The 72,089-nt window shown below is 40.1% G+C and overlaps 2 protein-coding genes and 1 pseudogene across 3 annotated transcripts; 2 read left to right on the forward strand and 1 right to left on the reverse strand.

The window, feature by feature from the left end:
• Positions 1–24,931: 24,931 nt before the first annotated feature.
• LOC125395509 (vomeronasal type-1 receptor 4-like) lies at positions 24,932–41,742 on the reverse strand. The gene is made up of 2 exons (XM_085685761.2): positions 41,709–41,742; positions 24,932–25,980 (listed from the first exon to the last, which is right to left on the reverse strand). The coding sequence occupies exons 1-2, from the start codon at positions 41,740–41,742 to the stop codon at positions 24,932–24,934; spliced, it is 1,083 nt and encodes a 360-aa protein (XP_085541887.1).
• Positions 41,743–42,040: 298 nt separating this feature from the next.
• On the forward strand, positions 42,041–56,513 carry LOC125395463 (uncharacterized). 2 transcript variants are annotated; one of them, XM_048426877.3, is made up of 4 exons: positions 42,041–42,248; positions 42,861–42,899; positions 45,454–45,580; positions 51,716–56,513. In XM_048426877.3, exons 1-4 carry the CDS (start codon positions 42,180–42,182, stop codon positions 53,500–53,502), a joined length of 2,022 nt encoding a protein of 673 aa, XP_048282834.3. In that variant the 5' UTR covers positions 42,041–42,179; the 3' UTR covers positions 53,503–56,513. The 2 variants fall into 2 exon arrangements, with proteins under 2 accessions (XP_048282834.3, XP_085542332.2); XM_085686206.2 differs by lacking the exons at positions 42,041–42,248; positions 42,861–42,899 and adding an exon at positions 42,912–43,122.
• Positions 56,514–61,688: 5,175 nt separating this feature from the next.
• Positions 61,689–65,235, forward strand: LOC125395464 (uncharacterized; annotated as a pseudogene).
• Positions 65,236–72,089: the final 6,854 nt, after the last annotated feature.

Below are 72,089 nucleotides of genomic sequence, written 5' to 3' on the forward strand. Positions count from 1 at the left end.
CATAATAACAGTAGGAGACTTCAACACCCCACTTTCTCCAACTGACAGGTCAACCAGACAGAAACATAACAGAGAAATAAGAGAACTGACAAATAATATGACTCAAAAATGGAATTAACAGACATTTACAGAAAATTCCATCCAAACACAAAAGAACATACCTTCTTCTCAACAACTTATGGAACTTTGTCTAAAATTGTTCACATACTCAGTAAAAGAGCAAACCTCAACAGATACAAAAAAAAATTGGAGTAACCCCCTGTATCTTATTGAATGGCCAAGGTGTAATATTAGAATTCACAGCAACACTAATTTCAGAAAGCCCTCAAACACATGGAGATTAAACAGTGCTCTATTGAACCACTAGGTCAAGGAAGAAATAAAGAAAGATTAAAGACTTCGTAGAATTCAATGAAAATAAAGGCACAACATACGCAAACCTATGGGACATGATGAAAGTTCATAGAGAAGAGTTGACAGCACTGTCTACATAAAGAAATCAGAGAAATCTCACACTAGTGACTTAACAGCACACCTAAAAACTCTAGAACAAAAAGAACCAGGAGGAGTAGAAGACAGGAAATAATCAAATTAAGGGCTGAAATCAATAAAATAGAAACAAAGAAAACAACACAAAGAATCAATGAAACAAAGAGCTGGTTATTTGAGAAAATCAACAAGATTGACAAACCCTTATCCAAACTAACCAAAAGGCAGCAAGAGAACACCCAAATTAACAAAATCAGAAATGAAAAGGGAGACATAACAACAGACACTGAGAAAATCCAGAGAATCATTAAGTCATACTACAAAATCCTGTACTTCACAAAACTGGAAAATGTAAAGGAAATGCACAATTTCCTGGATAGGTACCACATAACAAATTAAATCAAGATCAGGTGGAAAATTTAAATAGACCTACAACCTGCAAGGAAATAGAAGCTGTCATCAAAAGACTATTCATATTATACATAATATCACTTTGTGAAGCCTATGTGTCTTCCACCTGTCACAATCTCAAAAGAAATAGGCAATCACCAGTTTCATGATGTTCCTTGAGCCTTCTGGAAGAAATAAAGGTATTTGTGGTGGCTTGAGTAATAAATGACCTCACTTGTCTCAGGAATTTCCATAGTTGATCCTCAGTGTGTGGCAGTGTGTGTGTAGATTTAGGAGGTGTGGCCTTGCTAGACTTAGTATGTCATTAGGGGTGGGCTTTGAGTATGTAAAGCATGTCTAGCTCACTCTCTCTGCCTTTCTTGAGGTTTAATATGTGAGCTCTCAGGTTATTACTCCAGTTTCTACACCTGCCACTTGTTCCCTCTCTTCTGCTATCATGTACTGTACTCCTCTGGAACCATGAGCCCAAATAAACTTTGCTTCTATTTAGTTGTCTTTTTTGTAGGAATTTACAGAGTCATTGTATCTGGGGTAAAAAAAATTACAGTGGTTAGTGGTGGCAGCTCATGCCTTTATCCCAGCACTTGGGTGGCAAAATCAGGCAGATCTCAGTGAGTTCAAGGCCTACCTGGTCTACAAAGTGAGTTCAAGGACAGCTAGGACTGTTACACAGAGAATCCTGTCTGAAAAAAAAAACATTAGAGTGAACAGGTTTTTTTTTCTGTAAGTACTTTGACTTTGAAGAATCATTTTCTGTGATTTGTAGAATTGTATCTCTGAGAGCTTTGTGTGATGTTGATCATAAGATGCTTCTAACAGAACTGAAGCTCTCCAATTATTGTGTTCTGCAAATGGTGCACAATAAGGACGGAAGTGTCAAAGTGATAAAATGATTTTATTTAGAGAAACATACAACTTATAATAGGGACCTTGGTAAGAGAAAATACCCCCACCTAGAAAAACAGCCTTGTGTTATAGTTTATACATATGCCTTAAAGGCTGGACCTCCCACACCTAAAAAATTCATCTTGGAAGGACCTCTTTCTTCAGCTGAATCATGCAATACAGAACACCCTGATATTTGGTGCCCAACAGCTTCTCAGAGAAAGTAAGTTCTGGTCACTCCAGAAATGGAGGTAAAGTATACCCAAAAGAGTATAATAGTAGGTGAGATGACAGGATAGAACAGGAATATGGGGCTTTTAAATTCCTTATCTCAGGATATAGCAACAAATAAAATGTCTCTTGAGTCAAAGAATAAGAGATGAAACGGGTTTCTTCTTGGTAGAGAGAAGGGAAGTAAGAGAAGAAAAGAAAAAGGCACTTCCCAGTGGAAAAGGGTGATGTGTTTAATTAAGAAAAGGGGGATCTCTCTGGTAGAAGAAAAGAAATGTTTCTGCTCAGATTAGTGGGAAACCTACAGAAATGACAGGCCAAAGCGACTTTAAAAAGTGATAGTGACATACGGGATGCATTCAACTCTATGTCAGACAGATTTTAAACAGTTGGGCTACTCGGAATAAAAGTACTCCAAAAGATTGGAAGAAATTAATGCCAGTTGGAACTCAGAGCTCTCTGGCTGAGAGCTACTGGTCTACTCTTTCTGCTAAGAGCCCACCAGTGTAGACATACAACACCTAAATTCTAAGGAATGACAGGTGGGTGGGGTTTCACTGATATAGCATTAGCTAAAACAGTCAACTGAGAACTTAGAATTTTCTTGTTTGCTTGTTTAATTTTGGCTTAAATGTTTTTATTTTTCCCTCAGAGTGGGAATAACTCAATATCAGAGGTCCATTCTTGGAAAATGTTTTTTTCTTTGTTTGTTTCTTCCTAATAGCAGGATTAACTCAATATCAATGGTTTCTTCATGGGAGCAAAAATTAAAATAAGCACAACTTCTAATACAAAACAATTGCAATCATTGATGAAGTACTAAGCCAATGTCATTTCAGTTTCTAGAAGTATGACCCATTTGTTACATGGAGAATACTTAATTTTCATAGAAATGAACTAAAAGGGCAAAATTTATAATTTTAATCTATATCATTGGGTAAACTCTTATATTTCTCATTATTGAGGCTTTGACTCTGTTTTTTGGGTTGCTTTCTGGAGACTCATGGCTAAATTCTATAAAAATATAGCACCTGAGTCAGAACAGGTAATTAACTTATTGAGTAATAAAACTACTAGAACAGAAGCTCAGAGAAGCAAATGGCCTGAAACTTTCCTTGATAACTGTTTTTAATACCTTTTTTAGGAATATATCTTCTTTTCCCAAGTCAGGGTTTCTCTGTGTTGCCTTTGTTGCACTGGATGTCTTTATCTTACTGGTAAATTGCCTAGAAAAAATATTTTCCACTAAATAAAATGCAGATAAATTGCTTGTTTCACAGTGCTGACAATTAACAAAACACATTAGCATGATACTTGGAATCTATTTTTTTAAAAAAAGGATCTGCTTTAAAAGAGTTTATAAAAATACCTCATGGGTATTGCCTAATGATGCCTCTTAAAGCCCTATAGAGATTGCTTTTGATACTTTTATAAATGGCTTATGTAAAAAGATCATACAAATAAAAGCTGATGATAAAATTACTCGGTTACTATTGCTTACAGATCTTAGGGGCAAAGCAGCTCCAATACATAGAACAGAATGGGATATTAAAGCCTTATATGATTGATATAGGCATGAATTGATGGAGGAGAGATTTGCTTCAACAATGTGCTGTTCATGGCTTTTGGAACCCACTGCCCCATGCTGGGATGTCTTGCAAAGCCTTGATGCAGGGGAAGGAGGCTGATCCTACCTCACTTGATATGCCATGATTTATTGTCACAGGCTATACAGGCTGTCCTAAAAGCAAGACAGGACAGAAACTGTCTTTCCAAATTTAGAGTAGGGGCCACTGGCAGAAGCCCAACTGCTCCGCCTTTAAAATGGGTGACTAATAAGCCTGTATGGATAGAACAATGGTTTTAACTAAAGAAAAATTACAGGTACCTGAGCAAATAGTACAGGAATAGTTAGATGCTAAGCACATTAAGGAAATTACAAATCCTTGGAATTCTCCTGTATTTGTAAGAAAATGAAATCTGGAAAATGGTGAATGTTGATTGATTCAAGAGCTGGTAACAAAGTAATTCAACCCTGAGACGGGAGAATTGTTTGTATTCTGTCAATCATGTTTTAAATAAACACTGATTGGCCAGGCAGGAAGTATAGGCAGGTCAACCAGACAGGAAGTAGAGGTGGAGCAAAGAGAACAGGAGTATTCCGGGAAGCAGGTTGCTCCTCAGTCATTCCTGCCCAGACCACCAAGAAGCAAGATGTAAGCTGCCCCACTGAGAAAGGTACTGAGCCATGTGACTGGCATAGATAAGAATAATGGATTAATATAAGCTACAAGAGCTAATAAATAGCCTGAACTAATGGGCCAATCAGTTTATAATCTTATGGAGATCTCTGTGTGGTTTTCTTTGGGTCTTGCCAGCTGTGGGGAACTGGGCAGGACATAAACCCCAACAAGCAGGCCCCTTCATGTTACACAACCCTTATGTTCTTTACAGACTGGAATTCCTTTTTGTCTAAAGTTTGGCCTAAAATAGTTTTTTTTAATATTTAAAAAGTCACATTTTATTTATTTTTTTTGTTTTTGTTTTTTTTCCATTAGACTTGTTTATTGAAGTATCCGAAAACACTCTTTCCACTTCCTCCCCTCCTCCCAATACCCTCCCGCTCCCCCCACTCCCCCCACTCCCTCTTCTCCTCCCTCACCATTCCCCAGAGCAGTCAGGGTTTCCTGCCCTGTGGGAAATCTAAGTTCCCTCCAGGTCCAGGAAGGTGAACATCCAGACAGGCCAGGATCCCAAAAAGCCAGTCCATGCAGACACAAGACCCAGTGCCATTGTCAATGGCTTCTTAGTCTTCATTTGGACCTTGGGGGCTCAGTCAACCCCCATGTCAACCACATTCAGAGAGTCCGGTTTGATCTCATGCTCGTTCAGTCCCAGTACAGCTGACCTTGGTGAGCTCTCATTAGATCAGACCCCTTGGATCAGTGGGTGAACGCACCCTTCGTGGTCCTGACTTCCAGTGCTCCAATGTGGGTCTCCGTTTCTATCTCCATCCATCGTCAGATGAAGGCCCCCTCTGATTTTGCTTTCCTTGCTCATGATCTCCCTCCCTCTGCTTCTCATTTGGACCTAGGGGGTTAAGTCCAGTGTTCCAATATGTGTCTCTGTCTCTATCTCCATCCATCGCCAGATGAAGGTTCTGTGATGATATGTAAAATATTCATCAGTATGGTTATGGGCCAAGGCCAGTTCAGGCACCCTTTCCTCTGCTGCCCAGAGTACAATCTGGGGACCTCTCCTTAGGACTGGGAACCCCTCCAGAATCAAGTCTCTTGCATACCCTAAAATGGCTCCCTTAGTTGAGATATATACTTCCCTGCTCCCATAACCATCCTTCCTCCCTCCCCCCTCCCATTCCCCCAATCCATCCCCGATCCTACCCCTCTCCCCTCTCCCTAACCATCTCCCCATACTTCCACCCCCCACCCCACCCCACCCGTGCACCCAAGTTTGCCTGGCAATCTTGCCTACTTCTAATATCAAGGAGGATAACTATATGATTTTCTTCAGGTTCACCTTCTTATTCAGCTTCTCTAGGATCACAAATTATAGACTCAAAGACCTTTAACTATGGCTAGAACCCACTTAGGAGTGAGTACATACCATATTCCTCTTTTTGGGTCTGGCTTACCTCACTCAGTAAAGCGTTTTCTATTTCCATCCATTTGCATGCAAAATTCAAAATATCATTGTTTTCTTTACGGCTGAGTAAAACTCTAATGTGTATATGTTCCACATCTTTTTTTAACCATTCTTCTATTGAGGGGCACCTAGGTTGTTTCCAGGTTCTGGCTATTACAAATAGTGCTGCTGCTATGAACATAGTCGAACAAATGCTTTTGTAGTATGATAGGGCATCTCTTGGGTATATTCCCAAGAGTGGAATTGCTGGGTCCTGAGGGAGGTTGACTCCCAGTTTCCTGAGAAACTGCCACACTGATTTCCACAGTGGCTGCACAAGTTTGCTTTCCCACCAACAATGGATGAGTGTTCCCCTCACTCCACATCCTCTCCAGCATAGGCTATCATTGGTGTTTTTGAGTTTAGCTATTCTGACAGGTGTAAGATGGTATCTCAAAGTGGTTTTGATTTGCATTTCCCTGATCGCTCAGGAGGTTGAGCATGTCCTTAAGTGTCTTCTGGCCATTCGAAGTTCATCTGTTGTGAATTGTCTGTTCAGTTCAGTACCCCATTTTTTAATTGGGTTAATTAGAGTTTTAAAGTGTCTAGTTTCTTGAGTTCTTTGTATATTTTGGAGATCAGACCTTTGTCTGATGAGGGGTTGGTGAAGATCTTTTCCCAGTCCGAAGGTAGCCTTTTTGTCTTTCTGACAGTGTCCTTTGCTTTACAGAAGCTTCTCAGTTTCAGGAGGTCCCATTTATTCATTGTTTCTCTTATTGTCTGTGCTACTGGGGTTCTATTTAGGAAGTGGTCTCCTGTGCCTATATCTTGTAGACTACTTCCTACTTTCTCTTCTATCAGGTTCAAAGTAGTAAGATTAATGTTGATGTCTTTAATCCATTTGGACTTGAGTTTTGTGCATGGTGATAGATATGGATCTACTTTCATTCTTCTACAGGTCAGTATTTTGTAAATCAACCACTAGAACTGACTTGTAAAAAAATTCCTCAATCAATTATTTATTATTATGTGGGTAATATATTAATAGCCACCTTTGATATTAATATCTTTGAAAAGGTATTTACTGAGATATACAACATATTATACCTCAATTGTGATTAAAAGTTGCTCCTGAAAAAAATTCAAAGAGGAGATTATCTTAATTATTTAGGATTTAAGTTTATTAAACAGAAAATTTAGTCAAAAAAGATACAGATTAGAAGATATCAATTGTACATTCCTAATGAATTTCAAAAATTATTGGGAGAGTGCTGAGGAGTTCCAACCAGAGGGGTGAGTCTGGGCTATCCGGGACAGACTGTCCTGGAAGAGACCACAGCCCCCCCAGCTTATGCTGCAGGGTCTTCTGTGTTACTCGACCCAACCCTGCCACCACGGTCGCCCTTTTGTCTCCTGTGTCCTTGGAATACCAACTATCCCTGTTTCAGTGCTGAGGAGTTCTATTCAGAGAGGTGAGTGTGTGCTAGCCAGACGGATTGTCCCGGACGAGAGCACAGCCTCCCCCTCAGCTTCTGTGGCAGGATCTTCAGTGTTCCACTGGACTCTATCCTGCCCCCACTGTCGCCCTTTTGTCTCCTGTGTCCTTGGAATACCAACTATCCCTATTTCAGTGCTGAGGAGTTCTATCCAGAGAGGTGAGTGTGTGCTAGCTGGGGCAGACTGTCCTGGAAGAGAGCACAGCCCCCCCTTAGCTTCTGCGGCAGGGTCTTCGGTGTTCCACTGGACTCTTCCCTGCCCCACTGTCACCCTTCTGTCTCCTGTGTCCTTGGAATACCAGCTGTCCCTATTTCAGTACTGAGGAGTTCAAACCAGAGGGGTGAGTCTGGGCTATCTGGGATGGAATGTCCTGGAAGAGAGCACAGCCCCCCCCCCATCAACTTATGCTGCAGGGTCTTCTGTGTTCCACTTAACCCTACCCTGCCACCAAGGATGCCCTTTTGTCTCCTGTGTCCTTGGAATACCAACTATCCCAATTTCGGTGCTGAGGAGTTTCATCCAGAGAGGAAGAGATGAGCAGGTGCCAATGCAAGAATTCCTCCAACAACCTGAAAGGCAATATGACATCACCAGAATCCAGGGATCACGAAACTAGAAGAATTGAACACACTACTCCAGAAGAAATAGAAGAAATCGAATTTAAGCGGAACTATATGAAAATAATAGAGGCACTTAAACAGGAGGTGAAAATCTGCCGTAAACAAATGGAAGAGAAGTATGACAAAAAGATTGAAGAAATGAGTAAGTAAATGGAAGAGAAGTATAACAAAAAGTTTGAAGAAATGAGTAAATCCGTAAGTGAAACTCTGGGAAACCAAGAAAAAGCAATCAAATAGGTAATGGAAACAGTTCAAGAATTGAAAACCGAAATGGAGACAATGAAGAAAACACAAATCAAGGGCTGGCTGGATATGGAAAATCTAGGTAAATGAACAGAGACTTCAGGAACAAGCATAACCAATAGAATACAAGAGATAGAAGAACGAATCTCAGACTCTGAAGACACCATAGAGAAAATAAACGCTCTGACCAAAGAAAACAGCAAATCCAACAAATTCACATCACAAAACATTCAGGAAATGTGGGACACAATAAAAAAAAACCAAATTTAAAAATAATGGGGGTAGAAGAAGGAGAAGAATTGCAGATCAAAGCCCCAGAAAATATATTCAACAAAATTATAGAAGAAAACTTTCCCAACCTAAAGAACGATATCCCTATGAAGGTTCAAGAAGCATACAGAACACCAAATAGACTGGATCAAAAAAAAAAAATCCTCTCGCCATATAATAATCAAAACACAAAACATTCAGATTAAAGAAAGAATATTAAGGGCTGCAAAGGAAAAAGGTCAAGTAACTTATAGAGGTAAACCTATCAAACTTACACCAGACTTCTCTATGGAAGCCATGAAAGCCAGAAGGTCCTGGATAGAGGTACTGCAGAAACTAAGAGACCATGGATGCAAACCCAGAATACTATACCTAGCCAAACTTTCATTCGCTACCAACAGAGAAAACAAAATATTCCAGGATAAAAACAAATTTAAACAATACGTAGCCACAAATGAAGCCTTACAGAAAGTATTAGAAGGAAAATCACAACCCAAGGAATCCAACATTGCCAACACTGCCTACAATAACTCAGACATCTAGCGACCCTTCACAAGCACAACTCAAAGAAGGGAAACACACACTCTACTACCCCCCCCCAAAAAAGGAAAATATCCGGAGTCAACAACCACTGGTCATTAATATCACTTAATATCAATGGACTCAATTCACCTATAAAAAGGCACAGACTTAGAGATTGGATATAAAAACAGGATCCAACATTCTGCTGTTTACAAGAAACACACCTCAACCACAAAGACAGACACCTACTCAGAGTAAAGGGTTGGGAAAAAGGTTTGCCAAACAAAAGGACTTAAGAAACAAGCAGGTGTGGCCATTCTAATATCTAACAAAATTGACTTCAAACAAAAATCAATCAGAAGAGATGGAGATGGACATTTCATACTCATAACAGGAACAATTCACCAGGAGAAAGTCTCAATGCTGAATATCTATGCCCCTAATATAAAGGCACCCACTTATGTAAAAGAAACACTTCTAGAACTCAAGGCAGTCATCAAACCACACACACTAATAGTAGGAGACTTCAATACACCTCTCTCGCCAATGGACAGGTCAATCAGACAGAAATCTAACAGAGAAATAAGAGAATTATTGGAGGTATTGAATCAAATGGACTTAAAAGACATCTATAGAACATTCCACCCAAATAGGAAATATACCTTCTTCTCTGCAACTCATGGAACCTTCTCGAAAGTTGATCACATACTCGGTAACAAAGCAAACTTCCACAGACACAAAAAAATATTAGTAACCACCTGTGTCTTATCAGATCACCATGGATTAAAGTTAGAATTCAACAACAGTGCTACCCCCAGGAAGCCAACAAACTCATGGAAGTTGAACAGTCAGCTACAGATTCACCCCTGGGTCAAGGAAGAAATAAAGAAAGAAATTAAAGTCTTCCTTGATTTTAATGAAAATAAAGACACAACATACTCAAACCTATGGGACACTATGAAAGCAGTGCTAAGAGGAAAGTTCATAGCACTAAGTGCCCAATTAAAGAAAACAGAGAAAGCACACATTGGAGACTTAACAGCACATCTGAAAACTCTAGAAAAAAAAGAAACGGATTCACCCAGGAGGAGTAGAAGACTGGAAATAATCAGACTGAGAACTGAAATCAACAAAATAGAAACACAGAAAACAATCCGAAGAATCAATGAAACAAAAAGCTGGTTCTTAGAGAAAATCAACAAGATCGACAAATCCCTATCCAAACTAATCAAACGGCAGAGAGAGAACATGCAAATTAATAAGATCAGAAATGAAAAGGGGAACATAACCACAGACACAGAGGAAATTCAGAGAATCATTAGATCTTACTACAAAAGCTTGTATGCCACAAAACTGGAAAATGTGAAAGAAATGGACACTTTTTTAGATAAGCACCATATACCAAAGTTGAACCAAAAACAGGTGAACAATCTAAATAGACCTGTTAGTCACAAAGAATTAGAAGCTGTTATCAAAAATCTCCCTTCCAAAAAAAGCCCAGTACCAGATGGTTTCAATGCAGAATTCTACCAGAACTTCCAGGAAGAGCTAATACCTATGCTCCTTAATGTATTTCACAATATAGAAACAGAAGAGTCATTTCCAAACTCTTTCAATGAAGCTACAGTTACTCTGATACCAAAACCACACAAAGACACAACCAAGAAAGAGAATTACAGGCCAATCTCACTCATGAACATCGATGCGAAAATTCTCAATAAAATCCTGGCAAACCGAATACAAGAACACATTAGAAAAATTATCCATTATGATCAAGTAGGCTTCGTCCCAGAGATGCAGGGCTAGTTCAACATACACAAATTTATCAATGTAATCCATCATATAAATAAACTGAAAGAAAAAACCGTATGATCATTTCATTGGATGCTGAAAAAGCATTTGACAAAATTCAACATCCCTTTATGATAAAGGTGTTGGAGCGATTGGAGACACAAGGATCATACCTAAATATAATAAAAGCTATTTACAACAAGCCGACAGCTAACATCAAATTGAATGGAGCGAAACACAAAGCCATTCCACTAAAATCAGGAACACGACAAGGCTGTCCACTCTCTCCATAGCCCTTCAATATAGTGCTTGAAGTTCTAGGAATAGCGATAAGACAACAAAGGGGATCAAGGGGATTAGAATTGGAAAGGATGAAGTTACACTTTCATTATTTGCAGATGATATGATAGTGTACATAAGAAACCCCAAAACCTCTACCAAAGAACTCCTACAACTGATAAACACCTTTACCAATGTGGCAGGATACAAGATCAACTCCAAAAAATCAGTTGCCCTCCTATACACAAAGGATAAAGAAACAGAGAGGGAAATCAGAGAAACATCACATTTCACGATAGCCACAAATAGCATAAAATATTTTGGGGTAACTCTAACTAAGAAAGTGAAAGACCTATTTGACAAGAGCTTTAAGTCTTTGAAGAAAGAAATTTAGGAGGATACCAGAAAATGGAGAGATATCCCCTGCTCTTGGATTGGGAGAATCAACATAGTAAAAATGGCAATTCTACCAAAAGCAATCTATAGAATCAATGCAATCCCCATCAAATTTCTTCACAGACCTTGAAAGAACAATAATCAACTTTATATGGAAAAACAAAAAACCCAGGATAGCCAAAACAATCTTTTACCATAAAGGAACTTCTGGAAGCATTACCATCCCTGACTTCAAACTCTATTACAGAGCTACAGTATTGAAAACAGCTTGGTATTGGCATAAGAACAGAAAAGTTGACCTATGGAATCGAAGAGAAGACCTGGATATTAACCCACAAACCTAAGAGCACCTGATTTTCGACAAGGGAGCTAAAGGTATACAATGGAAGAAGGAAAGCATCTTTAACAAATGGTGCTGGCATAACTGGATGTCAACCTGTAGAAGAATGAAAGTAGATCCATATCTATCACCATGCACAAAACTCAAGTCCAAATGGATTAAAGACATCAGCATTAATCTTACCACTTTGAACCTGATAGAAGAGAAAGTAGAAAGTAGTCTACAAGATATAGGCACAGGAGGCCACTTCCTAAATAGAACCCCAGTAGCACAGACAATAAGAGAAACAATGAATAAATAGGACCTCCTGAAACTGAGAAGCTTCTGTAAAGCAAAGGACACTGTCAGAAAGACAAAAAGGCTACCTTCGGACTGGGAAAAGATCTTCACCAACCCCTCATCAGACAAAGGTCTGATCTCCAAAATATACAAAGAACTCAAGAAACTAGACACTAAAACTCTAATTAACCCAATTAAAAAATGGGGGTACTGAACTGAACAGACAATTCACAACAGATGAACTTCGAATGGCCAGAAGATACTTAAGGACATGCTCAACTTCCTTAGCGATCAGGGAAATGCAAATCAAAACCACTTTGAGATACCATCTTACACCTGTCAGAATAGCTAAACTCAAAAACACCAATGATAGCCTATGCTGGAGAGGATGTGGAGTGAGGGGAACACTCATCCATTGTTGGTGGGAAAGCAAACTTGTGCAGCCACTGTGGAAATCAGTGTGGCAGTTTCTCAGGAAACTGGGAGTCAACCTCCCTCAGGACCCAGCAATTCCACTCTTGGGAATATACCCAAGAGATGCCCTATCATACTACAAAAGCATTTGTTCGACTATGTTCATAGCAGCAGCACTATTTGTAATAGCCAGAACCTGGAAACAACCTAGGTGCCCCTCAATAGAAGAATGGTTAAAAAAAGGTGTGGAACATATACACATTAGAGTTTTACTCAGTCATAAAGAAAACAATGACATCTTGAATTTTGCATGCAAATGGATGGAAATAGAAAACGCTTTACTGAGTGAGGTAAGCCAGACCCAAAAAGAGGAATATGGTATGTACTCACTCCTAAGTGGGTTCTAGTCATAATTAAAGGTCTTTGAGCCTATTATTCGTGATCCTAGAGAAGTTAAATAAGGTGAACCTGAAGAAAATCATAGAGTTATCCTCCTTGATATTGGAAGTAGACAAGATTGCCAGGCAAACTTGGGTGCGGGGGGGGGGGGGGGGGCGTGGAAGTAAGGGGAGATGGTTAAAGAGAAGGGAAAATGGGAGGATGGGGGATAGCTTGGGGAAATTGGATGGGTGGGAGGGAGGAAGGATGAATATGGGAGCAGGGAAGTATATATCTCCACTAAGTGAGCCATTTTAGGGTTTGCAAGAGACATGATTCTAGAGCGCTTCCCAGGTCCAAGGAGAGGTCCCCAGATTGTTCCCTGGGCAGCAGAGGAGAGGGTGCTTGAACTGGCCTTGGCCGATAACCATACTGATGAATATTTTGTATATCACCATAGAAACTTCATCTGGCGATGGATGGAGATAGAGACAGAGACCCACATTGGAACACTGGACTTAACTCCCTAGGTCCAAATGAGAAGCAGATGGAGGGAGAACGTGAGCAAGGAAGGCAGGATCAGAGGGAACCTTCATCCGACGATGGATGGAGATTCAGACAGAGACCCACACTGGAGCACTGGACTGAGCCCCCAAGGTCCAAATAAGGAGCAGAAGAAGGGAGAACATGAACAAGGAAGTCAGAACCGCGAGGGGTACGTTCACCCACTGATACAAGGGGACTGATCTAATGAGAGCTCACCATGGCCAGCTGGACTGGGACTGAACGAGCATGTGATCAAACCGGATTCTCTGAATGTGGCTGACATGGGGGCTGACTGAGAAGCCATTGACAATGTCACTGGGTCTTGTTTCGTCTGCATGTACTGGCTTTTTGGGATCCTTGTTCGTTTGGATGCTCACCTCCCTAGACCTGGAGGGAGGGGCAGGAACTTGAACTTCCCACAGGGCAGGAAACCCTGACTGCTCTTAGGACTGGAGAGGGAGGAGGAGAGGGAGTGAGGGGAGTGGGAGGGTATTGGGAGGAGGGGAGGAAGTGGAAATTTTTATAAATAAATAAAAAAGTAAATTTAAAAAACAGACAAACAAAAAGAAAGAAATGTAAGTGAGCCAGGTGGTAGTGGCACACACCTTTAATTCCAGTACTCAGGAGGCAGAGGCAGGTGGATCTCTGTGAGTTCGAGGCCAGCCTGGTCTACAGAACAAGTTCCAGGACAGTTAGGGCTGTTACACAGAAAAACTGTGTCTTGAAAAACCAACATAGTTAGATAGATAGATAGGTAGATAGATAGATAGATAGATAGATAGATAGATAGATAGATAGATAGATAAAACAAAATAGAAATGTAAGTGAATTGGGCGTGGGGGCACATACCTTTAATCCAAGCACCCAAGAGGCAGAAGCAGGCAGATCTCTATGAATCTAGTATGAAATTTTGCAAGGCTATACCTCACTATATTATGAGCCTGTAGAACTAAACAATGGTTAAAGGCAATTTAGTGCAAAAAAAAAAGGATTTTTCTTTTCCCCTAAATAAATACGTTTGTAAGTTTGGAAAGACTTAAATTCATTTTATTTATAAATATATTTGTTAGATATATTTATATATGTTCATTATGTAAATTCATTTTATAAATTTATGTAAATGTTTAGCCTTTATGTACATATGTACACTACATATGTCCTAGTGATCACAGAGACTAAAAATGGTTGTCAGATCCCCTGGATGTGGAGTTATAGATGATTTTGAGCCACCGTAAGTGTGCTGGGAATTGAACGCAGGTCCTCTGAGTAACCAGCAAGTGCTCTAAAACACTATCTTCCCACCCTCATAAGTTTTGAAAATTGAAGCTGTATCTCATGATCTGGAGAATGCTTGGAAATTGTATTAGATTTACCTCTACATAATAAGTTATCAATTTAATAATAATCTGGAAACTTGGTTTCAAACAATATAACCAAGAATTGTCATCTGGAAATTACGTTTAGTTTCAAATCATACAACCAAATAAATGTAAAATTAATGAGTTAAGTATTATTATACAACAACTATACTATGTAGAATGAAATACATTCTTTCTTTTTTCATTTTCTTTTTTTAAAAAAAATTATTGAGAGATATTTATTGGTTGTGGGCTACCATTGGATTGTCTACTCAAGAATTAAATAATCTGTTTCAAATTTTGCAAGGTGACTTGGATTTAAACAGTCCATGGCACTTAACAGCTGAAGTAGAAAAGGATCTGGCCTGAGTATAACAACAGTTGGAAAACACCTATATAGATTGATTACACCTCACAACTGAGTGTATTTTGGTAATTTCAGCCTCTACTCATTCCATCACCAGACTTACTATGCAAAGTGAATACAATATTTTAGAATGGATGTTTTCATCCCATGAACAGAGTAAAAAGTTTAAAACCTACATAAAAAGGGTTTCTGAATTAATTAAAAGGGAATAATAAGAATTTGTCAATTGTCAAGAATAGATCCAGCTCTGAATGAAGTGCCTTATACTAATTCTAAAATTAAGCAATTAGAAGTAATTAATAATGACTAGCAAAGAACCTGTAGCAATTACTTAAGAGAAATCAATAACAAATACTCTAAAAGTAAAAGATTTCAGTTTATAAAAAGAACTTAATGGATTCTTCCCTGCATAGTGAACATAGCACCTATTTCTAGGACTATTTTATACTGTTGCAAATAAATTAAGAATGGGTAGTTATAAAGCAGGAAACATAAGAAAAGTAATTTAAAATCCAGATGCTTCAGTTCAAAAATCATTTATATGCCATTTTAATGGTTTTATTAGACTTTAATGAATGTTTTAATATATTTACTGAATCTCAAAATACAGGAGTTGTATGTAAATGGAGAATGCACATTTGTTTCCCAGCTACCCAGACCAAATAATCACACAGAAACTATATTAATTACAATACTGCTTGGCCAATAGCTTAGGCATATTCCTAGCTAGCTCTTGCATCTGAATTAAACCATTTCTATCATCCTATGCATCACAACAAAGCTGTGGCCCAGGTAAGGTTCCTGTGTCCTACTCCTTCAGCAGCTACATGGCATCTCTTTGACTCTTCCTACTTTCTCTATATATCTCTGTTCAGATTTCTTGCCTGGATTTACTCTGCTAAGTCATTGGCCAAAGCAGCTTCTTTATTAACCAATTATAATAAATCAGATTCTCATGAAAAAGGGGAATCATACATCATCTCCCCTTTTCTGTCTAAATAAAAAGGAAGGTTTAAACTTTAACATAATAAAATTATATTAACAAAACATTTAGCAAACAAGAATTATAGTTTTGCCTATATTGGCAGTTTGTCAGTCACTTTCTTCTGTATCCTGCAGAATGTCTGGGAGACTCTTTTATGAAGCAAGAACCCTGAAGAATTGTCTCACCTTCTTTAGTCAAGTTCAGCAGAGATTTTTCTGTGGGTCCTGCACGTACAGTTTATATAGCATACCATCAAGCAGTCCAAGCAAGAACAGTTTCTTACCCAATTGGCTAGCAAACTCCATCAGGAGCCTCTTCAATACCCATCATCTCTTGAAATAATGGGTTCCAGAAGCAGACTTGTCTCACTGTTGAGAAAACTCTAAGTTTTTAAAACATTTTAGATACCATATTTTTTAGGTCTTTGAAAGATTTCAAGAATAACTATCCATCTGAAATATATTTCTGTATATCTAGAAAAGCTAACTAATATGACTAAAAGTTTGACTATTATAGATGACTATCTACTAATATATATTTCTTAATTATACATTACATTTTTAAATAAGCTCTATAGACGTAATACCTTAAACAAGAGCAGAAATATACATGTAACAAATTTGTATCAATAGAACAAGATCTATACCAATGTAAAATATTCATTTTTATATCATATCTCCCCCTCCCTTTTTTAAGAAAGAGATTGATTGTGACCATTTAACCATTTATAATCAACCCCCTTTAAATGAAAATGAACATTTATAAACAATCATTTTAGGAATTTAGACATAATTTTCTCCAAACTCCTTCCTTCCTGCTGTTTGTTGGACAAAGTACTTTTAGGGTTCATGGAGATTTTTCAGGGGGTCTTGTTCCACCAAATCACATTAGCCTAGAAAGAATCTACAGCTGCTCCTCTTCTGTGGAAACAAAAGCAGATCTCTTTTCCAAAGTACAATATCCTTAGACTCAATTTTGAAGTCAAGATACATGTTTATTTGGCTTATCAACCCTCAGAATCAAGTATCTCTATTCAGTTAGCTCATTAATGGTTGAAAAATTCAAAGAAAATACAATAATAAATATAATCTGGCCACTCTGTGTATAACCCATTTTTACAAGGCTTACTTTTTTACTCTTTACTTTTGATATTTATTTTACTATCTTTACTCCTTTAATCTGTCACTCTAAACTCAATTGTGTAACTTTTGCTGTCTTTTAAGAGATTTTGTTTTATTTTTTAAAACTATTTCTTTCTATAACTGCCTAAACCCATTTTCTTTTTTTTCTTTTTTTTATGGCTACAAACATTTTTAAACATGCTGTGACCCATTTAGAGGTTTATTTCTGCCTGAATCTGTCTTTATTGCATATCTGTAATCCTGTTTTGATCATTTCTGTAAACTGTTATGCAGGCATGGCTAAGACCAGAGTGGCCACTTTGGCTGTTGGTTCCAACCTGCTTGGCTTTCTAACATGGCAGAGGTACATTTACCACCAATTCTGGCAGCCATGTTTATCACCCCAACTTTCAGAAGCAGTTGGCCCACTTTGTCATCAAGTGACTTAGAGCATGCTGCCCACAAACCCCATTCAAGTGCTGAGTCTCCTGAAAGAGCCAGATCTGTTTGTGTCATCAACACAAAGCAGGAAGCTGTCTCCCAAAGAGGCCATGCAGTTTTGGCTGCTAATCTGAGTAAGGAAACTTTCTTTTAAAGAAGCTGTGCCTCCACTTGCCCCCAGGAAAGAGAGACTGTATGAAAAAATGTGGCTACCAAGAAACTATGATTAGTTCGTAATTTTGTGGGTCTAAAATCCCTCTTTTTTTCTTAAGCTATTTTAGGTCTTATGTGGCTCCATGCCCCAGATGGTGGGTGCCGCTTTGTTAAGGGAGAATGCATGTTTGTTTCTCAACTTCCCAGACCTGAATAATCACACAGACACTATATTAATTATAACACTGCTTGACCAATAGCTTAGGTGTATTCCCAGCTAGCTCTTACATCTTAAATTAACCCATTTATATTAATCTGTGTATCACCAAGAGGTTGTGGCCTACCAGGAAGGTTCCAGAATTTTTCTTCTTCAACAACTACATGACATCTCTCTGACTCTTCCTACTCTCTCTATGTATCTCTGCTAGGATTTACTAGCAGAGTAAGTTCCACCTGGAATTACTCTGCTAAGCCATTGACCAAAGCAGCTTCTTTATTAACCAATTGTAATAAAACATATTCACAGCATACAGAGGGGAATACCACATCAGTTGTATTGCATATTAAAACTTTTTCCTGATAATTCAAAATTAACTTTATTATATACAACTACAACAGGTAGTCCAAGAAAGGAAATGTATTGGATGCTTTGGAATTTCATAAAAGTATCATGCTAATAGCTAAACCTTAAAAGATTGTTTCATAATCTGGCTACAAGCTAAAGAAATCACATAAAGCTTTCCTAATTGTTCTTTGTGTAATCAAATTCTTTTATCTTAGATAACAGTAAGTTATCCTAAGTGTCCTCAAAGAAATAAAATTTGCCAAATGTTTATATTTCATTTAGCAAAATTTGGAAAATTAATATATATTCATCACACTATTGTTACATACTCTGGATTTCAATGGACCTTAAGCCTTAATTTCTGAAAAGGCTGATTCTATAATAACATATTTATTAAAGGCAAAAAGTATAATGGGCATAGAGTCCAAATCAAAACTGATAACATCCCTGCTTGTGTTTCCAGTAAAGTAAAACAATTTTATATGTTATAATATAGAACACATTGCAGGAATACCATATAATTCTACAAGTGATAAATTGCTAAAAGATTGAATCACACCCTAAAAGAGATATCTATAAAACAAAACATGGATATGAGGACTCCCAGAGAAAGATTGCATATTGCTTTACTAACTTTAAATTGTTTAAATACTAATGAAACAGAGACCAACCACAGTTGCTGAAAGGCACAGGACCACAGAAAAAACTGCTGAGTTGAGTCAACCTGTGTACTACCAGGATGTTTTCACATCAGTATGGAAATTAGGCAAAATGTTGATGATGGGGTCAAGGAGATGAGAAGTTATGGATACCACCAAAGTTGATAAAACTTTGACAAAACTTGAATATTACAATTTTTTCCTTTCTATGCTGTCTGTGGTAACTGTACAGGTAATGGGAACCAATCATAATTACTGGGCTTATATTCCCAACCCTCCAATTAACAAGTGAGTAGTTTGAGGGGATGTGGCTATTCCTATTGTGGTCAATGAATCATCTTGGCTACCTGGTCCTTATGACCACAGAGGACCTACTCAACCTAAGGAAGATGGTAAGAAAATTATAAGTTATACTGTGGGAATGCACGGAATTCCTATTTGTATGGGTAATGGAATGCACTGTCTAAATATAACCTTTCAAATTTGGCTATCTATAGTTAATCACTACTTAGTGTTTTCTTGATAATTTTTATATATTTCATGCATCTGGTTGTAGAGGACAGGAGATTCTGGTAGTTCCATAAATCTGCTTCTTTGTGAAATGTGGGTTACCAACAAAGTGTCTGGGTGCATTGGCAACAGTGTAAAACTGAGAAAACCTCGAGTGTTTATTAATATCTCCCACAGAGATGTCATTGATTGGAGCCCCTACAAAACCTTTTGTGGAACATATCTCACTCATAATTAAGGTGGTAGTACTATAGTTTGAATGGCACTGTGGAGATTAGCTCTAATGTTGATTAATCTATCCAATGGTATGGAGTTGCGATGTCAGGTCTTATATTGCAATCTGGAAATTCAGTTCAGACTAATTTGTGGAAACTGGCATGTGCCTTATGCTCTCTCAAACTATGAAAAGGAAAGTTAACTGTTAATGGTGGCAAGTATGCTTTATCCTTTAAATTAAATCTAAGTCACACCTTTGTAGCATGTGTACCATTACCTTATATATTATCAAAAAGCCTGCACAATGGCACATTAATAACTATAATATCACTTGTGAATTCTGTACTCTTCATAGCTGTATTAATGTTAGTATGTTATTGGATTTCACTTCTGAAAGATTATATATTCTTATAGCAAGATCAGCAGTCTTGATTTGACATCATCAGAATGTCAAAGTTGTCAAGACCATGACAAGACTCACCTGTGAAGAGTTTCTGGTCTAAAAATTTACTCAAAGAATAATAATAGCCCATTGGATTGTTAGATTAGTTATTAGTGTAATCATGGGAATTATTGTATTGACAGATACCGCTGTCACAGCTGGAGTGGCCCTTCATAAAGAAATTCAAACTACTAAATTTCTTAGAGACTGGCATCAGCATTCTGCAGAACTTTGGACTCAACAGAATAAAATAGTTAATGAGATAGTTAATGAGATAACTAATTTGAGACAAGCTATTCAACATTTGGGAGATCAATTAGAGACTGCAAAGGAACAAATTAAAATAAAATGCATTGGAATCCTATAATTTATTGTATCACACCTTTAAGATTTAATGAAAGCAAGTATTATGGGATAATGGCTAAAATGCGTTTGTTGAGTCATTGTAATTCTTCTCAAAAGTTTTATGATTTACAACAAGAAATTAAGAAAACATTTTTGTTTAAGTTGGCTGATGCATCTGGCATGGATGCATGTTGCAGATACCATAGCTTCATTTAATCCTGTTCATCATTTTAGCAGACTCTTATCCTAGTGATTGTTATGCTTGGTTTTGTTGTATTAATTTTGTTAGTTTTAAAATAAATGTATTCTGACTTATCTACATAAGACTATGAGACAGCATAAAAGTGATAAAGCTGTCTTCACTATGTGGCTGCATAATCTTCAACATGATTAATATAGCTTTAAGAGGGGGAGGGGGAACATCTAGAGAGTCATTGTGTTTGGGGTAAAACATTAGAGTAAATAGTTGTTTTCTAGAAGTACTTTAAATTTGAGGAATCATTGTGGAAAGCAGTGACTGTTTTCTGTAGTTTGTAGGCTTGGTTTTCTGCGGGTATATTACAGCCTTTGCATAATTTTGGTCACAAGATGCTTTGGGCACACCTGAAGCACTTGGATTATTGTGTACTGTAAACAGTACACAATAAGGACTAAAGTAGCAGGGCTATGTGATACTTTTCTTTAGAGAAACATATAAAATAGAATATGGATCTTAGCACTGGCTGCTCTTTCAGAGGTCCTGAGTTCAATGCCACTGACCACAACCATCTGTAATGAGATCAGGTGCCCTCTTATGGCCTGCAGGCATACATGTAGGCAGAACACTGTATACATAATAAATAAATCTCTTTTTTTTTTCGGTTTTTCAAGACAGGGTTTCTCTGTAGCTTTGGAACATGTCCTGAAAATAGCTCTTATAGACAAGGCTGGCCTCAAACGCATAGAGATCCACCTGCCTCTGCTTCCAGAGTGCTGGGTTTAAAGACATGTACCGCCCAGCAAATAGATCTTTTTTTAAAAAAATCATAATTTATGGGGTTTTAAGCCCTTAAGGAATGTACTGCAATTGTTTTGATAACTTGCAACAAAACCAAACTGCCTCATATTTATGTTTGTATCAACTGCAACATCCATCATTGCATAAACTTTTATACCCCAAATTTTCCCCTTACAAATTTTATATCACCTGTGTTTTATCTCTGCTCCTTAAAGTCATTTCCCACCTTAACAATGTGTTTCTAGCTTCCTGAATTCTACAAATATTCCAAGTTAAACAGGCAAATCTAAAGAGTCAATGTTAGGGTTCACATATGAGAGAGAACATAGAACATTAGTCTTTCTGTGCCTGGGTAACTCAACATTTCATCATGGATGGGGGACATTCCTACTAGGACCTACTCTTCTCTGAGGGACTACTCACCTTTAACAGTTCTGGGAGGGATGTGGGAGATGTACTTTTCTTCAATGATGTAGCCACTAAAAATTTGCCCCTGCTCCAAGTAAATAGCCTCCAACCAATGTTCCAGCAAACTCCATTAAACACAGTGAGCCGCATACAAAGCAGCACACAACATAGGAGGGAGAGGTATTGAGAAGTACAGCTTCCCTGGCAGAGGGAGTGGGATGGAAGAGTGGAGTGGAAAGGTGGAATAACAAAGACATCCTACATAAATGTATAAAACTACCAAATAGTTCTTAAATATAAAGAAAGATCCTCTGCTTTCTTCTGGGAATGCCATGTGTCCATGCACTACTAGCAGCTGTGGTTACCTGCAGAAGACCATCCTCATCAGCATCCCATCATGGATGATGTGGGACTCATAAAATCCCAGTCATATCAGGGGAGCTGAAGGTGCTTCCTGGTTGTCGGAGAGAGTTATATCCCTCAATGGTGCAGCCACCAGTAAATTTTACTTACACAAGTAAATAATCCCCTACCCATGCTCATGCAAGAAGCATTCCTTAAATCCCATGGGACATTAAAAATAAAGCCATGAAAGTAGGTGACAGATTGGTTGGGGTTTAGAAGGGGTCTTGTAAATAAGAATCACGGGTGGGTATAATCCAAGTAGATGTGGGTGTGAGAACTCATGAAACACAGCTTTAAAAACGTTAGATAGCCAGGCATAGCAGTGCCTATCCTGTCAGCTCTGGAGAGGCAGAGACAAAAGGGTTAACTGACTCTTGCTGGTCAACCCATCTAGCTGAATAGATCCCCAGAAACTGTAGTTCTAACAGTTTTGAGTTCCCATATAGGTGCTTGGGATTGAACCCAGGTCCTCTGAATGAGCAGACAGTGTTCTTAAATCCTGAGACATCTCTCTAGGCAGAACTATTTCTTTCAATAAAAGAAAGCATTTAATTGGGGGCTTGTTTACAGCTTCAGAGCACTAGAGTCCATTTTCATTACAGCAGGGAGCATGGTATCAGGCAGGAAGATATGGACCTGGAGCAGTAGCTGAGAGCATAGATCCCAATCCCCAGGCAAGAGATAGAGGGAGAGAGCAAGCCTGAGTCTAGTGTGGGTTCTTGGAACTGCAAAGCACAGTGCAGTTGACACGCCTCCTACAACAAAACCACATCTCCAAATCTTCCCTAAACAGTTTCAGCAACTGGAAACCTCAAATATACGAAGCTATAGGGGGCATTTTCATTTAAACCATCAGATTCTACTCCATGCCCCACTCTTAGGCTGTTATCATAATGCAAAACTCATTCATTACAACTTTGAAAGTCTCCCATTCAGTACAACTTTGAAAGTCTCTATCCTCCTTCAGAGTCTCAGTACTATTTGAAGTTCAAAGGCTTTTCTGAGACTCAAAGCCATCTTTTCACTGTAACCTTCATAACATAAAAAGGCAAATTACACACTTCCAACATCTAGTGACACAGAATATATATTACCTTTCCAAAAGACAAGGAACATAGTGAGGAAAAACAATACAAAAGAAAGACAAAACCAAGCAGGGCACAATCCAAATTTTGTATCTCTATGTCCAATGTCAAAGACTTATTAGATGGCTCTTCATATCTCAGGTACCATTAACCAGTGCTGAAGACAACACACTTATCTCTCTTGATTCCACACCATGTCTGCACCTCTCCTTGACCAGGATCTTCTCATTCTGGCATCTCCAACATCCTCAAGTATCCATGGCAATCCAGACTTCACCTTCATAGCATCAGACAAAGGCCTTCCAGACCTCCATGCAGGTCCTCCACTGCTGCATGTTTGGTTAACATCAGAAGTTTTCCTTAATCTCAGAGGAAGTTTCCACAGTTCATTTACTTCTGTATCCTTCATGACTCTAAAGGCAGAACCACATGGTAGATGCTGCCAAATTCTTAGGTTTCCTTGTCCTGGAATGTAGCTCTTTCTTTGTATTACATCTGCACAAACTTTTCGTTGTTGTTTAGTCCTAGGAAATCCCTCAGGCTTTTTCTTCTTGCAGGTTGCAGGCTTAGCTGGCTTGGCTCTCACCCTAAGAGTACCACACCTTTCATTCCAGTCAGCAAGAGGCATTTTTATCTCTTTGATAATAGGGCTTGACTCCCATATCAAGTGCCCTGCTGCTCTTTTTCTCTTCAAACTGAACATTTTGGATCTCTTTTGACCCTACCTGCTCTTTTTCAGAAGATTGCATAAGAGTGATCACTGACAAACACAGTCTTGGAATTTTCTCTGCCAAAGACATTCATCCAAAGCTCTTCAATTTAGATTTAGCTTTTGTCAGATTTTTAGGATATGGGTACAAAAGCAAGTACTTCTTTAAAAAAAAAATCACAAGAATCGTCCGCAGTATTAGTTCCCTCTAAAGTCTCTTGAACTGGCCCTCCAAAGTCAGCTTGACTCTTAGCAGCTCTGTCTTCCGAGCTTCTACAGGATGGCTTGGAAAACCCTACATACAGCATTCAAATATTGTACTGGTTCAAAATCCCAAAGTCTTCCATATTCCTCCAAATAATAGCATTGCCAAACTTGTCACAGCAATATCCCAACCCCCAATACCAACTTTGAATTTAGGGTTACTATTGCAGTCATGAAGCATAAAATTTTTTTTTAAAGAAAGCATTAAATTGAGGGCTTGCTCACTCTCAGAGGATTGGTCCTTTCCATCTTAGCGGGGAATGCAGCATCAAGCAGGCAAACATGGGTCAGGGAAGTAGCTGAGCACTTACACTCTGATCCAGAGGCAGGGGGTAGACAGAGACCTGATTAACTTTTGGGCAGGAGGTGAGAATTTTGATTGACATCCTATCTTCAAGGAAGCTCACCCTAATCAGGATAATGCGCATAGCCCCATGGCTTAGCTATCTCTGCTGCTATGATATTCTCCACCGAAACAATGAGTGGTGATTATTTCAGCACTCACATTATCAAGCATGGATTGCCTGTGTCCCAGACTAAATTGCAAACTATAATGGGAGAAACCTTGTAGACAACCTGTGTCTGCTCTGAAGGTTGATATTGACAGTGGGTTCGCAGAACGGAACTGAGTAGAAGACATGGAAGGAGGAATGCAGACAGCACAGGCTTTAAAGCTCTCTGACTACACAAGTGCCGGGTGTTGTCTGGCGAAAACAGGTACAGCAGAGACAGGAAAAGGAAGCATAGTGTCTGATCAGCAGAAAGGGGCAGAATGCTGGAAAGCATGCAGCCAAGGCTAAATTGGTATTTGACAACCACTGAATGGTCCCATCTAGCACAGACAGGTATGATGTAAAGACAATAGAGAGTACATAGAAGAGAAAAAAGCTGCTCACTAGGGTGAGGATGCTTTGGGTGGCCCTGGTCACAGATGATGACTTAGAAGACAGGGATCTCTGGATGTGTTGGACCCTCTGCTTGTGTTTGTGCAGAATAAATATCATATAGCCACTGGCCCACATCATCAATCCCAAAAATATGACATCATTGGATGTCAATAGAATTACACTAAGTGTGCTGATTAATCTCCCAGGGTTCACGACAGCACAGTATCCAAAAAGTTTTACCCCAGTAACATTTCTTCCAGCCTTTATGTCAGTTGTGTACATGGGAATGAAGGCATATATCAACATCTGGAGGGCCCAGCACAGGCCCAAGGAAGGACCAATGATCCTGGGGGCTCTGACCTTAAGCCATGCGGATTTGGAATTACTGGGGCTGATAGTGATGGCCTGAAAGACACTCAGCAGGGATGTGGAGCCAAGGGACACTCCTCTGGCAACTCTATGAAAATATAAGGTAAGTTTACATGAAACATAATCTAGAAAGTAAGTCTGACTAAAAGCAGCTGTTGTCTGAGGGATTCCTTTGCAGAGAACAATAAAATTGGCCCAGGTTAGGTGTTTGACAATTATGTCTGTGGGTTTCACCCTGATTCCAGAGAAATCAGCAATGATAAAACAGGAAAGTAAGACTGAGTTCCCCAGCATTCCCAGAGCCGTCTGGGACAAGAAGACAAAGCCCACAGTCAGGTCTCTGGAGGCCGTTCTGTCACAGTCTTGGGTCACCACACAACAGGCGCCGAGAGCACCTGTTACACAATTCGTACGACGCTCTTCTCCGCGTTTCAGACACCGCACTGCATAGTCACTGTCATCTTAGCTTCACAAGTGATGTTAAAACGTTTCTTTCCCGTAAGAAGCTTCCTAGGTCTTATGATTCCTGTTGTTTGGTGTGTAGATAATTAGCCAGACATTGTTGTAAAAGTTAATCTTTACATTGCTATTAATAGGTGTTAGCATTTTCAAGTACTTTAGAATTAATAACTGGTTTAAATTCCACAGTGTACAGGGAGTAATAATCAATCTACATTCTAATGAGTATTCTGGATGCAGATACACTACAGGTTTCCAAGATCCCAGCAACTAGTAAAAGGCAGAGACTTACCATAAAGGAAATTGTCTGACTCCAGAGAAAATAATAACCCCTAACTAAGATTCCGTTGACAACTGATAGCTACTAGAAAAGAAGGAGTCTGCTTCTTTTAAAATGTGCTTCTTAATAAACCATGAGCCAGTGGATGGTCACAGTCCCAAGAGCAGATGGGCAGGACAAACTGTGCTTTATGGTCTGAAAGCTTAAAAAGATACAAAGATGGAGAAGTAGAGAAAGATGGTAAATCCGGGAAGAGTGGAGGAGGTATGAAAATGATCAAAATATATTACACAAATTTCTCCAATGGTGAAAAATGAGAAAACATGGTAAAGAATAATAAAAACATGGTCAAATTTGAGAATGAAAAAAATAGAGAGTAATAAAAACCAAGAAAAAAACTATTGACCATCAGATATCGGGAAAGAAAACATTTGAATTCTTCTTTGTCAGAACACTCACATGGAACTGAATTTGCATATGTCCATGTATACATATATATATGCTTATGTTTGCCTGTAAGTGTTTTCAAATTTACTTTCTAATCTTTTAATGTATTATATATAACTTAAAATATAACCCAATAATACTTAATCAAGTATACACAAAAAGGAAATAACAAGGACCTTGTGAATGTGCTTAAAACAGGGTGCAATGAATGCATTTATTCATTAAGACGATCTCTGCTGAGATTCTGCACCTTGTTGTACTAAAATTAAAGCACAATAGACATAACAAGGAAACACTAAACAATAGCATCCATTTTTAACTGTGGGATATAAAATTTAACGACTATAGTGATAAATGTTGCAAAAATTGACAAATATTAGAATACTGTCAGTTCAAGATGCAGTGGGTACCTAACACATAACCCAATAGTAATTGACACATCTGTTTCATTCAAAAATGATATATGTGTTGGGAACGGTGACACATGCCTTTAATTCCAAAACATTTTAGGCAGAGTCAGAAGGATCCCTGAGACTTTGAGGCTGACCTGGTCTACATAACAGGCTCCAGAACAGCCAGGACTATGTAAAGAGACCCTGTCTCAAAACTAAATGAATAAAAAGTAAACTATGGAGGCCATGAACATCTGGTGAACACTGAAATAGCAGGGGCCTTAGACTTAGTCATATGAGGTGGCATTCATTCATTTAGAAAAATGACCACAGACTTAAAATTTGGATATTGAAACAATGGTTTAACACTTACTCCTCTTTTCACAACCCAGAACAAGAAACCCTCTAAACAAATATTAATTTCTCACTATGCCACTTTACACAGGCATTTCCAAAAAATGAAAATAAAATAGTCTGCATATATATAAAGCTCCAGGGGGAAGTAGAGTTTTCAGAGGCCATCAAACACCTCTCAAACTGTTCTTGTAAATAACTAAACTCTGGAAGAGATTTTACAGGCCAGGGAACAGGGTCTGAGATTGAAAAAAAAAACAAAGTGCAGGTGAATTCTGAGAAACATTCACAAACCGTTTTAGTCACCATGCCCTCCACATTACTGTAAACAAATACACTGTCACTATCTTGGAAAAGAACACCAAAATATAGAAATCCAGAACAGTGTCTCAGCTCCAGCCTCCATCAAACCATGTTGGGTTTGGGTCTTGGGCTGATCTTCCCATTAGGAGCATTTAATCATAGGAGCATTAATTAGGAGCTGTTCACTGAAAGAGGAGGATCAGTCCGGAAGTCGGCACTCACTCACCTTCCCTAACCTCTGCAGACTGGAAACCTGAAGGAAAGCAACTCACTTGTGTAGGTAGGATTCTTCTGTGATGCTGGTTGCTAGATGTAAACTCAGAGGTCAATGGGACCTACAACCCTAATATGGCTACAAAGTTGAGAGCCTCCCCAAAGCTGAAGGTCGAAAGTTCTCTGAGCTCTTCCCCCAAGAGGGATGACAGAATCGTGTCACAACAAGGAACAATGACATTTAGGTCAAGGGAGTTGACATCACCTTTCTCATCAATAAGCAAGAAAAACTTTTCACTGAGTAATGAGCATCACAGAGGGGCAGTTAGAAATGTGAAGTGATTCTTTTCTACTGTGATGTCAGAGACTGAAAGTCCAGGTAGGAGAAGCAGATGGGCATTGTATTCTAGAGAGCAGGAACTGAGGCAAAGGGTGAAGTAAGAAGTCCACCATACTGCAGAGATGCATGATTTATATTACATTCCATATCCTTTACACGTTAAGAGACTGGAAGCTTTGCTGGCCCTCCCGGCCAGAATTAATGCACTTTGATCCATTAAAATTTAAACTGTTATCCCACTGGGCACTCAGCTTGTTTTATAAACCTGCCTTTAAGAGAACAGTGCATCAACCAACATTACTTACCTTGGATTTCCCATGTAATCAGCTTTTACAACCTAAGCTAATGCATAGCTTTAATTCTAAAACATGTAGTCTTCTGTGCCCCTGACCCAAGTGTAATGCATGTGAGTATGTATGTTATGATAATAAATGATGAAAACAGCAAGCAGTTTGAAAGCGACCTTATGAAACAAATATCCACCAAAAATGTTGAAAATGACATGATTATAGGTCTGTCGTGTGCAGTGACATTTAAAACACTGTTTGTTATCTGACTCAGTTGGAGGCTATTGGAGTCAGTGACTTACTCCCATCTAAATTCTTTTAAAGATTTCTATGTAGTATCCCTCATTTCTTCCTTCATGTGACGCTTTCATGCTGTTCAATAAATGCAGAGCAAAGTCTTTTGTGAGGCAGATACAGAAACACAGAGACAGGTCCAGGCGATGTACAAGATATCAGTCCGGTAGGTACTGATTCAGACTTACACAACAGACAGACAGAGAAAGATGGAAGGCACAGTAAAACAAAATAAAAAATTCAAATATGGGCTTGAATTGATTAAGCATGCAGGATGGCAGTCCCCACCGGCCTGCAATCAGGTGAAATACCTACCTCTATGAGTTCAAGACCAACCTGGTCTACAAGAGATAGTTCTTGAACAGGCCCAAATGCTACAGAGAAACCCTGTCTCGAAAAAACAAAGGCAAAGAAAAGACAAACAAAAAATAGAAATAAATCAATAAATTCATTAAAGAAAGCCAAGAAAAAGAATATAGCACCTATGGGATGCTATAAAAGCAATGCAAAGAGGAAAGTTCATAGCACTAAGTGCCACATAAAGAACACAGAGGAAGCTCACACTAGTGACTTAACAGCACACCTGATAGCTCTAGAACAAAAAGAAGCAGGTTCACCCAGGAGGAGTAGAACACAGGAAATAAACATATTGAGGGCTGAAAACAACAAAATAGAAATGAAGAAAACAATGCAAAGAATCAATGAAACAAAGAGCTGGTTATTTGATAGACAAACCTTTATCCAAACTAATCAAAAGGCAGCAAGAGAATATTCAAATTAACAAAATCAGAAATGAAAAGGGGGAAATAACAACAGACACTGAGGAAATTCAGAGAAATTAGGTCATACTACAAAAACCTGTACTCCACAAAATTGTAAAATGTAAAAGAAATGGACAATTTATTAGATAGATACCATATACCAAAATTAAATCAAGACCAGGTGAGCAATTTAAATCGACCTATAAGTCGTGAGGAAATAGACGCTGTCATCAAAAACCTCCCAACCAAAAAAAGTCCAGGGCCGAATGGTTTTAATGCAGAATTCTACCAGAACTGTCAAGAAGAGCTAATACTTATACTCCTCAAAGTGTTCCACATAATAGAAATAGAAGAGACATTGCCAAATTCTTCTTATGAGGCTACAGCTACCCTGACACCAAAACCACACAAAGACTCAACCAAGAAAATTATAAGGGGCTGGAGAGATGGCTCAGAGGTTAAGAGCATTACCTGCTCTTCCAAAGGTCCTGAGTTCAATTCCCAGCAACTACATGGTGACTCACAACCATCTGTAATGGAGTCTGGTGCCCTCTTCTGGTCTGCAGGCATACACACAGACAGAATATTGGAGGGGGAGGGAAAAGGAAGGCGGAGAGGAGGTGGAAATTTTTAATAAATAAATTTAAAAAAAGAAAGAGAAAAGAAAAGAAAGAATGAATAAAGAGAAATACAAAATATTAAAAAAAGAAAATTACAGACCAATTGTCCTCACAAACATTGATGAAAAATTACTAATAAAATACTGGCAATCAAATCCAAGAACACATCAAAAAAAAATCATCCACTATGATAAAGTTGACTTCATCCCAGAGATACAAGAATGGTTCGACATATGAAAATCTACCAATGTAATCCATCATATAAATAAACTGAAAGAAAAATATCATATGATCATTTCATTAGATGCTGAAAAGGCATTCGACAAAATCTAATACCCCTTCATGATAAAGGTCGTGGAGAGATCAGGGGTACAAGAAACATATCTATATATAATAAAAGCAATATATAGCAAGTTGACAGCCAACATCAAACAAAGTGGAGAGAAACTCAAAGGAATTTCACTAAAATCAGGAACAAGACAAGGGTGCCCACTCTCTTCGTATCTCTTCAACATAGTTCTTGTTTTAACAATAGCAATAAGACAACAGAAGGAGATCAAGGGGATTCAAATTGGAAAGGAAGAAGTAAAACTTTATTTTATTTGCAGATGATATGATAGTATATATAAGTGACCCCAAAAACTCTACCAGAGAACTTCTACAGCTGAAAAATACCTTCAGTGATGTGTAGATCAACTCAAAAAAAAAATCAGTAGCCCTCCTATGCACAAATTTTAAAGAAGCTGGGAGGGAAATAAAAAACATCATCTTTCATAATAGCAACAAATAACATAAAATATCTTGGGGTAAAACTAACCAAAGAAGTGAAAGACCTATTTGACAAGAACTTTAAGTCTTTGAAGAAAAAAATTGAAGAGGATACCAGAAAATGGAAAGATCTCCCATGCTCTTGATTAGGTAGGATCAACATAATAAAAATGGCTATCTTACCAAAAGCAATCAATAGATTCAATGAAATCCCCATGAAAATCCCAACACAATTCTTCATAGACCTTGAGAGAAAAGAATCAACTTCATATGAAAAAACAAAAAACCCAGGATAGCCAAAACAATCCTGTACAATAAAGGAACTTCTGGGGGCATTGCCATCCCTGACATCAAGCTCTATTACAGAGCTACAGTAATGAAAGCAGCGTGGTACTGGCATAAAAACAGAGAGGTTGACCAATGGAATTGAATCGAGGACACAGATATAAATCCACACAACTATGAACACCTGATTTTTGACAAAGAAGCTAAAATTATACAACGGAAAAAAAGAAAGTGTCTTCAGCAAATGGAGCTGGCATAATTGGATGTCAACATGTAGAATAAAATATGAAAATAGATCCATATCTATCACCATGCACAAAACTCAAGTCCAAATGGATTAAAGACCTCAATATAAATCTGACAACATTTAACCTAATAGAAGAGGAAGTGGGAAGTAATCTTCAATGCATGAGCACAGGAGACCACTTCCTAAATATAACCCCAGTAGCATAGACACTGAGAGAAACAATAAATAAATGGGACCTCCTGAAACTGAGAAGCTTCTGTAAAGCAAATGACACAGTCATTAAGACAAAAAGGCATCCTACTGAATGGTAAAAGATCTTTACCAACCCCACATCAGACAAAGGTCTGATCTCCAAAACATATAAAGAACTCGAGAAATTGGACATCAAAATTCTAAATAACACAAAAACTGGGGTACTGAACTAAACAGAAAATTCTCAACAGAAGAATCTCAAATGGCCAGAAGATACTTAAGGAAATGCTTGACATCCTTAGCTGTCAGGGAAATGCAAATCAAAACAACTTTGAGATGCCATCTTACACCTGTCAGAATGGCTAAGATAAAAAACACTAGTGATAGCTTATGCTGGAAAGGATGCGGAGTAAGGGGAACACTCATCCATTGCTGGTGGCAATGCAAACTTGTACAACCACTTTGGAAATCAGTAAATGGTTTATCAGAAATTTGGGAATCAACTTACCACGGGATTCAGCAATACAACTCTTGGGCATATACCCAAAAGATGCACAATCATACTACAAAATCATTTGTTCAACTGTATTTAAGGTAGTATTATTTGCAATAGCCAGAATCTGGAAACAGCCTAGATGTCCCTCAACCAAAGAATGTATAAAGAAAATGTGACACATTTACACATTAGAGTACTACTCATGGAAAAAAAATGATATCTTAAAATTTGCATGCAAACAGATGGAATTAGAAAACGCTGTTCTGAGTGAGGTAACCCAGACCCCAAAATATGAATATGGTATGTACTCACTCATAAGTGGATACTAGCTATAAACAAAGGACATTGAGATCCTAGAGAAGCTAAGTAATAAAGTGAACCCCCCAAAAAATAGAGAGAGACCCACCTGGAAGTTGGAAATGGACAGGATTGACTGACAGGGTTGGAAGCATGAAGATGAGGGGAAAGTGGAGGGTAGGAGCAGAAGAGGGGGAAGAAACAGTTTACTTGAGCTAATGGGAGCTCAGCAACTCCAGCCAGATTGGGAAGGAACAAGCATAGGACCAAACTAGTTCCTCTCAATGGGACTGACAGTTGTATGGCTGGGGCAGACTAAGGGGCCACTGGCAGTGGCACCAGGATTTACCCCCACTGCATGTACTGACTTTTGGGGTCCTATTCTATTTGGATGTATACCTTGTTCAACCTAGATATAGTAGGGAGGACCTTCCACAAGGCAATGTTCTTTACCCTCTCTGAGGATTAGATGGGGGTGGGGTGGGAGCGTGTGTGGAGGGAATGGGAGAAGTGGGAACTTGGATTGGTATTTTTTTAAAATCTAATAAATAAAAAAGAATGCTAAATAATTCTCATAATATATATGCCTTGTTAAACTGGAATCAATATTCTCTCAAAAAAACAGACAGGTGAAGGAAGTGGTTCAAGACTTGAAAACTGAAATAGAAACAATAAAGAAAATTAAAACCAAGGGAATTCTGGAAATGTAAAATCTAGGGAAGTAAATAGGAACTACAGATGCAAGCATCACCAACAGAATATAAGAAATGGAAAAAAAAGAATCTCAAGCATTGAAAACATGATAGAGGAAATAGTTTCATCAGACAAAGAAAATGTCAATTCAAATAAATTCCTAACACAAAACATCCAGGAAATCTGAGACACCATGGAAAGATCAAACGGAATAATATGGATAGAAGAAAGAGAAGAATTCCAGCTCAAGGGCACAGAGAACACTTAACGAAAGCATAGAAGAAAGCTTTCCTGAACTAAAGAATGGTATGCCTATAAAGGTACAGGAAGCTTACAGAGTACCAAATAGGCTGGACCAAAAAAAGTCCTCTTTCCACATAATAATAAAAACACTAAATGCAAAAAATAAAGAAAAATTTTAAGAGCTGTGAAAGAAAAAGACCAAGTAACATATAAAGGTAGACCTATCAGAATTATACCTGACTACTTTAATGGAGTCCCTAAAAGCCAGAAAGTCCTGAACAGACATTTTACAGACACTAATGAACCAAGGATGCCATCCCAGATTACTATACCTAGCAAAACTTTCAATCAACATAGAAGGAGAAAACAAGATATTTCATGACAAAACCAGATTAAAATAATACCTATCCACAAATCCAGCACTACAGAACATACTAGAAGGAAAACTCCAACCCAAGGAAGTTAGCTTCACACACAAAAACACATGCAGTAGATAATCTCACAACAGCAAAATCCAAAGAAAGGAGCACACACACACACACTACCACCACTATCACCAAAACCAAAAAAATAACAGAAATTAACAATCATTGGTCAATAACATCTCTTAATATCAATGGACCTAATTCACCAATAAAAAAGGCATGGGCTAACAGATACAAAATACAGGCTAAAGGATACAAAAACAGAATCCATCCTTCTACTGCCTACAAAAAACACACCTACTTCAAAAACTGACATTACCTCAGAGTAAAGGGTTGGGGAAAATTTTTCCAATCAAATGGACCTGAAAAGCAAGACAGTATAGCTATTTTAATATCGAACAAAATAAACTTCAAACTAAAATTAGGCACAAGAGATGGAGAAAAACATTTCATCTTCATCAAAGAAAAAATCCATCAAGAATTCTCAATTTTGAACATCTATGCCCCAAATATAAGGGCACCCACATTTCTAAAAGAATCATTACTACAGCTTAAATCACACATCAAACCACACACACTAGTAGTGGGAGACTTCAACACCAAACTCTCACCAATGGACAGGTATTCCAGACAGAAACTTAATAGAGAAACAAGGGAACTAACAAATTTATGACTCTAATGGACTTAATAGACATATACAGAATATTTCACCCAAACACAAAGAAATGTACCTTCTTCTCAGCACTTCATGAAACCTTTTCTAAAACTGACCAAATATTCAGTCATAAAACAAATCTCATCAGATATTTAAAAATTTGGAATAACCCTTATATCTTATTGAGCCACCATGGGTTAAAGTTAGAGTTCAACAAAAACACAAACTATAGAAAGATTAAAAACTCATGGAAACTGAACAACTCTCAACTGAACCACTACTAGGTCAAGAAAGAAAGAAAGAAAGAAAGAAAGAGAAAGAGAGAGAGAGAGAGAGAGAAGGAAAGAAAGAAAGAAAGAAAGAAAGAAAGAAAGAAAGAAAGAAAGAAAGAAAGAAAAGACTTCCTAGAATTCAATGAAAATGAATGCACAATATACCCAAATTTACGGGGCACAATGAAAGCAGTGCTAAGAGGAAAGTTCATAGAACTAATTGCCTACATAAAGAATTTGGAGAAACCTCACATCAGTGATGTAACAGCACACTTGAAAACTCTAGAACAAAAAGAAGTGAAATCACAAGCCGAGTGGGAGTTGTGAACACCTTTAATTCCAGCACTCAGGAAGCAGAAGCAGGCATATTTCTGTGAGTTCGAGGCCAGCCTGTTGTACAAGAGCTAGTTCCAGGATAGGTTCCAAAACTACAAAGAAATCCTGTCTCGAAAAAAAAAAAGTGAAATCACTAAGGGGAAAGTAGATGGCAGGAAATAATCTCAGGACTGAAATCAATAAAATAGGAAAAAAAGAGAACAATACAAAGAATCAGTGAAAAAGAGAAAAGAGTTGGTTCTTTGAGAAAATAGACAAGATAGACAAACCCTTAACTAACTAAGCAAAAGGCACAGGGAGAATATCCAAATTAACAAAATCAGAAACAAAAAGAGGGACATAAAAAGACAAGGAGGAAGTCCAGAGAATCATTAGGTCATACTTCAAAAACCTGTTCTCCACAAAACTGGAAAATTTCAAAGAAATGAATAACTTTCTAGATAGATACCACATACCAAAATTAAATAAACACAAGATAAATAATTTTTTATTTACTTATTTATTTATTTATAAAAATTTCCACTTTCTCCCCTCCTCCCAATACCCTCCCATTCCCCCCACTCCCTCTCCTCCTCCCTCTCCAGTTCTAAGAGCAGTCAGGGTTTCCTGCCCTGTGGGAAGTTCAAGGTCCTTCCCCCTCCCTCCAAGTCTAGGAAGGTGAGCATCCAAACAGACTAGGATCCCAAAAAGCCAGTACATGCAGACAAAACAAGACCCAGTGCCATTGTCAATGGCTTCTCGGTCAGCCCCCATGTCAGCCACATTCAGAGAATCCAGTTTGATCACATGCTCGTTCAGTCCCAGTCCAGCTGGCCTTGGTGAGCTCTCATGAGATCAGTCCCTATGTATCAGTGGGTGAACGCATTCCTTGCGGTCCTGAAATCCTTTTTCATGTTCTCCCTCCTTCTGCTCCTCGTTTGGACCTTGGGGGCTCAGTCCAGTGCTCCAATGTGGGTCTCCGTCTCTATCTCCATCCATCGTCAGATGAGGGTTCCCTCTGATCCTGTCTTCCTTGCTCACAAACTGAAAGAAAAAAAACGACATGATCATTTCATTAGATGCTAAAACAAAGCCTTCAGCAAAATCCAACACCTTTTCACAATAAAGGTTCTGGAGAGAACAGGGATACAAGGAACATACATAAGCATTATAAAGGCAATATACAGCAAGTCGATAGTCAACATCAAATTAAAGGGTGAGAAACTCACAGTGATCCCTCTAAAATCTGGGACAAGACAAGGCTGTCTGCTCTCTCCATATTTATTCAATATAGTGCTCAAGATTCTATCTGGAGCAATAAGGCAGCAAAAGGAGATCAAGGGGGCACCAATTGCAAAGGAAGAAGTCAAAATTTCACTATTTGCAGATATGATTGTATATGTAAGTGACCCCAAAAACTCTACAGGGAACTCCTACAGCTAATAAACACCTTCAATAAAAAGGCTGGATACAAGAATAACTCAAAAAATAACAGTATCCCTCCTACATATAAATGATAAATAGGCTGAGAAAGAAATCAGAGAAACAATACACTTTACAATAGCCACAAATTATATAAAATATCTTGGGGCAACTAACCAAATAAGTGAAAAACCCTATATGACAAGAATTTTAAGTCTTTGAAAAAAAATTGGGGAAGAGATCAAAAAATGGAAAGATCTCCCATGCTCTTGGCTAAGTAGAATCAACACAATAAAAATGGCAATCTTACCAAAAACAATCTACAAATTCAATGCAGTCACATCAAAATCCCAGCACAATACATCACCTCGGAAGAACAATGCCCAACTTTATATGGAAAAAAAACAGATAGCTGAAACAATCCTGTATTCTAAAGTAACTTCTGGAAGCATCATCATCGCTGACTTCAAGGTATACTATAGAGCTATAGTAATGAAAACAGCTTGGCATTGCTATAAAATCAGACACGTGGCACAGGAGACTATTTTCTAAATGTAATACCAGTAACACAGACAATATCAACAATTAATAAATGGAACCTCCTAAAGTTGAAAAGCTTCTGTAAGTCAACGGACACTATAGGACAAAACAGCAGCCTACAGACTGGAAAAAGGTCCCCATCAACCTTACATCAGATAGAGGACTGTTACCCAAAATATATAAAGAACTCAAGAAATTAGACATAAAAATACCAAATAATTCCATTGAAAAATGAAGTATAAATTTAAAAAGAGAATTCTCAACAGAAGAATATCAAATGGCCAAAATACACTTAAAGAATTATTCGTCATCATTAGCTATCAGGGAAATGCAAATCAAACTGACTCTGAGATATGTGTTACACCTGTCAGAAAGGCTAAGATCAAAGACATCAATGACAGCTTATGCTGGAGAGAATGTGGAGTAAGGGGAACACTCATCCACTGCTCATGGAAATGCAAGCTTGTACAACCACTTTGGAAATCAGTATGGCAGTTTCTCAGAAAACTGGGAATTAATCTACCTCAAAACACAACAATACCACTCTTGGGCTCATAGTCAAAGCATGCTCAATCATACCACAAGGACACTTGCTCGACTATGTTCATAGCAACATTATTCATAAAAATCAGAACCTGGAAACAACCTAGATGCCCCTCAATTGAAGAATGGAAGAAGAAAATATGGTGCATATACACAAAGGAGTGTTAGTCATTGGAAAAAACAATGACTTCATGAAATTTGCAGGCAAATGATGGAACTAAATAAAGATTGTCCTGAGTGAGATAACCCAGACCCAAAAAGACAAACATGCCATGCACTCATTCATAAGTGAATATTAGATATAAAAGAAGGAATTATCAGGCTACAATCCTCATCCCCAGAGAAGCTAAGTAACAAGAAGGACCCTAAGAGGAATGCATGGATCTCTCTGGGAAGAGAAAATAGATGAGTTGCTCTGGTGAACTGGAGGTGGATGGGATAGGGTGGAAGAGATGGGGGAATGGGAACATGAGGGATCAGGATGGTCGAGGTGGGGGAGATATGGAGGGAGGGAGTAATGAAAGAGATATGTTGATAGAGGGGGCCATCATGGGGTTAGGGAGAAACCTGGTGCCAAGGAAACTCTCAAGAACCCACAAGGATGACCCCAGCTAAGACTCCTAGCAATAGTGGAGAGGATAGCTGAATTGGCCATCTACTGTAATCAGATTGGTGACTACCCTAATTGTCATCAGAGAGCCTTTATCCAGTAACTGATGGAAGCAGATGCAGAGATTCGCAGCCATGCTTTGGGCCAAGCTCCAGGAGTTCAATTGAAGAGAGGGAGGAGGGATTATATGAGCAGTGGGGGGGGGTCAAGATCATGATGGAGAAAGCCACAGAGACAGATGACCTGACCTTACTGGAGCTCATGGATCCTGGAGTGAGCCAGCATGAGACCAACCTAGTCCCTTTGCTTCTGGTGACATTGTGTTGCTTGGTCTTTTGTGAGGTTACTAGCAATAGGGCCAGGACCTGTACCCGATGCATGAATTGACTCTTTGTAACCTATTCCCTATGGTGGAATGCCTTGCCCAGCCTTGATGCAAGAGGGAGCAGCTTGGTCCTATCTCAACTTGATGTGCCATGCTTTGTTGACTCCCGCAGGAGACCTTACCCCTTCTGAATGGTGAAGGAAGAGAAGTGGATAGATGGGGGTAGAATGGAGGTAGGGGGAGGGAACAGGAGGAGAGGGGGGAGGGTAAACTGTGGTTGATAGATAAAATTAATTAATTAGTAATTAATTAGCTCATTAATTATAAATATCCATGGGGAAATGCTTCTTAATTTCTTTTCCTTAATGTGGCCCTGACACATTTTGGGTACTTTGGGTCTACTATTAGTGCATTCAAACCAACTGCTTCTTTATAGTCTGTCTTTCCAAAATTTATCTGACACTTGTCCCTGAGATACCTTATAAAATTCACTTGTCACTGGAAGTGGTAGCACAATATTTTAATCTCATCACTCAGGATGCAGATGTAGGTGGATTTCTGTGAGTTGGGAGCCAACCTGGTCTACATAGTAAGTTCCAGACCAGCTAGGGCTACACAGTAAATAAATTAATGGTTTTTTAAAATTGTTTTTCACAAAGGAGAAGTCTACATGCATTAAGTGCTTGCTGAGCAAGCAAAGGGATATGAGTTGGACACACACACATACACACACATACACACACACACATGAGGGAATGTGTGTCCATACTGGCTGCCCAGTCTAGCCTACAGGGAGAACTCCAGGTTCAGTGAGAAATGCTGCTTCAAAAAACAAGGTGAAGCCCTTGATGCAGGGGAGAGGAGCTTGGTCCTTCCTCAACTTGATATGCCATGCTTTGTTGATTCTCATGGGAGGCCTTCCTCCATATGAATAGAGATGGAAGAGGACTGGATGGGGGGGTGGAGAAGGGAGGTGAGGGGCGGGAATAGGAGGAGAGGAGGAAGGAGAAACTCTGGTTGGTATGTAAAATAAAAGTGCTGAATAAAAAGAATCAAAAATTAAAATGAAGAGTTATTAAGGAAGATACTGCCCATTAGCTTCTGACCTCCTTTCGAGCAGGAGTGAGCACATGCATGGTGGGGCAGGGAAGCTATTTAGAGGACAATGGGTAGACTACGAAATCAGCCATTAGATGAAAAACTAAATCATGTACTGATTCCTTGAATAAAGGTCTTGGCAAGAGCTAACCATGGCTGTTGTGGCCTGTGCTCAGTGCCACGGGGTGGGCTGTAAACTCCATTATGAAATCAGTAAATGGTTTGCGAATGCCTGACAAGTCAGCATGAGAAGTACAAAGTGATAATCCCATTAATTTATTCATTATTTTTTCCTCTCATTTTTTTAAAGGATAGAGAAAGTTGGGAGAGTAGGAGGTGGCAAGGAGCTCCTGGGCCTTCATAGAGGTACATGGGAGGAACCAGAATTTAGACTTGGGATTCCTAGGTTATAATTTATGCAAGTATCTAATTTGTGTGGTGTGTGTGTGTGTGTGTGTGTGTGTGTGTGTGTGGTCTTTTGCTGTTATAAAATACATGTAACGTAAATGTTAACTCTATACTCATCTAAAGTATAGGATTGAGCAAGGTTTGGGGTGACATGTCTTTAGTCCTTGCACCTGCAAGTCAGAAGCAGAAGGATAAGGAGTTCAAGATGATCCTCGACTAAATAGCAAGTTCAAGGGTCTCTTTACATGAGACCTTGTCCAAAAGTAAAATAGAATAAACTGGTGGTACTGGGCCCTGTCTCTATTGCCAGAATTCAGGAGACAGAGAACTAGATCAAAGGCATGTACCACCACACCTGGCTGATATTTGATAGAAATGATTTCAAACAACATGCTGAATTTTGCATCAGGCTTCCTTCATGTAACGTAATTTTTTATATTCATTGATAATGAAGCTTGTTTCAATGTTTAATTTCTTTACCTCAAAGCTCATTCTCATAGTCAAATGCTATTTTTTATTTCACTTTTTATGATACTTCCAAATAGTTTCAAATGCATTTGGGGTATTTTGATATAATTTCATTGTTTACAAATTATTCTTTAAATAATGTCTCTTCATTTCATATTTTATTTAATTTTTATTCTTTCTTTGTTTTCTTTTTAAATGACTTAGTGCATGCCTAACATGTGCAAGTCCTGGGTTTGATCTCCAATAACACACACACACACATGCACGCACACATACACAATCCAATAGAATCTTCCTTTGATGAGCCCCTCAAAACCAATCTAGAAAAAGCACTTCCTCAATGAAAGTGTTTTTCTGAGGAACCTTGTCTAAAGATGAACTGCTCCTTCTCCCGGTTCTATGATGAGGAGGGAGGAGCAAAACAGTCTGAGAGTAAAATCAATCCCATGTCCTTAAAGAACAGCTCGAAAGTGAACACTGCCAACAGACTCTTCCGCTGTTTCTCCTAATATGAACATGCCTACAATGGTCCAGGCATGATGGTGCACACCTTTAAACCCAGAGGCACTCCAGAGGCAGAACCAGGAGGATCTCTAAGAGTCTGAGACCAGCCTGTTTTACAGACTGAGTTCCAGGACAACCAGGGTTATGAAGTGAGTCCTTGTCTCAAAAAACAAACAAACAAATAATAAATAAATAAAATCATGCAGTGAGAAAAAGATGTTCAGCCTTGGGATGCTCATTTTAGTGGAGAAAGCTCAGTCAGAAACTTCTGCAACTGTCTCACCTTCCCTGCCTGTTTCTGCCAGATGTGGTGAACGCCTGATGTGATGGTGTTTGCTCTTTTCCTTCCCAACAAAATCTTCACCTGAGGAGATACTGCTATGCCTGGGACCCTCCGCATTGGGAACACCAGCTGGCTGCCTTGTCCGTTTTGACTGGGAGGTTTCAGATTCCAAACTGATGTGTTGATATTTCTCTATCTCTTGCTATTTATTTTTACTTTGACTTACTCTATACTTAACTCACTCATTCAAAACGCAAAGAGAGGTTTACAAAATCTTGCCCAAAAAAAAAAAAAGCCGTGTACAAGTTTTCCCGTCTGCCATCTTAATTTCTAAATTTGCTCTAAATTACCCCTATTAAAAATATACCGCAATGTGTCCATCATCTTTCGTTAAGGAGCAACATATTCCTTCACTAAACATGGTCATGGATAGGCCAGCTTCTGGAGTGATTTTTTTTTTATGAATACGTATAGGTTTCCCCAAATAAAATCCCTACCCTTCCTTTACTGCAGAAGTATTCAGAAATAAGTAAAGAGACTTCTGGGGATGGACCGAGGGTTGACATTGTCCACTGGAGCAGTAGGAACTACATTACCCATAATGCCAAGAGGAGCGTTGCAAATGTTGAGCCAATGACAATAGTTTCAGACTGGCAGGACAGTCAGGCACTGGGCGGGACTTCCTACATTGTGTCCTGTCTATGGTTTAACTTCCCATGGGTAGATTGTTGAAAGAATCTGAGCTTTTAGATCGCCAAGTTGGACTCAAGGTAAGGAATCGAGCAGGCGCGGAGTGACGGCTGATAAGACCACCGGCCGTGATGATGGCTGTGCGCGGGCCCAAGCAACATCAGCAGAGTCCAATGGCGACTCAGAAGCACCCGGCTCAGGTGAGTGCTGCATACAAGGCGCCCCCTCCTCACCCCGCCGCAGATACTGGAGTCCTAGAGCCTGTTGAGCGCCCCCCACCCACACCACCCATGCTCAGCTCACGCCCCGCTGGAAGAAATCCCCGAGTCCAGAACAGTACCGAGCCCGTGGATAGGGCCCCCATTTCCCATAACTAGTGTAATGAGACTTGGGAGAGAGAGAGACCAGGAGGAGACTGATTGACTGGTATAGGTAATGTCATGTTTGGACACTTGAGCTGAAAGCATTCTAGTTTTAGAAAATGTCAAGGTGGAGCGTATTATTTACGTCCTCAGGGACCTGGGAGCCAGCGGAACTGGGTGGTAGATGAATGCAGTCAGAGGCTATTCAAAATATTTCAAAAGCTGCACAGAGCTAAAACAGGTTGGAAGGGGATACATAAGGAGCCTCGGGAAGGCTGAGCCTTGAGCAATACCCCATAGCTGGTATGGCTTAGCGTTGTGCACTAAGGTTTAGAGATAGTTTCAACATACAAAGGTCGTGAAGATCTGAGACTGGACAGGGGTCACGGAAAGGCCTGAACCCATGAAACTGTACCGTGGTGCTTGACTCTTATAACTTTCTTCCCACAGATAACGAGGTCCACAGAAACACATATGGTCTATACACAGGTGAGTGAGGAGTGTTCCAGAACCTCACCAGTATGGCCCCACTCCTTGTCTCAAGCTGGTAGTAGAGTTCATTTTTGTGGGACTTGATAAGAGTGGGTTGCACAGTCCAGCATGGAAGCACACCCCTGTAATCTCAACACTTGGGAAGACAGAGGCAAGAGGACCGCCAATTCAAAGCCAGCCTGGACTACGTGGTGAGAACCTGAGAAAGACAGAGTGGTTGGTAAGATAACTCAGCAAGTAAAGGCACTTGCCACCAAACCAGAGGACCTAAATCAATCTCTAGAATCTCCATGGTAGAAGGAGAGAACTGGCTCCTACAAATTGCCCCCTCTCATTCCCTTGTTTATTCCCACATACACGTGCATGCAGACACACACACCACACACAATTCATAAATGAATAAACCTAAGGGAGAGAGAGAGAGACAGGACCAGCAAGGTAGCTCAGTGGGTAAAGGCACTTAGCACCAAGCCTGAGAACTTGAACTAACTAACCCCAGCACACACACAGTGGAAGACAGTGGATCAACTCCGTTAAGTTATCCTGACCTTCGCATGCATGCTGTTTCACACACACGAAAACTCACACAGTTAATAAATAAATAAATACCAAAAGAGGGATATTGAGATTTCAAAATCCATAGTGGAGGTGTTAGCTGCTAGCTAAATAAGATCTGAAACTCTGGGAAAGATTAATCCTAGAGACACCCCAAATGGTGAAGGCTGATTTTTCCCTGAACTGTAGCTTGACTTTCAGTTAGGAAATGGAATTGGGTCTTTTTTATTTTATTTTTTGTTCTTCACTTCTTTATGTTCTAAAGGCTGGGTTTTTGTTGTTGTTGTTGTTGCTGTTGTTTTTAACTCCTTAGGCCAGCTGGTACTCCTTGCTTCAGCCTTCTAAGTGCTTGGACAATGAGTATGCACATCATGCCCAGAAGGAACCTGGTCTTGATAGGAATGCCATTAGCAGAAACGTAAGGGTGAGAGCCACGACTAGATCAGATGACTGAGCAGCATCTAGCTGGAGATATACACATCTTTAGCACACCTGAGGGAGTGGAGGAGCTGTCGGAACCATGGGAGAATGTAGCTGATCTAGTAGCTGGCCAAGGCTTCCATAGGAAGCATGGACCGCACACACACACACACACACACACACACACACACACACACACACACCAGCCTCACCAGCAGTTAGGAGGGATCCTTGCGGTGTCTGAGGAGGTTCTTTCAGAGAGATGGGGAGCTCGGGGGCACAGGTGTTCATCTAGGAAGATCTCCTTCTGGAGAGGAGGGCTTGTGTAGATAGACATTCAGTAGAGTTTAATTAGAGGAAGCCTGTGACGGGTGGGGTGGCGCTGAATGCCTCACAAATGGGAAATCAACCTGTCATTCCCCAAGTCGTGATGGTGGCTAGTATTAGAGCAAGTAACAGAGTCACCCATAAAGACACTGAGAGGATGGCAGCGACCCCTGACACTAGAAAGTCTCTTACTTCCATTTAGGAAGCTTTCTCTAGATACCTTCTGTTAAACAATGCCCAGGCAGATGCCTCTGGTATGTATGGGGCTGGGGTTTGAGGTGCCTGTGGGGTGAGCTGTTAGAAGAGAGGTATGGAGTAAGAAAAAACACATAGCGGTAGGAAATGTTAGCTCGACACCTGCAGGCCTTAGGATTTGGATGACAGGCAATGTCTTACTTGGTTTTGTGGGGAAACCCTAGGAAAATTGCTTGACCAAAGTCAGGTTAACTCGACTTTGTGAACTGTCTCTGTCAGTTAAAGAGTTAAAGACCGGAAAAAGAGATCAGAACAGAACTAAGTTTACTGATAAGCTTCCCAGACTCTTCAAGTACGTGGAGGGGGCCATTCATTCTTACCTGAGTACCATTATCTCTAAACGTGTGTGGAATTATCTGTGTTCAGGGTGCCCCACCCCCATCCCCACACCCCCTTTCTATTGGCTGATAGATATCTCATACCCCTTCAATAGCGAATGAGTCTCAGCCTCTGTCTATGAGCAAGGAAACCATTGCAATAGGACCCTGCCATGACCTAGTTTGTGAGCAAGGAAGCAGCTGTAATAGGGACCCTTCCCTTAGTGCATGAATAACTGTGGACTGACGGGATAAGAGTGGGCACCCCAACCCCTTCTGCTCTCTGTGGTTTGACAAGCACAGAGAGACCCACCACATGCAAAGGGAAATGAGCTGGTGTAGAGGAGTCAAAACTGACCGCCTGTTGCTTAGGGGGAAAAAAATTTAATATCCTCACGCTGTGGTTTTTATGTTCCACCTTCTCCAATCCTTAGGGCCCATAGCCTCAAAAGAAGTTTTGGTAGCCTTGTTATTGGCAGGTCTAATAGCTACTCCTCCGTCACCTTTCTCTGGGCGCATTGGGTGATTGTGGTGATCTAGGAATGAGGTCACAGGTGAGTCAGTGTGTTGGGCGTTCTTTCTTCTCAAAAGGACAGTAAGCAAAGGGAGGATGCATGGGTGAGAAAACTAGGAATCCTAAAAGAAGATTTCCATTGACGGACTTGCCTCCATCACAGGACTGCATGACCTTTGAAGACGTGGCTGTGTACTTCTGCCAGGAAGAGTGGGAGCTCCTGGATGAAGCGCAGAGGCTACTGTATCTCGATGTGATGCTGGAGAACTTTGCACTCATATCCTCACTAGGTAAGGCCCCCGTACCTCCCCTGTGTCCTGGTTCCCATCTCTTTCTCCTAGAACCAGAGCTCTGCCCTTTCCACAGTCAAGCTGTAGGCCTGTTGACTTCCCTACTTTCTCGGCAGGTGTGTTATGGGTATCAGTGCTGAGCTATGGGCACTGCCCTGAGCAGCCCTAACACATGCCACCCCGGAGCATTCATCAGAATGTCTGGGTGGCAGAAGTCCCACCGTGAGGGTAATGTGTCTGTCTTAGTTTCTTTTCTGTGGCTTTAATAAAATATCTTGACAAAAGCAACATGAGGGAGAAAAGCTTTGTTTAGACTCAACAGTTCCACATGATACTCCATCATGACTGAAAGGTCACACCAATTTGAGGAAACTGGTCACATCACACCCACAGTCGAGAGCAGAGAACAGTGAGTTAATGCATGCCACTGCTCAGCTCATATTCTCATTCATGGTCAATCTAGGACTGCCAAACCCAGGGAATGGTGACACCCATAATGGGCAGCTATCCACCTTGATTAAGGTATTACAGACATACCAGTGGGCCTTTTTCCAGGTCATCCGAGATTGTGTTAAATTGATAGTTAAAAATAACCACAGCTTCTAGATGGCCATGTTTGTATCCATAATTCCTTTATCTCCAAGGTTTTCCCGTTCTAGCTGGTGTCTGATCACTGTCTCTTCCAGAAATTTCATGTTATGATGCTTGGTGCTTATGTGGACTGTGGACTGTTGTACAAGACCCTCTATCCAGACCTCTTTAAAATACTGATCTTTTTTTTTTTTAACTAATCACTCTGTCTTGTCTTTCTTTAAGACTTACATTATCTATTTCCTGTGTAGTTGAACAACATGGGTGGGGAGAAAGTGCTGATTTCTTTCACAAGGTGGACATGCCAAGATGATCACAACAGTTGCCTGTTCCTCACAACTGAGAGCTGATGTAGGATATGACAGCCAGGTTGGGTTCAGATCAAGCCAGGAGTCCGCACTGTGTCTAACAGTGCTTTGATGTAAGTGTGTCGTGGGAAACAACCGCCTGCAGTTTGAGATGTCCCAGCCTCCTGTTCCAGTCACCCTGCCTCCACTCTGCCACTGTGGACCCTTATCCCTCTGGAATAAATCCTCCCATTAATTGCCTTGGTCATTGTGTTTACTCGCAGTAATGGAAAGTAACTGACATACGGACAAAAAAGAAAGTAGTTATGGTGTCTAGGTTTTCATAGCACCAAGAACCAAGCCTCTCTCTTCTCAGGTAGCTACTGGTATCCAATGATTCAGTTTATCTAGCAGGAGTTCAAATAAATCACACAGTTAAAAACAAAAAAAACAAAAACAAAAACAAAAAAAAAAACCACTGCTCCCAATTAAATGCAGGTTTTTAAAGTATTCTCTTGTAATGTGAATGTCTCTGGTGTCTGTGATACTATTTCCCTGTTCATTTCTGATTTTTATTATTTCTTATTATCTACTGGTCTGGGTTTGTATTGTTCTTGTGTTTTTCAAATTTTTGAGTTCCTTCATTAAGTCATCAATTTGAATTATTTCTGATTTTTAATGTAGTCACTCAGAGCTGTGCAAACATATTTTTAGTGTGTGGACATATCTTTTCTAATTTTATTTGTGTATTTCTTAGGTATGAGTGCCCTGTCTGCACATATGCTGGCAGGCCAAAAGAAGGCATAAATCCCATTCCAGATGATTGTGAACTGCCATGTGGTTGCTGGGAATTGAACTCAGGACCTCTGGAAGAGCATCCAGTGCTCTTAACCTCTGAGCTATCTCCAGACATAGGATTATTTTTAATGTGTCCCCTAGGTTTTTGATGTATTGTGTTTTCATTTTCATTTAGCTCCAGGAATTTTTTTTCTTTCTCTCCCTTCTTCTTCCTTCTCCTGCCAGCCCAACACTCAATAATGCCTTGAATGCTATTGAATTTGTGCTCTTACTAGAGATTTGTTTGCTGTTAGTTTTAAGTTTTATCACTTTATAGTCACATAGGATATATGGAGTTATTTCTATTTTTCTGAATTTTTTAAGATTTGCTTTATGTCCAGGATATACTCTATTTTAGGAAGCTTCTTGGTTCCAGGCTGACCTGGAACCTGCCTCTGCCTCCTTGGTCATTGCCTGGCTGAATTTTTTTTCTTCCTTGATCCATTCAGTCAGCCTATTCCATTGGAGAATTAAAGTCCTTGATAGTTAAACTTATTTAAAGGTGTCCATTGATTACAGTCATTCTTTTGCTGGCTGTGTCTTGGCAATGCTTATTCCTCTGTTTGTTCCAAAGTATGGCTTCCCATATTATGTTTAGGGTTGACCCGCTGGATATGAATTCTTTCTCTTTGTATCAGAGAAAGTTCTTCTTTCTCCTTTAACGTTTTCTTTCTTTAACTATGAAAGATAGTTTTGCTAGGTAGTGTAGTCTGGGTTGGTGGTCATGATCTTATAGAATTTGGAGTACACTGCTCTGGGCTCTTCTGGCTTTCAAAGTTTCCATTGAGAAATCAGCTGTTGTTTAGATGACTTTTTCTTATATGCAACTTGGTGTGTTTTCTCATAGATTTTAATAGTCTTTCTTTATTCTGTATATTTAGTGTTTTAACTATTATATGTCATGGGAAGGTTTTTTTCTGGTCTTGTCTACATGATGTTCTGTGTGCTTTTGTATCTATATGTCTTTTCTTACTTTAGGGAAGTTACTCTATGATCTTGTTAAAGGTCTGGCCTATGCCATTGGCCACAAATTTCTCTTCTTCATCTTTTTCTAAATTCAAAGATTGAAAAAAATAAATTTTAAAAATTAAACAATAAATAAATAAAATTCAAAGGTTGGGTCCTTTCATGGTGTCCCAGAGTTCCTGCATTTTCCTTTCCTGTGCTTTGCAATGTTTTCATGATCACTGTTTTTGTAGCCTAATTCTCGTGCTTCAAGACACTGCTCCTTTTCAAGACACTGTATTCTGCCTTCTACTCTATCCATTCTATTTATAAGGTTTTCCATGAGCTTTCTATTTGTTGAGTTGTCTTTGATATTTGGTCTTCTGTTTGATCCATTCTATGTGTAAGGCTTTTGCTAGTTTTTCAGATGAGTTGTTGAGTTTTTCAATTCCATCTTCATTCCAGCTTGAGTTTTCTGTCTCTCTTTCCTAAATTCAGATTTCAAATCCTGAATTGTATCATGATTTCATTCAGCCATGTGTTTGTATTTTCTTAGACATCACTTGGGTGTTTATTGTTATCCTATTAAAGTTCAGTTTTCTCTAAACACCTTGAAGCCTTTGGTAAAGTTTATGATTTTGATTTGTTTTTTTGTCTTTGTTTTCCTAGTTTGTTTTTAGACAGGGTCTCACTTTGTACCTCTGAGTGTCCTGAAACTCAGTATATGTAGGCCAGGCTAACCTCAAACTCTCAGCAGTGTCTCACCACACCTGATGGTGATACTCCCTTACAATTCTGGATCCTAGGATTCATCTAGGTAATTCGCATTAAAGAACATTTCTATCAGACTAGTGGTTTTGATGGGAGACATGCTGCCTTGGCCTTTCATAATGCTTTGTTTTTTCAGTGTGATGTGGGCACATGAACTTATTTCTTTGGCTCTGTGTCTGATATGAAATTCTGTCCTGCCTTGGATTATACAAATATGGGATCTGTGGGATGGACCTAGGCCAGATAAAACTGGTACATGAGCTGTTTGGTTGATGCTAGGCCTTTGGAGATGAATCTTCTTTTAAAATATACATTCATACACAACCCATACACATACACACACACCACTACACACCACACACATACACACACACCACTACACACACACACCACACACACGATACACCACACACATACACCACATACACACACACTGCACACACTCACACCACACATATACACACACATACACACATATACATATTATATATGCGATCATAGTACTATCATTTTCTACCCTTTTTTTCTTTTTTAATATTCCTCACTTCTGTGTATCTGTGTTTGGATTTCTGTTTGTGGAATTTGAGATATTTCTGAATCTTTGGTTTTTTACGTTCCATTTTTCGCACATCAGATGATCTTGGGAGGTAGGGAAGGCCTGTGGTCTGCACCTTTTGTTTAGATATTTACTTGATGAGCTCCTTGTGTTAGGTATAGTCTCTGTAGAAATGGTGACTGCTCCTAAAGTGTTCTACTTTCACATAACATGCTTGGACTCTGCATCTGGAAGAACAGTGGTCACTTTAGCTTTGTTTTGTGATAACTTGATAGGCATGTCGACTAGGGGCCTTCGACCCTCTTTGCCATCATCTATAAAGGTGGAGAGTGTGTGTTAAAGTCAGTGGGGAATGCCACTGAGGCTCAGTACCCAACCTTTAGTCCTCATGCTATCCTTCACTGCCTACCTGTTGAGTGGGCCCCTCAGTCATTTTAAATTGTAATGAGGGATACCTCACATTGTTTCTTCTGGAGCATTCATCTCCCAGCAGCTCGCCAATAGCCCTGAGAATTCCTGCAACTACAGCCCATCCTGCTCTTACCTTACTATGTGGTCCCCAGAACCAAACAGGCCCAGAGACACACAAGTGGCCTTCAACCTTTAGACCCAAAGACACATTGAGAAGACATAACACTTACCAAACAGTGTGACCCTTAACAGTTTTAAGTTGAACAGTACACAAGTAGACAAGTACCTAGCAAAGCGCATGCATACCGGTGCTCAGAAGGGCAGTTGGGCAACATGTGTTGATCAGTACTTCAGGCACTAACTGGAGTAGTCCAGGAAATGGCCCCTGCTCCACCACACGAGCAGCCCTGGCTGCTGTCGCACTTCCGCTAATACGTACCATGGGTTTTAATTTCCAGAGATGACTGAATGGCAGATGACTGAATGAGAGGTGAGTGCTATTGAAAGGGGCTTTATTTCTGAGAGGGGGTGCACTCATCATTCAAGGATGTCGTGAGGAACCAGCAGGTGCTGAGGATGCAAATGCAAGAAAAGACTGGCGGCGGACCATGTGCACTCGGGTGCAGGCCAGAAGAGAACATTGCAGCTCTTGAAGCTAGAGTTAAGATGTAGATGGTTCTGAGCTACCCACTGTGGACAGTGGAAATCAAACTTGTGTCTTTTGGAAGAACAGTGCTCACTCTTAACCACTGAGGCATCTCTCCATCCCCAGGATATGGCCTTCTTGTCTCAAATACGGCTGGGGTGGTTAGGGCAAAGAAGTCTATTCTTGTCTATACAAACTCTGTAGACATGGTTTGCAGTGTCGGATCTGGATTATTCTAACAGCAACTGAACTATGTGTTTGTACTTAAGTTTTATGCTAGCTATTAAGAATTGGCCTCCCTACCCACACTATAAAGGAATGAAAAGGTTAGGAGAAAAACAGAAAAAGAGAGGGAGAACAAAAAAAAAAGGAAAAAAAGAGTTAGAGAGAGGATTCTATGATTAGGAGTTCTTGCTACTCTTGCAGAGAACCGGAGTTTGACTCCTGCCATGCCCATCAGGCAGCTTACAATCTACAACCCAGCTCCAGGAGATTTGACATCCTCTCTGGCCTATGTGCATGTGCACATATACACAGACACACTTATGTACACAACACATAGAAAGACAAAAATAAATCTTAAAGAAAAAAAGGAACTAAAGAGGTAGACATTGGAGAGATGTTTCCATTTAACATCTACACAGTGGCTACAAGGGAAGAACTGGCTGTCTGCCCTATAGTCTTCCCTCTTTTATGGAAACATTTAAATAATATTCCTTCTTCCCCCACCAACCACAAAAATAGAATCCACCTGCAGATGGATGGCTACAAGCAGATTGCTGAACACTCGCTAGTCTTTAGAGAGATATCTACCAAAGAGGGAGATTTTCTTTGAGATATTAAACTGGTTTATGTCTTTTTTCCTTCTATTCAGTTGATAAAACTTTTATCTTTATAATAAAGGTAGCTTGAAGTTTGGGTAAATATTTTTCTCGTGTATCTTGTTAATAAGATGATCTGAATATAAAGCTAAGCATATAAAATTTAAAATAAAAACCATAGCCACCCCTCATGATGAATTCTTAAGGAGAATGAATGTTAAACATGATTGGTAATGCCAGCCACAGTGAATATGTTCTCTGTTCTTGCAGGTTGTTGGCATGAAGCAGAGGCGGAAGAAGCAGCTTGTGCACCAAGTGTTTCACCAGCTGAAAAGCCACAGGTCAGGACTCCAAAGGAGGGCCTACCCACACAGATGACTCATCCTTCTGACATCTGTGTCGCCATCCTGAAAGACATTTTACATCTGAATGACCTACCTGCGCAGAAACCATATTTGACTGAGGTGTGTGCAAGCCTCCTGGACCAGAAGCATCATAGGGCCAAGAATTGGTTAAAGAGAGATGTGGACTCCCTTGTGAAGAACTGTATATTTCATGTATCAGAGAATCCTTTCATCTGTAGTAAGACTGGAGAAAACTTCTCAGCTGTGTGGAATCTTTTCCAACCCCAGGCCCTTCCCAACGGTGAGAATCAAAACAAAATTAAGCATGGAAAGACCTTTCACACGAATAAAAATAATTCTAAGTCAGATGAATATAAGAAACCTTCCAGTCCCCAACACAGACTTCTTGAGAACCAGGGAGTCTGCAGTGAAAAGGAGGGATTTGGATCTAGCAAACATAAGCAAGACTTAAACAAGTACACACTTGTACCACCCCAGACAGAGCAGACTGAACAAAGATCATATGAGTGTCGCGACTGCGGAAAACTGTTTGGCCAAAAGGCCACACTTAGAATACACCAGAGGCGTCACACTGGAGAAAAACCTTATAAGTGTGGGGAATGTGGAAAGTCTTTTTGTCAGAGCTCCAACCTCAGCGAGCACTGCAGAGTTCACAGTGGCGAGAGACCTTATGAGTGTGTGGAGTGCGGGAAAGCCTTCGGGTGCCATTCTAGTCTTCTCCGGCATCAGAGAACGCACACAGGAGAGTGGCCGTATGAATGCGGTGACTGCGGAAGACTGTTTAGACAGGTCGTCAGCCTGATCACGCACCGGAGGACGCACACTACAGACAAGCCTTACGAATGTGGACAGTGTGAAAAATCCTTTAGTCACAGAGCCACTCTCACTGTCCACCAGAGAGTGCACACTGGGGAAAAGCCCTATCGCTGTGAAGAGTGTGGGAAGTCCTTCAGCCAAAGTGCCAACCTCATTAAACACTCCAAAATTCATACTGGAGAAAAGCCTTACGAGTGCGGGGAGTGTGGCCTCTGCTTTCGGCAAAGAGCCACCCTCATGAAACACCAGAGAACCCACACTTCAGAAAGGCCTTACGAATGTAGGGAATGTGGTAAGTTCTTTAAACAATACTTCTACCTCATTGAACACCGTAGGATTCACACCACAACAGAATTTTATGAGTGCGAGCAGTGCGGGAAATCATACACGCAAAAGGCCACCCTTGTCAGACACCAGAGAGTCCACACGGGGGAAAGTCCTTATAAATGCGAGGAGTGTGGGAAAGCCTTTGAATACAAATCCAGACTTGATCGCCATCAGAGAACTCACACTGGGGAAAGGCCGTATGAGTGTGGCAAATGCGGGAAGTTCTTCAGGGAGAGCTACAATCTAGCTGAACACCAGAAAATCCATACTAAAGCAAAGCCTTACAACTGTGATCAGTGTGGGAAATGTTTTAGCCGGAGAGCGGATTTGGTCAAGCACCAGAGGGTTCACACAGGAGAACGGCCTTACACGTGTGGGGAGTGTGGGAAGACCTTCAGTCGAACAACCAACCTTGTTCAGCATAGCAGAATTCACACTGGGGAGCGGCCATATGAGTGTGACCAGTGCGGGAAATCTTTTAGCCAAGTCTCTACTCTCACCCGGCATCAGTTACTCCATGCTGGAGAAAGACCTAAATATAGCAAATGAAGCGCATCTTAGACAGCCCTCTAGCATCTCCTAAGACCAAAAATGTCACAGAAAGGCAGAAAATGTGGGACATCCTTCAACACAGGGTAGACATCACAGCTCCTGGAAGCCTGCGCTGAAGACACCCTTAGACATCCCAAGAGTGTTGCGTTGTTGTTCATTATGGCAGACTAGAGCCTCACACAAGTCTCCAGAGGGGCAGAGTACTGTATGAGCTCCAGGCATGTGTAGTATGTACTGAAGGCACCGTGCACGTTCCAGACAGCCAGTCTCCCTTGCCAGAACTAATTAACTGCCATCATGTCTCCTAAAAAGTGTCTCTCATCTAGCAACTTGCATTGAGTGCATATTCCCCCAACATAGTCTCCCCTTCCCTAGTGAAAGCCTTAGTTGCCTGTACCCTGCAAATGACCTTAATCCCTTCTTTGGGTCTGTTTTCTGCCTAAAAGAACCTGGTCTGGGTTTATCTGGAGGCTTCAGGGAGGGTTATCTTTTTTTTATTTGTTTGTCTCACACAACTCATGTAGCTGTTTCCATACTCCAAGATCACTAGCCAGTAACCTCCTGCTGTTTCGTGCAATAATAAAAGCCTTATGATTTTTTTTTCGTGTACTTTTAATCAAGAGTTTCTATTCACAGCCTTAAGTGGGTAAAATACTACTGTAGGCCCTGTTTGTATAGATTGGAACAGTGTTTGAGGCAGCTCCGTTCATGTTTAAGTGGGGGTACTGTCATGGGAAAGAGTACTTCTTACTTATGTTGCTTTCCAAGACCTTTAGTGGAACAAAGCAGAGTGTTTAGTCCCAGCTTTTTGCCTCAATGCCTGCTTTTGGTTTGTTTGTTGGAAGGAAGGTGTTTAGTTTGCATTTAGACCACTGGTTACTTTGAAGGTCAGGTCAGTTGTTAGTGCTCTTAGAAAAACTTAAAACGTATTCCATCATTCCTGTCGTCATGATCTGACATGATGTCCAAGATTGCTGAATATTAATATGTACATTGATTAGTTGAGAGACAGAGTCTTTATATCTGAAAACAAAGACAGAGACCACTGGTATTGCATTCTGGAAAACAATTTGCCCATATCTTGTGTCCTGAAATTTTCACTGAGTCTGAATTCAGGCTGTGACATAATGATTTCAGCTGCTTATGACAGGATTTACTATGAGAAACATCAGCATAAAGCAGAGCATGAAGATTCAAAAGCTACAGTTTTTTCCAGGAACCAAATGTGTTGAAGTTGCAGACAGCAGCCATAGTTGCAATGGGAACCATAAAAGAAGCCAAGCACTTCATTGCTAGGGCATAGAAAAAATACCTTGAAGGCTCCAGGCTGTTCAACTACAAACTCATGAGAAAGACTTTCCCTTTTAAAGGGCACTGCTAAGGTTTTGTAAAGAATTGCTTAGGGAGATGCTTTCCTGGGTCCAGCTCCCATAAGAAGGCTACTGCAGTTGTGAACCAAGGAGACTGGTTCTGCTCCAACTAGCAGCATTAATACCATGGACATAGTGTTCCTCTTACAGGCAGGCAGAACAGAAGTTATGTTGTGGAGGCTTCTGTTGAGCCCAGAGAATAGCCTGTGATGCTAACTACTGTGGGCCAAGGTCAGTTTCCTCCAACGCCTCTGGAGATTCATGGAGCTTGAGAAGTTAAGACTGAAGTGCATGTTGTATGTCAGGAACATGGGATGTCTGCCAAGGAAAACTGCCAGGACCAATTAGAACCAGTCCAATAGAGTCTATGCAGGCTACAGAAAAGAGAGCCTTAGGAAGAGGCATACTCAAGTGTTTTGGATCTCAGGTGATGGCAGTGTGTGATCCTGATCCCAGGAATGAAGCTACAGGATTTTCATTCAAATGTTTGTTTGTTTTTCTCTCCTTTGTTCCCATTAATCCCTTCTGTGGTCCACTTCTTCCCTTTTAAAATAGGAATGGTTACACTGCACCATTGTAGTTTGGATTTACCTAACCTTCTTTTTGGCTCGGTTAAGTGTTTACCTTTGTTCTCAAAAGAAACTTTGAGCTTCTGAACAGTAACGAAACCATTAAGATTGAAGACAGTTGAAGTGGCACTAAGTACATTTTGCGTCATAAGATGGCGATGAGCCATTTTATGGTTTGGATTTGAAATGCCTCTCAAGATTTAAAAATCTGCTTCCCAGATAGTAGTGCTATTTTGGCAGATGGTAGGGTCCACAGGAGATGAGGCCCAGGTGGCAGGAGTCAGTCACTAGGAGCAGATCTTTTGAAGGTTATACCCAGCCCATAGTTAAGTGGCTCTCCACCTGTGAGCTGTGAGCTCACAAATTTACATTATGATTTATAATAGTAACAAAATTACAGTCATGAAGTAGCAAATCATTTTATGGTTGGGAGGAATCACTACAATATGAGGAAATATATTAAAGGCTGTCAACATTGGGAAGGTTGAGAACCACTGGCCTAGTTGTGTTGGCTGCCTCTCTGCTTTTATCATCCTGTGAACAGCCTTTGCTGCCTTGAACTAAGCAGTAATTTACCCCCACCCTAGCTTCCCAGTAGGACATACTGAGCCCTTTGGAATGGAACCAGAGTAAATCATTCCTTCAGTTCTGCAAAATTAACATGCTGATGTATAACAGATGTGCATTTATGTGTACATTTTTATGGTATATGCATTGATCAGGTTATAAATCCATAAGGCCTTCATGATTTCAATAATGTTTATATTCAGAGTTTCTCTTCTCTTGTGTGATCTGGTTTCCACAGATTTTTAAGTATCTGGTGACTTGCTTTCCTTCATAATGGCTTGATTTTACATGGAGCTTTTAGAATTTTTATTTGAAGAGAATAATAAAGTGCTTGCCATTTTCTAATTATTTTCATGTTGGATAATTGGTTTAGATTTGCTATTGTGCCTATAATGAACACATTGTTATTTTTATTGTTAAGCAGAATTCTATTTGTTCATCTGTTAATGATCAAGCAGCCTGTGGACAGTTGAAGACAATTAATAAAGTTACAAAGAACACAGGTGTGCAGTTCTTTTTTGGAAAGTCTATTTTACTTATACTAGTGACTTTAGTTAAAGGAACTTATACATTTAAAAAACTTCACAACATGTTCAAACTGATCAAGTCCATTGTGATTCGCATTAAGAAGCACTCTTAGAATGTGCTGGTAGTCTGACTACAACATCTGTAAGCCCATTGATTGCCAGGGTTTATTTGGTTGACATGGCAAGCTAGGCAAGTGTTCTTTTCCTCCCTTAGTGCTCCGTGCATGTCCCTTCTGAAGCTGTGAGCTTGATCCAAGAGGAAAACGTTCCCTGGTAGAGAAGAAGAAGCCTTTGATCAAGAATATATGAGTATTTGCCCTCTCCAGCTAGAACCTCCAAGTAAGCACTCAAGAAAACAACTGTCTAGTAGTTAAGAGCTAGTGCTGATTTTCCAGTGGAGCCCCGTTCAGTTCCCAGCATCTATGTCAGATAGTAATGGCTGATCTTGACTCCAGCTCTGGGAGATCTGATAACTTCTTCTGGCCTCTGTGAACACACAGAGAGAAAGGAAGAGGGAGAAATAAAAATAAATATTAAAAAGAAAAAGACTTCAATGGTTGAGCGTTCACCCTAAATAGGACATACTAGTCTCTCCAATGCTCAGGAAACGCTATTGAAGAGGAACCAGAAAGAATGTAAGGGCTTGAAGATGAGAGAGGGCTTCAAAATGCCATCGTATGCGTAATACACAGCCATATTAATCACAAACTGAACATCTACACATGACCCCCAATTCATCTTCTTCCTCTAGTGACCTGGTCCTCGTCTGTGTCTACTTTGCCAGTCTCTACTTCACCTGTCTACTTTTGTTCATAGAAAGAGACTCCAAAACTTCAGATTTTTGTTGTCTTTTGGTTTGGATGGTCTCATTGATGCCATATGAGTCAAATAGTTCTATGTCACTACTTTTTTTGCTACTCTTGGCGCTTTCCACAGCAGTTCCCCTAACCCAAGAGATTCTAAAAGGGCAGGGTTGACCCCAGGCTCAGGACTATATAAGAGAACACCACCGGTCTCTTTATCCCAAAGGACCCTTGAAACATTGAGGGCCAGCTTGTTGGGGTTTCTGTCCCGCCCCGTACCCACAGCCGGCAAGTCCCAGAGAAAATCACACAAAGATTTCCATAAATTATTAAACTGATTGGCCCATTAGCTCAGGCTACTTATTAGCTCTTGTAGCTTATATTAACCCATTGTTCTTATCTATGCTAGCCACATGACTCAGTACCTTTCTCAGCCGGGCAGGTTACATCTTGCTTCTCGGTGGTCTGGGCAGGAATGGGGGGAGCTTCCTGCTTCCCAGAATACTGTTCTCATCGCCCCGCCTCTACTTCCTGTCTGGTTGACCCACCTATACTTCCTGCCTGGCCAATCAGCATTTATTTAAACCATGATTGACAGAATACAGACAATTCTCCCTCACCAGACCCTAACTTGTTCTGGAAAGTTGGTTATTGCGACCCCACAAGGCTCTGTGGACAGACACTTAAAATTTCTAGCAGCATGAACACTGAAACCAATGGGGGACGCTGTGGAGCTAAGGAAACTACATTACCCACAATTTTTTGAGCCGAGTGGCAAAAGGTTGGACCAATGAACTCTGAGAAAGACCTTTTAGGTACTAGAACTGCAAACTGTAGGCAAAACTTCCTAAATCTCTGCCAAGCAGTCCTTGTAGCTGCTTTGGTGTTACTTCTGGCTATCACTGATATAAGAGTATGGAATGGGGACAAAAGTGAGCGGAGAGGACAAGCAGCGGGTGCAGGTTTACGTTGCTACCACTGGCCCCTGTGAGGGATGCTCGAAGGTTTGCCCAGTATGATGGCTGTTGCCACAGTGGTGCAACCTGCTCAAGTGACCTGTTCTTCCGACCTCACCACAGTCCTACATCCCCGAGAGAGTTCTGTTCTCACCCTTATTGTCGAAATCCCTGCGTATAGAACTGTACTGAGCTAGTAAGTGGAATCCCTGCTACTGATGGCGATGTGATTGGGTGAGAGTGGGGCCCGCAAAGGACTAATTGGCAGGTGCGTGTCTTGTTTGTGAGATTGAGAGGACTATTTATGCCTTACAATGAGAAGGTGAGGAATTTTCCTTGCAGCCTTACGGATCTGGAACTTAGTGAGTCTCAAAACAGAAGGGCATTGTTTAAAGACACTCGGAGTAGACTGGAGGGGTTAACTGGAAGTTGGTTAACTCAGACAGGAAGATTGAGTCTTCTAGGAGCCGACTTTGTGTGCTAAAGCCTAGGGATAAATAATTCAGAACGAATAAAACCGAGTAGCTCCAGGATTGGATAGGGATTGCAGGAGGCCTGAGCTGGTGAAACCCCTACCTTGATTCTTGGCAACCTTCTTCCCACAGATTCTCATGACTACCAAAGCACTTATGGGGTATTCACAGTTGAGAAAGAGAGTTCCAGAACCTTCACTGATGACCTCACTCCTTGTCTCTGGAATGGTGTGCTAAACTGATTGTTTCACCAGTTCCCACTGAGTGGACTTGGAGAACCCCAAGCCATGAGTGAAAACCCAGGGTGGGGTTATGTAGAAAGGTTTCTCTTGAAACTCTTAGCAACCAGTGGGGTGAGAGAAGAAAGGCTACCCCAGGCATGGCTTCCAAAATATGGAACTGAAATATGAGGCTGAACTGCCTTAGCGATCACAGGTTGCCTTTCCTTCTGCTGAAAATTAGAGCTCAGGGCAGAAGTCAGGCCTGGGATGTCCCGTGTCTATTCTGGAGATGGTGGGAGCAGACATGATTTGGTGAGATTTTATCAGTTTCCCCATGGCTGCAGCAAGAACACACTGTAAGGGTTACAGCTGAGATGAAAAGATACCCTGGTAGCTGGGAGCCAAGGAATATCTCACCCAAGAGATTTAGTGGGAGGGAAAAAACCCAGGATGGTATCTACCTCTGCTCAGCACAGAACTGAGCAAGGCTTATGCAGAGATGCTTGGGGAGAGGGGTGGAACCTTTCAGGGTGAAGCTTCCCAGGGTGGAGGTTGGTGGGATTTCAAGTAGTGTGTGGGGGGGTGCAGGTCCAGCCATTAGAGCAGTTAGAGTGTTCTGTGGGTGGGACCTGGCAGTTGGAGGTTCCGGGGGAGGGGCCTGGGAACTCACGTGGCTTGTGGGACCTACACACACTATGGGGATAAAAGGAGGTAATGGACACCCTAGAGTCTTAGCTAACTGCCATAGTCCAGGGAGCGCTTGGTGTGGCTTCATCAGTGTAGTGACCAGAGGGTCAAAAGCTGCGGCTGGGCTCTGGGTTGCTTTTTCATTTAAGAAGTCTGAGTTTATCTTCAGGGGAAATGAGAGAAGGGTAAAATAACTCAAGGGATTCTGGATTTTTAGATTTTTATCAGATGGAAGCTTAACTACCTGCATTTTAAAGTTGACTGTAAAATTTGATTTGGGGATATATATTAGGATATCTGAAATTTTGTTTTGGCCATCTAAGAATGAGGTGGAAATTCTTACATGAATATGCACCCCTGTACTTCCAGCAGCTAGGGATAGAGGAGGGCAATCAGAAGAGAAATATAAGCATATTTTTAGTTTTAAAAATATTTTAAACTTTAGTTTTTGGTCTATTACTATTGTGTATTGTGTGTACATGCACACCACAGCATGTGTATGCAGGTCAGGGGAACAATCCTCCTACATTTACTTGGGTTCCAAAGATCAAACTTGAGTCCTCAGACCTGAGCAGCCAGTGCCTTTACCCACTGAGCCATCTCATTAGCTATATTTTCAAAAGGATCAGAGAACAAGAATTTCAAAGAGCAGCTGTGGACACATCTACTTGAAAGATGGTCCTGCAGGTCAGGATCCCTGGGAAAGATTAAGCTTGGAGACACCCGAAAGGGCTGATGTTGGCCTGAGAATACAGCCTGACTTAACAGGAAATGGAATCGCCTTATGTTGCCTGGGCTCATCCACAGCTGCTGAAGTCAAGCAATCTTCTCCCCAAGTATGGGCCCTACGGGTGTGTGATGCTGTACTTGGGAAAGTCCTGGGGTTGATGCTCAAGAAAATAAGAGCCGGTGGTGATGGCGCTCACCTTTAATCCCCACATTCGGGAGGCAGAGACAGGCGGATCTCTGTGAGTTCAAGGCCAGCCTGATCTACAAGAGCTTGTTCCAGGACAGGCTCCAAAATTACAGAGAAACCCTGCCTCGAGAAACCAAAATGAAAAAAAAAAATAAGAGTGGGTTCAAGACTAGTTCTCATGACTCGAGTGTCTGGGTAGAGTTGATGGGTGTCACGAAGATGAAAAAATGAAGGAAAAGAATTGAGTGAGAATCTAGTGAACAGGCAGGAATCAAAGGCTTCCTAGAAAGAGTGGATGTAGAGAAGCTGAGTCAAGATGGCAGTGTGGCCACAGTGATTGCCTGTTCACCAGACTCGGCTCACCAGCATTCAGAAGTGTCTGAGGCATTTCAGTCAGGCTGGTGGGTTAGCTTAGAGTCATAAGGGCTTGTCTATGCAGTCTGGAGTGGAAAGCCTTGGGGATTAAGCATTCAGTTGTTAGAGATAAGAAATCTGTAGTTGGGGAAGCCGTATCAAGATAATCCAAGTTGAGCAAAGCCACGGGGTTCTGTGATTCCCTGGATGGTTGTTGGTAGCTGTCCTGCTTGGCTTTAGCTGTCATCTTGACACAGCCTAGAGTAACCTGAGAAAAGCAATCTCAGTTGAGGCATTATACAGATTACAGTTAACATGACTTTCAACAGCATTTTTTCTTCTTTCAGATTGTTGGCATGAATCAAAGTATGAAGAAAATCCTTCTGTGCAGAGTGTTTATATAGAAATGCCACAAGCCAGGACTCCAAAAGAAGGTCTACTTACTGGGAAAACTCAGCCCATTTAACATCTGCGTTCCTATCTTAACGTTTTGCAACTGAATGACCTATCTGGACAAAACTTGTTCTTTGTAGAGGCATGTTCAATCCTCCAGGGCCAAAAGCATCACAGTGCCAAGATCCCATTAAGGGGAGGGGTGGACAGTGACCCCTCATGAAAAACTGCATAGTCTATGTGTCAGGGAATCCCGTCACCGATAGGAAAATTAGAAAGGACTTCACAACTAGATGGGAGTTTCTTCGGTACCAGAAAAGTCCCAAAGATGAGAAGCTAAATGAAATCACCAAGTCACCTCTATAGAGGCTAGTAGTAGAAAAAGTCACTTAAAGTCCCAAGAATCCAAAAAACCTTCTAGCTACAAACTCAAGCTTGTTCAGCACGCAAAGGTATGTACTGGAGAAATGGATTATGAGCCTAGAAGATACAGACAAGCCTTACAAGATAAATACTCACTTGTGCCATTCAGAGAGTTCACACTGAAGAAAGGCCTTATAACTGTAAGGAATGTGGAAAATGCTTTAGTCAAAAGGCAGCACTTACTACACACCAGAGGCTTCATACTGAAGAAAAAAACATACAAATGTGGCGAATGTGGGAAGTCACTCAGTCAGAGCTCCAACCTCACTGAACACTGTAAACTTCACAGTGGAGAAAGGCCTTGAGTGTGGAGAGCTTTGGATGCAAATCCAATCGTGTCTGGTGTCAGAGAACACACTGGGGAGAGGCCATATGAATGTGACAAATGTGAGAAACTGTTCAGGCAAAGCTTCAGCCTTGTTGAACATCAGCGAATCCACACCACGATGAGGCTGTATGCGTGCAACCAGTGTAAGAAATCCTTTAGTCAAAAATCTGCTCTCATTGTCCATCAGAGAGTTAACACTAGAGAAAGGCCAAATAAGTGTGGCGAACGTGGAAAATCCTTTAGCCAAAGCTCTAACCTTATAGAGCACTGCTGAATTCATACTGGAGAAAAGCCTTATGAGTGTGGGTAGTGTGGAAAATCCTTTGGCCAAAGAACTACCCTCATTAGACACCAGAGAATTCGCATGGGAGAAAGGCCTTAAAAGTGTAGGAATGTGGCAAATTTTTTTTTTGCAAAACTTGAGCTTCATTGAACATCATAGAATTCACACTACAACAAAAATTTATGAGTGGCCAAAGTGGGAAAATTTTTAGCCAAAGAGCTACCCTTACCACACACCAGCCAGTTCACACTGGAGAAAGGCCTTATGAATGTGGGGAATGTGGCAAAGCCTTTGGGTACAAATCCAAACTTGATCGTCAGAGAACTCACGTTGGGGAAAGGCCCTATGAGTGTGCTGAACATGGGAAACTCTTCAGGCAGAGCTATAGTCTTGTTGAACACCAGAGAACACATACCAGCGCAAGGCCTTATGGGTGCAGCCAGTGCAGAAAGCCTTTAGCTGGAGGGCTGCCTTTATTAAACATCAGAGCGTTCATCCTGGGGTGCGGCATTATACCTGTGGTGAATGCAGGAAATCCATCAGTCGAAGCAGCAGCCTTACCCAACATTGCAGAACTCACACTGGGGAAAGGCCATATGAGTGTGACCAGTGTAGAAAGTCATTTAGGCAAGTCTGTCCTCAACACCAAGTAGTCCACACTGGAGAAAGGCCTTATGAATGCACCAAATGTGGTAAATCGTTTAACCAGCATTCAGTTTCTTTCAACACCAAAAAATGTCATGGCATTGGGAAATATTCAGGAAGGCATCAAATATGGGAAATTCCTTAACATTGTGTCTAACATAGCTCCTGAAAGTCCACATTTTAGAAAGGGCTTAGAGCAATAGGTAATGTAATCTTTGCTCTTAGCAGACGAACTGAACAGTTTGGGGGGGGGGGTTGTTTGTTTTGTTGTTCGTTTGTTTATTGTGTGAGATAGGATCTCCTTAAGTAGCTCTGGCTGTCTTAGAAATCACTGTGTAGAACAGGTTGGCCTCAAACTCGCAGAGATCCATCTGCCTCTGCTTCCCAAGAGCTGGCGTTAAAGGCATGCACCACCACACCCAGCTAAGGTGAGTTGAGCTTTTCAAGCATGCCATCTGCCAGCATTTAAACCCCATCATAAACATCTCGAAGCAAAGTGTCTCATGCCTTCCAGGCAGGTGTGATAGATATGGGAACTGCCCTTCAGCAGGTTCTGAGAGTCTCCCTTGCCCAGATTAAGTCACTGCCGCATTCTTTTATTAAAATAGCTTCGCCTCTTGGCACCTTCAACATATGTATACATGTACCTCCAACATGCCAGTGCTCCGCTAGAGGAAATTATCAGTAGCCTGCACCTTAGGGATGGCACATTTCCTTTTCTGGCTGTATACAAATCTATAGTTTACTGTATACAAGCCTACTAAACAAGAGACCTGTAAGGGAAGACTTGCCTTCCTTTAAATTCTTGGCCTGGTGTTACTCTTTGGAGTTGAAGTTGATTTTATTCCCTTTTCTGACAGACTATGCATGTCTAATTGACACTGAGACACTCACTAAACAGTCACTTCCAGGAGCAGGAGTTACAGAACATTGTGAGTCAATCAACATGGGTCCTGGGAGCTGAAGAGAAGTGTTCTTAACTACTGAGTCATCTCTATGGTCCCTTTTTCTCAGCCATACCCACCCCTTCATCATCTCAGCTAGTTCCCAATATCCAAACAGGCTATCAGGATTAAAACAGCCCATTCCACCCCAGGACTCTTATTTCATCAGACCCACCATCCATCCTGCTTGTTATACATTATCCGTGTGTCATGCTCCATCCCCTCAACTCCATCACCAGCACGGTAGTCTATGAATTCATTAAAGCTTCAACTCTCCTTTCTACACTGGTCTCTTGATGTGGGATTCCCCTCTGTATGCTGTGAGAACCACTGGTAAATAGAGAAGTTGATTTGGGCCTATTGTAGCACAGAGTAGGACAGGGTGGGAATTCCAAGCAGATAGAGAAGAGAGAGTAGACAGAGTCGAAGAGATGCCTTGTAGCTGCTGGAGGAGAAAGACACGAGTCACCTGCCAGGAACCTTACCAGTAAACCACAAGCCTCATGGTAAAATATAAAATAATAGAAATGGGTTAATTTAAGATGTAAGAGCTATCTAGAAATATGCTTAAGCTATTGGCCAAACAGTATTGCAACTAATATAGTTTCTGTGTGATTATTTTGGGTCTGGGTGGTCAGAAAATGAACAAGCAGCCTCCCACTACAGTCTCTGTGATCAGAACTGTTCTGGTCTTCTCTACTTACCCAATAGCTAATATCTCAGCACCTGCAAGATTATGTCATAAACAAAGGTAATATGACTTACATTTCTTACTTTTGAGCCTTTTAGGAGTCATCTATGCCTGTCTTGACACCTGTTTCTTCAACTCTTGTCCTTCAGTTCTTTATCCTTATGTATAACTATGACCAGATTGTCTTCCTGATCCTCCACTGTACCTCTTGTGTTCCCTGAGAACTCCCTTTGTAACTTACCCTCTAACCTATTTGTATTTATATTCACAATAAAAACACACTTGTTGTTAACTCATGAGAAAACAAACACTGTTTTTTCATCTACAACAGACTGAGACATGGGAAGACTATATTTATAAAGCCTGGATCCTTGAAGATATATGCATTTGATTTCCATATTATGAATTAAAGTCCTTAAGCTGAAAAGATGGCTCAGCAGATAAGAACTTCTCAGTTGGAAACTTCCCAATACCCACATCAAGTGGCTCACAACCACGTGTAATTCTAACTCCAGGGCATCTGATACCATCTTCTGGCCTCTGTGGGTATTTACAGACATTTGCACATACATACATGGATACACACAAAACATGTAAATAAAAGTAAAATCTTTCCAAAATAAAAACAAAAGCAAAAAATAGAGAAAAATCTAATCTGTTTTTTATGTGTTTGTATAAAATTTTGCTATAAAATAAAATGTCTAGCATTAAGAGGTGAATCACAATGTTTATATGAAGATGTTTGTGTGTTTCGCAGTTCACCACCATGACTTTGTTCCTCTGGAATTTTGAGTAAGTTTTCAAACTACACAAGACAATCAGTGTTAGACTTATAAAGCAGATGTGGAAGATATAATATCTCCTCACGTTAAGACTTTAAAATCTTTTAAAAGATCACATGAACTTGGGTGTAGTGGCTCATTCCTATACTTCTGGGGCTATGAAGGCCCCAGGTAGGTAGATTGCTGCCAATTCAAGACTAGCCTGTGCTATAGAGTAAGACACTACTTTAAAGTAAATTTTAAACATGCATAAATAACTATTTCACATTTTCAAGGTGGGAATATACCATGTTCTGATCTTTGTGTTTATATGAAATAAGAACTGTGAGGTCATTGTGTGTGCTGGTGAATGGTAAGCCCATGGCCTTGTACATGCTATGGAATCACTCTCCACTGAGGTACTCCTTTGGGTGTCTGTGTGTGTGTGTGTGTGTGTGTGTGTGCGTGCTCTTGTTCTTATTCTCATTCTTTTTGTTGTTGTCCTTATTTTGTTTTGTTTTTGAGACAGGGTCTTGCTATATGGCCTAGGATGGCTTGGAAATTGTTATAAGGCCTAGGATGGTATGGAACTCATGATCTGCTTTCTTCATCCCCTTGAGTGATAGGCATCTGTCCTCTCACCAAACTGAACTGACTTGATGACACTTCCCCACATCAGGAGGTCCTAGTGTACTACGGCTTTGGTTGTGGCCCTATCTCAACTGGCATCAAGAAAGTTGAAGGTGCTGATGAGGTGTCTCAGCAGGTAAGGGTGCTTGTTGCCAGGCCTGGAAACCTAAATTTGAGATCCAGAACCCACATGGTAGAAGGTGAGAACCAACTCCTGAAGATTATCCTCTGACTTTCACTTGTATGCCATTGTATATACACACTAAATAAATAAATAAAATTATTAAAAAAAAAAGAAATTAAGAGCAAGGCATGGTGGTCCACACCTTTAATCCCAGAAGCAGGTAGATCTCTGTGTGTTCAAGGCCAACCTGGTTGGTATACATAGAAAATTCCAGGATACCCATGGCTACACAGTGAGACCCTTTCAAAAATAAAGCTGGAAATACCACCCCAAGAAACATCTTGATCCACCAGAGGGTTCATCTTGTCAGGCTGGGAAGTTGGACACTGGTTTTTCACAAAGTAGGAATTATGTGTTCTCCATTGGATACAACACAACCTTAGGTTTGTTCTCAACTCTGAGGTCTTCCTTTATTTTTGTCTATGTGTTCAATGAAGATCTGCAATAGACTTGTAACACATAAGAAGCTAATTAGACCCCCATCAATCATTTCTGTGACCACTTACTCTGTTGTGTTCATACTGGTGAGCAGGACCCATGAGTGACTGAAATAAGACATATGTCCTGTCCTTGAATAGACAGTTTACTATCTAGTGTATTTCCAATGGCTGACTTACATAGTATTGACACATAGTGAGGCTATTGAGCATTTCCTGTGGGAGGATGATTCATTGGTATCTCCTAGTAGTCTGAGAATTATTATAAGTAGGCATTGTGAAGGCAAATTTTTCTCTGTCCTTTTATTGTAAAGGCATAGTAAAGAAACAATCTTTTAAATCAGTAACTATGAGAGACTATCCTTTTGGTAATAGAGAAAGCAGAGGGATTCCAGATTGTAGAGGGCCCATAGGTTGAATAACCTTGTTGACAGCTCTTAGATCTGTCACCATTGTCCATTTACCAGATCTCTTTTTAACAACAAATACAGGAAAAATCCAAGGGCTGGTGGATTCTTCAATATGGTGAGTATCTAGTTGCTCCTGTACCAGCTGTTCTAAAGCCTGCAATTTGTCTTCTGTTAAAGGTCACTGCTTAACCCATAGTGGTTTCTCAGTTAACCATTTTAAAGGTAGGGCTGTTGGTACCTCTAAAGGTTTGCTAGTTGCTTTGTGTTCTTATACAGCCAGAATGGCTAGTGACCTTTGTTTATGATATCTTATAATATTCTTCCCAGAAACTCATGTTTCTGGGACTACAGGAATATAAATCTGGGTATCCCATTGCTGCAATAGGTCACAATCCCACAAATTCACTGTGATATTAGCCACATATGGCCTCAGCCTTCCTCTATGTCCTTCTGACCCTATGCATTCAACCCATTTTGTGCTTTGTTTCACTTAAGATAGGTTTCCAATTACTGGGATTGAACATCTGCCTCTTGAAGAGGCCAATTTGGATGCCAAGATTTAGGAGTAATGATACTCACATCTGCACCTGTGTCTAGTAATCCCTCAATTATTACGTTATTTATATGTACTCTTAGCTTTGATTTTTGATCATTCATAGAAGTCTGCCAAAATATGTGCTTCCTATTTCTTAATGGAATTTCTTATTCATCATGTTTATTTCATCATCCGGAACAATATGGTTTTTTACAGCAGACAATGGATTTTTTTTTATTTTCCTGGTAAGACATGTCCTCCACAGTTACTGGGAATGACTGGACCACATTTGACTTGGGAGCCTGTGAGAGGAGTTTCCTGATGGTATCAGGTTATCTTGTTCTGTCTTTTGTTGACCTGCATTCATTGGTCCCTTGTCAGCCTTTGCTACACCTCCTACATAATCCAGAAGGTTGATAACTCTTATTTTTGTCATTCCCAGAGAAGACATTATTTCTAGGAATTTTTTGTCTACAATCCCTTCTCAGATTCCTATTCTGCCACAATTAAAACATTTGGTATTTTGATGTCTCCTCATACCTTTGGAAATTACTTCTTCTACCCAAGACTCAGTTTTATAGTCAAATGTCTCAACATTCATTGCATGCAGGATCCATTTATCCACTGGTGCTGATCTAACCTTTAAAGACTCAAATATATTTTGCATTCTAAGTTGGAATTTTCAAAAGCCAGAGATTCAATAAGAACTTGTCTAGTTCCTGGGTCTGTTACTCATATCTGTACAGCCTTTGTTAATCTTTGTAAAAGGTCACTAAAGGGTTCTCTCTGACCCTGTTTAACCCTGGTATATTACTCAATTCATTTTCCTAGTTCTTGAATCCTGTCCCAAGCATTTAAGTCTGCTGTGTGGCATAGACACAAGTTTTGTTCATCATAAAGAGCTTGAGCCTGTGGGTCAGCATAAGTGCCCTCATCAAGAATTTGATCTTAGGAAGCCTCAAGTCCTTTTGCTTTTCCCTGTTGTTCTAAAAGTTTGTGTCTTCTTGCCAATAGCATTTCCACAGTAGTAGTTCCACTGTTATACCCATAGATCAGTGCATCTCTTAACCCTCATATGAGAAGCTTCTGTATGCAGGAGATGTGATTACAGATGCATAAAACAAAAGACTGTAGAATGTTCATTTCTAAAGGGGACATCTATATCAGAGCCCCCCTCAAAGAGTTAGGGATCACTGTGGAAGATGGGTCAGAAAAATTATGACTCTAGTGACTTCTGGACACAGCAGGGAAGCTGCACAAATGAACTAACAACACTTGTAACATCATCTACAAGACCTGTGCAAGCTTAATCCAGACCAACTCCCAGCAAGGAGAGGGAATGTGGGTACAAAGCCTCACCCCTAGCTGAGAAGCAACTGAAAACTGATAGTTTCTGGGATAGGGAGAGAATTTTTTTCTTTGGAGCACAGCCCCTGGCAAGTCATTCAAGCTCCACTGGAAGGCCACATATCTAAGATTATATGAGTAGCAAAAATGGAACTTGATGGATATTTTTAAAGGTGTAAAATATGTAAAATGTAAAATTTTTAAAGGTGGGAGGAGTTGGGTTAGAGCTGAATGATGCAAACACATTGCATGAAGTTCTCCAAAAAATAAATTTACAAAGGAATATGTATAAGATATTTGAAATTTTTAAATATGAAGACTGAGAAATAGTCTGAAAATCAGATCAATGTGCTAAAATGAAAGAACTCAATCTTTTAATAGCCATCTTTTCTCTTTTGAAATTTGTTTTGCAGATGAAAATATCTGAGAAAAATTGTAAGCATTTAATACTATATACTAGATGATACAAATTGATCATTTTCTTTTTTATTGATTTTTAATGAACTCTACATTTTTCTCTGCTCCCCTCCCTGCCTCTCCCATACCCCTTCAACCCTCCACCAAGGTCATAGTTTCTTTTCTTTTGTCCTAATTACTTAACCCAGAACTTTCCAACACCTTCCTTTCTAGATTCATAGATTCACTCTATTCACTTATTCACTCTAAATACCTAAATGCTCCAAAATCTGGAAACTCACACATCTTCCTAAACACGGTGTCTTTCATGTGCTTTTCCTTCAGCCAGAAAGAAGTTAACATGATTATATGTAAATCATATACGACTTGTATATATAATTCAAATAATCCAAAATAATAAATGTCCACTAATTGCCTAAACTTCAGATTTTCCTTCCACAGCAATATTCAAAATTTACCTGAATTGCTCCACTGAGACTACATGGTGATGACAATTAATCATTTTAGATGTGAGTTCATAATGTAAATGTTTAGTTTTATGAGATGATTCATGTGGGCAAGGGCAATACTTCACAGAATTCTACAACGTAATAGATAACTGTTTGCAAATATTGAAGTGACTTCATAAAAGAAAGTAAAGAAAGTCAGAGCACTTGAACTAATAAGAAAGACACTTGGTCTTCACACAACAGTCAAAGCACAACTTAGAGATTCTGTTATCACTGATGATGATCATAAAAGGGTTCAATGCTGGGGAACATGTACTCAAAAACACAGAGCTGTTCATTATCCAGTGACTGGTTTTTGCAGTTGAAGTTGTCCAGATGTTTAAAGCGTTGCAGATTTAATTAAAGGCAAAGGAGTTCACCAGAATCAGGATGGTGCATGTGGACCTGGCCTCACAGCTTTGTCTAGACTTGGAGTAGGTTTGGTTGTAAATGTACTACATTTGTTCTTGAGTCTGTGCAGTAAAATAACCATGGAGATGCTGGCCCACATTATGAAAGTCAGACCCATAAAGTCATGGGAATAATATAAGAGGACTGTATACAGTGGGTTATCGTGATCTGGCATTTTCTAGAAACATTATCTATAATTATTTTCTAAATTAAGATTCTGCCTACACTGTGGGCTACTCATTAGTAAAGGAATGAATAAATTTAGTACAACATGTAAGATCCAGCACAAGAAACAGCAGAAACAATAAACTTTAGAGATCTAATCTTGACCTTCATTCAACCCAAATATTGGGGTTGAGCTTAAGGAGCTGAAATCCGTTCAGGAACCAGGCAGTGTTCAAAGAAACAGCCATGCCCACTCTGCACCAGAAAAAGGCCACTTCCTATCCAATGTCATCTAGGAAATCTTTCCATCCAAGGCCACTATTGTTTGAGGTATCCCTTTAAAGGAAGGACCAAGGAGTTGGCAAGTGCTAGTTTGTTGAGAATTAAATCTGTGGATCTCAATTTATGTCCAATGAAGAAAGAGATGTTGTAAAAGCAAAAGGAGTAGGAATTCCCAAGGATCCCAACTCCAGTCTGAAGGAGGAAGATAATTCCCATCCCCAATCTTCCAGTATCCATTACATTGGCATTGAGAGGCTTGTTGATTTTAACTGAAGTCAGAGGACTTGGTGGGGAAAGGAATAGAAATAAATGTTTTACGTCACAGTAAAGAGACTTCCATTGTATTTATCCCAGATCACATATCCTTACTTTAGGTAAGTGTTAGTAACATTCTATACTTACTTATACAAAAGCAACCAACAGCAGAACAGCGCAGGAAAGGCCACAGCATCTAAGCACCAACACTGGATAAACAGATGAATGTACAACTCTCCAGCATACCAATACAGCAGTAAAAATGAGGAAAAACATCGGGGTTTAGATCTAGTCAGTGATATTCCAAAGTTTTTCCAGCATGCCTGCGGAATTAAGAAATGCCTTAGCCAAGGAAGATCTTTGATTACTTATGGGTTACGGGTGTTCACCGTGTAAGAAAGTCTGGATGGAAGCACAAAGGCACATTCCCCTGAAATAAGTCATGTTGGAATATAAAAATACATACAACTGAAACATCTTTCATGTACTACTCCATGTCACTGCAGGCTAAACCCATTACTGTTTGGTGTCATAGCATTCTCTGTGACTCCAGGCAACCTCTTCTTTGATGTGACCATACAAACTGTAATCTTTCCAATCAACTCCAGCAGCAACTTCGAACTTCCTAAACACCATCTTCTTATAGTCTTAGGTGGTTGCTAACTTTCACCATGTGTTATATGATATGTTACTAAGCTTAGCAGATTTTTGTCTACTTTTTAATAGACTTCATTCATGATACTTTACAATGGTCATGCAATTTATATATTCATGTTTGCATCATTTGGTAGCTTTTATTAATGCACACATTACACTATGAAAGAATATACTCTGTGAAGTTTCCTCCAATCTTTATTTTTAAGTAAAAATCCATTATTCATACAATTAAAATATGCTATGTTTTTGAGGAATGTAGAAGAATATGCACTTAGCACCAGAAACTTGACCATTTAGAAGTACCAGGGTGAAAATGTAAGAAATTTCCTTATATCATAATTTTGGCTTAATGCAGGCATAAGCATTATAGATTGCTTAAACCATATTAAAATTAAACTAAAAATTTAAAACCTTAAGACCCAAAGTAAAATGAAACAAAATAAGATTGTGTGTTG

The sequence above is a fragment of the Myodes glareolus genome, chromosome 1 (assembly GCF_982192425.1).
Source record: "Myodes glareolus chromosome 1, mMyoGla1.1, whole genome shotgun sequence".
Classification (NCBI taxonomy): Eukaryota; Metazoa; Chordata; class Mammalia; order Rodentia; family Cricetidae; genus Myodes; species Myodes glareolus.

Coding starts and splice junctions, on each gene's coding strand:
- LOC125395463 (XM_048426877.3), top strand. CDS start 42,180: ATGATGGCTGTGCGCGGGCCCAAGCAACATCAGCAGAGTCCAATGGCG. Junction 42,249..42,860: donor CTCAGAAGCACCCGGCTCAG/GTGAGTGCTGCA, acceptor TTCTTCCCACAG/ATAACGAGGTCCACAGAAAC. Junction 42,900..45,453: donor CACATATGGTCTATACACAG/GTGAGTGAGGAG, acceptor CCTCCATCACAG/GACTGCATGACCTTTGAAGA.
- LOC125395509 (XM_085685761.2), bottom strand. CDS start 41,742: ATGATGGACACATTGCGGTATATTTTTAATAGGG. Junction 25,981..41,708: donor GCGGTATATTTTTAATAGGG/GTAATTTAGAGC, acceptor TGTGAAGCTAAG/ATGACAGTGACTATGCAGTG.